The sequence below is a fragment of the Humulus lupulus genome, chromosome 2 (assembly GCF_963169125.1).
Source record: "Humulus lupulus chromosome 2, drHumLupu1.1, whole genome shotgun sequence".
Classification (NCBI taxonomy): Eukaryota; Viridiplantae; Streptophyta; class Magnoliopsida; order Rosales; family Cannabaceae; genus Humulus; species Humulus lupulus.
The window spans coordinates 133,830,393-133,902,481 of record NC_084794.1 but is presented as its reverse complement, the minus strand read 5'-3'; the positions used below and the strand labels follow the sequence as shown (position 1 = coordinate 133,902,481).

Sequence of the window (72,089 nt, the reverse complement as noted above, 5' to 3'; positions counted from 1 at the left end):
CTACTACGACCTTGCACCGGGGTTTCTTTTTCAGAAACAGTGGTTTCTATGGTTTTTAATTTATCCCTTATTGATGGTGATGATGATGATGCAATCGGATCAGCAGTGATTTCCTCCAAAACTACCTTGCTCTGAGGTTCATAGTTTGCCATATAGTCGTGCTCAATGAAGGTTGCATTTGTTGACACAAATACCTTTTGGTCCTTGTGTCTATAAAAGTAACCACCTCGTGTCTCTATAGCATAGCCCACGAAAATGTACACTTCATAACTTGAGTCAATTTTTCCTCACTTAGGTCTAAGAACATGAGCGGGACAACCCCAAATACAGAAATGGCACAAATTTGGTTTGTTACCATTCCAAAACTCTAGTGGTGTCTTGCTTATTGTCTTAGATGTGACTACATTAAAAAAAAAATCACCATTTGAAGTGCATAACCCCAGAATGTGAGAAGAATTGATGAGTAGCTTAACATACACTTGACCATGTCCAACAAGGTCATGTTTCTTCTCTCTGAAACACCATTTTGTTGCAGCGTTCCAGGTGTTGTTAGTTGGGATAGAATGCCATTCTCTAGGAAGAATATTTGAATTATAAATCCAAATATTCACCACCTCAATTTGAAGTGTCTTAAGAGATTGACCTAACTGTTTCTCAGATTTAGCTCTGAAGTCTTTATACTTGCCAAAAGTTTCTGACTTCCTAAGCATTAGGTAAGTATGACCATATCTTGAGTAATCGTCAATGAAAGTGGCGAAGTACTCATAACCCCCTCTAGGATGTACATTGATTATACCACAGACATCACTTTGTACAAGCTCTAATGGTTCTCTGGCTCTATTTCCTTTCACTGAGAAAGGGCGTTTGGTCATATTCCCTTCTAGACAGGATTCACAAACAAAAAAAGTTCCAACAACTATTTCCCTCAATGGTCCATCTTTTATTAACTGTTTTATTCTATCTAGACTAATTACATTATTATTAAAAGAAACATCAAAATTTTGTTCATGCAATAAAGATAAAGAAAATAAATTTCTTGATAATACCGAAATAAAATAAGCATAGTTCAAAACAAGATAATTATTTCCAAAGATTAAACAGAATGTTCCTAGTGCTTTTGTCGAAATGAACGAACCACTTCCAACCCTCATAGTCACTTCTTCATCACCAAATTTCCTTGAAGAATCAAGTATCTGCATAGAAGAACATACATGGTTAGTGGCTCTTGAATCCACGGCCCAAGATGACATATCGTCTTCCACTATACAAGCTTCAAGTACTAGTAAATCAAATTTACCTTTCTTTTTTAGCCCAATGAGATACTTGTTACAATTTCATTTCCAATGACCTTTAACTCCACAGTGGAAATTTTTTCCTTTAAGGTCCTTTTTCTTGAAGTTGTTGTCTTTCTTGTTATCCTTGGCCTTGGGTGACTCTTTGGCCTTCTTGGTTTTCTTCTCCTTATAATTGTATTTACCATTGTTTTTCTTCCTTTTCTTTGATTTATCATCAGAGGTAGATGGATTTTTCTCAACAACATTTTCTTCACCCTCTTTTTGGTCACAATTTTGTTTAATGACTCAAAAGGCTGCAATTAATTCAACAACAGAATCATGTCGAATTCCAACTTATTCATCATATAGTTAGTAGTGAATGTAGTAAAAGTTGTTGTAACGCCTCAATTTCCCTAATAAGGCTTAGTGCCTTGATTAGGGGGCCAGGAGGGCAATAATTGAATTATTGTATGATTATATGAATAATGTGAGAGTTATATTATGATATTACTATGTTTGCATGTTTCGGAGTATTAGGAATGCATGTGTGCGTGTTTCTTATTAGAAGGGCATTTTCGTGATTTTGACCCGTTGATGGCATATTTGAATGTATATATATGTGTGTGTGTGTGTGTGTGTGGGTGGGTGTGTGTGTGTGTGTGTGTGTGTGTTTTATTGATTGAGACCACATTATTATGTGGGTATATTTAGGTTATTCAGCACGAGGTGATCCTAGGGAGCAAGTTAGCGGTTTAGTCATAACGGGGTCAAATACCCGGCTAGGGGTGAGTCTAAGGGTATTTTGGTAATCTAGTACATTATCGGGACTAATCGGGTAATGGGAAATTATTTTGTGATTTTTTGAGGATATTGGTAGTAACAGGAAATTATGAGGCGTTAATTGAGGTTAGCGGGAAATGTGACAAATGATGATATTGCCCTTGGGGGAATTAAAGGAGTAAAGCTCGACCAAAGGGTAGTTTGGTATGTTTCCAAGCTTCGGTGACTTAGTTAGCTTACTAGAAGCTTTCAAAACTCAAAACAAAAAATTCAGCTCTCACACTCTCATTCTCTTGGTTCTCTCTAAGGTTGGGGTTTTGAGATTTTGAAGAATAATTCTTGAACTTAAAGACATGGAGGTAGTCTTAGAACTGGGAAACGATTTAAGGTGCAGCTAGGAGATCGAATTACACAACTGAGGTAAGGTTTTTAATCTGGATTTGACGAATCTCTAGTTTGGTTTAGGTTGTTCTTGAGTTTTGGACTCAATGAATGAATTTTGAGTTTCTATGGAAATTTTGGTTATTATCTAGTATTATATTGCTGTTCTGGATGAGTTGCTTTGATTTTATAACTCAATTCTAGGTTTAGTGCAACTTTCGAATGAATTTTGAGGGAATTGACTCGGGGAAAAATCTTTGAAAAATTGGGTTCGCGGGATTGCATCGTGGCGCTGTTCTTGGAGTGCCACGACCCTCATGAACCCATAGGCCAAGGCGGTTCCCTGAATTGTCTTGGCACCGCAGCGCATGGTGGGTTGTGTCATGGCACGTGTCCCAGGGTTATTGGCTATGGGCTCTTTGACTTGAGGCGCACCACGACGCTAGTTGGGAAAATTAGTCATAAGAGGTTTGTCAGTGTGAGGACTCAAACCTAAGGGCTTGGGAAGGGTTCTACTACAGGATTTAAAAGAAGTCGAGGTCCCGGAGACTAAGACTCGGTCTGGAAGTCTTTATTTACTTGATATTGATGGATATCGTTTATTATGGTTGTTACTAGGGTACTGCTAGAGTTTGAAACAGGATCGTGCTCAAGGGTCATTTTTAATTAGCTTGTGCTTGGACCAAGGGTAAGAAAAATGCACCCAATATGTGATATATGTGATTAGGGCTTGACCCGGTTGTTAAATATGGATAAGATTAGGGCTCAGACCCCTGTTAATGAGCGTGATTATGATTATGTCTGTGATTGTTTGATTAAGCATGCTTGAATGCTCTGTATCTTGATAATTGTTAAATGATGTATGCTTGTTTACATTATCTTATTAAAAGCATTAACTTATAATTCAAGGGTGGCAATAGCGCGCAGAGCGCAAGCCGATATGTTTAGGCCTAATCGGGGGCATGATATACACTTAACCGACCCTATGGTCATTGGAAAAATAAAGCGCTAGGTACGCTGGGCCAAATCTAAGGCTTGTTATACAGAGGATAGGGCAATGGGCCCCTGGGTGACTCTATAGTCCCATATCCTAGGGCAACGGGCCCCAGTGTGACTTTATAGTCATTTATTTAGGGCAGCAGCTTCAGTGTGACTCTATGGTCATGTATTTAGGGCAACGAGCCCCTATGTGACACTGTAGTCACTTATCTAAATAAAATGCATGACAGGGTAGAGTTATTAGTGTTAGGCATGCTATTTATGATTCTATAATATGTTGTTAACTGCTTTTGAGCATGTTTAAGTTTTCTTCTGAGCCTTGGCTTACGGATGCTTTGTCGTGCACGTAAGGGGAAAAGGAAGCTGGACCAGCCACGAGTTGAGAACTTCGATGGAGACGTGTATATATGCGGCTGCTCGACCACCACGGCTGAGGTTTCTTAGAGGAACTATGGTCAAACCCTATTTTTCCGCTTAGGTTGGCTTGTTGTAACTTTTGAGTTGTAATTAACCCTTTTAAACGTTATTTTGGGATCCCATGTATGGAATTAAATGTTTTAATGAAATGGTTATTCCTTTTGACCAAAAATTTCAACCCTAAACTTTTAATCACATTTACTTGCACATTTATGGCCAAGAGACTCGTTTAGAGAGTTTAACACTATTTAAAATACGTAGTGTAATGGTCTTGGCTATCCAGGGCGTTATAGCTACGGATAGAGATTCAAGTATTATGCTTACTTGAGTTCTATTATAAATGGTATCCCCATGTATTTCTTCTTCATGCATAATGTTAATTATGTTCAAAACATGCTCATGTACAGAATGTTTCCCATGTATCAATGGTATCCACATTTTTTCATCTTAGTGTTCATGTAGGTTCTAGTAGCCTCGGAACGACTTTGATGAGATTGTTGTCCAAGCATAGCCTATAGAGATTCAATGATCTTAGACTATCATTCATGCTAACGAGCTTGTAACAGTTAGCCATATTGTTGGATTCAATCCAAGAATCATATTTGTTCTGAACATTTTTCTGGGCATTGGCAACTAGCTCATTAGGGCATTCCTCGGTAAGGACAAATTTGTGATTCTCACAAATTAACATCATTTTCAAATTTTAATTCCATCTTATAAAATTATCACCGCTTAGTTTTTTAAGTGATAGTAAAGCAGTAATTGGATTTTCCATGTTCAACATTTACTAAAAAGAAATAAAACATACCAGATTCAATATAATGGAAATAGATATCATATTTTTCGAAAAGTAAATATGATGCATGAATGCAACAATTAAAACACATAAACATAAAAGTTACTATTCCACGATAAAATTACCCAACAGTTAAAGTGTCGCCTTATGGTCGGTCAAATAAATTTTAGACAGTTTATAAGATAATCTTATCTTTATTAATTAAAATATAAAATATCTCATATTTTCTCTTTTAAAAATAAAGTGTTGTTTGTTTGGTCAAGTTGCAATTATCCACCGCAAAAGCTTAATTGTATTTTTCTAAGTGTAACCCATCATTTCAGAGTCCATGACTTAACTTAAAGAGTGTTGTCTTAGGGTCGATCAAACTTAAAATATATCACTTTGTCGTATCTTCCTAAGAAGCCAACCTTGACATTAATATAGTTAGAAGCATTCCTTAAGGGGACAAAAACACAGCCGCCTCGTGGTCCGAACCATATACCATGGTGTTGTACTAATAATAAAGACCATATGCCACATTGAGATGTCAACATTCTCCCACTTACTATTTTAGAATTAAATGTGTTTATTAAACTAGTAAATTAATTCCAAATTAATTACTAGTTTATTATAACCTTTTTTTTTATGAATTAGATCAATTGTATTGCTTCAAACCTTCATTACAACCTATTCAGCACCATATAAGGCCAGGACATATACTATATACATCAATTTAGAGCTTATAATGTATCAAACCATTCCTTCTCTTTCTGTGTAAATTTTTTAGTTCTAATGCTAGTAATTCTATGCTTTACATTATATTTAATCACCTGTACACAAGCTGTAATTGTTTGCATTTTCTGGTTCCACAAACAGTCATTCTTGTTTACCCAAATTTGGTAAACCAAACTAGCAATTGCTGCTCACATCACCTTCTTCTTGAAACGCTGAATCTTCACCCTTGAGATGCACCGCAGCAGCTCAGGCAGAGGGCTATTCTGTACTCTCCAATCTAACCATTTATTGATCTCTAATAGGCATCTAGAGCTGAATTCACACTCAAAAAACAAGTGTGTTGCTGTCTCAACATTTTCATCACAGAAAAAACAAGTTGAATCCTAACAGATATGGAAAGAAAACATCCTGTCTTTGGTCTGTAGACGATTTTGAATTGCTAGCCAAGTAATAAAGCTGTGTTTAGGAACATTATAGCGATTCCATACCTCTCGGTGCCAAGTCACCTTCTCTTGCTCCCCACAAAGCATCTTGTAACCCATGTTGACACTATACTTCCCTATCATTAGAGCCTGGCAGTTAGAAAGTAGTTTGTATTTTTCTTTGACTCGGACAATCTGCTTCCGGTACCAACTACCATTAATAGGAGAAATATAGTCCCACCAATTCTCATCTTTCAAATAGACGTTGTGTATCCACCTTACCCATAAATTGTCTTGCTTTGAGGCTATAGCCCAAACATATTTTGCAATTGCTATCGTGTTCCAGAGCAAAGAGTTTCGAATCCCCAAACCCCATTCAGATTTTGATTTACATAGCTGCTCCCATGCTACATACCCCGGAGTGTATGATTCAGCAATACCTCGCCATAAAAAATACCTACAAATGGTATTAATCTTTTTTAGCACTCTCTTTGGAATTACCATGATTTGTGCCCAATAAGAGTGAATGGAGATGAGTACAGAATTTATTAAAGTGACCCGACCAGCAAAAGAGATATTCCGAGATCCCCAAACTCGAATTTTTTGAGTCATTTTTTCCACCAACACTTCACATTCTGATGCTGAAAGTCTTCTAGCACAAATTGGGATTCCCAAATATTTAAAAGGCATCTCACTTCGAGAAAACCCCGAAGCTTCCAGGACTCTCTTAATCTCAGTATCCTCCATTCCACAACAGTAAAGGCTTGTTTTGGAATCATTTGGTTGTAAACCAGAAGTCATCGAAAATAGCTTCAGCCCTTGGAGTAAATAGTAAATGGACTTAAAGTCCCCATGACAAAAGAATAAAATATCATCTGCAAAGCAGAGATGGTTCATTTTCAAATCCAAACAGCGATCATGGTACTTAAAGTCCTCTTTTTGTCCCACCTTTGATAGAAGTCTAGATAGATATTCCATACAGAGCACAAATATCAGAGGAGACATAGGATCTCCTTTTGGCTTCAAAGAAACCATGTATGGAACCATTGAAAGACAAACTAAAGCAAGGAGTTTGGATACATACCATCACTAAGCGGATAAAACTTGCTGGAAAATTCAGGGCCGAAAGCATTTCTTCAATGAAGCCCCATTCTAGTGTATCATATGCTTTCCGAAGATCTAACTTGATCATACAATTTGGTCTTGTTCCTTTCCGTCCATAGTGTCTCACCAAGTCTTGTACTACCATAATATTATAGGCAATGAACCTGCCTTGAATAAAGCCACTATGGTTTTGTCCTACCAATTCAGGTAAAATCTGCCTAAGCCTAGAGAAAATCATATTGGTTGCAACCTTATAAAGCACATTACAGCATGCAATAGGTCTAAAATCACTCACACTATCAGGGCACTTAGTCTTAGGAATAAGAGTAAGTATAGTGGAGTTTAGTTCCTTGAGTAATTTACCTGAATGTAAAAAAGATAGCACCACTGTACAAACATCTTCTTTGACCAGCTCCCAATTATCCTGAAAAAGATAACTGCTATATCCGTCAGGTCTAGGGAATTTACTACCTGGGATATCAAAAAGAGCCTCTTTCACATCCTCCTCAGTGTAAACTTGCAATAAAAACTCCTTCCTAGACTCACATAAAATCGGCCCAAGATTAATTATCCTTTGATTGACTGACTTCCTGTTTGGTAACTTCGAACCCAGCAAACCAGAATAAAATTGAAGGAAAGCATTACTCACTTTGTTCAGGTCATCCACCCAAACTCCATCCATATCTTTAATTGAATAAATTCTATTGTTTGCTCACCTTTGTCGAAGGCTAGCATGGAACAAAGAACTGTTCTCATCTCCCTCTTTTAACCAAACAATCTTATCTTTTTTATGTAGAAAAGAAAGATATGCTTTATGAATGTCTGAATAGACTTTCTGAGCCTCCTGTTCTCTTTGGCATCTGTCTTCATCAAGAGGCCTTTGTTGTAAATCAGCTTGGCATGCTATCATTACATTGTAAGCTTGAACCTTGGCTACTTTTATATCCCCAACTTTATCTTTGTTCATGATTCGAAAATCTTCCTTTAAAGCCTTTAACTTCGATACCAACCTATACATCGGGGTCCCTGTAAACTGCCTCCGCCACCCTTTCTAAACCATTTCAGTATATCCTTCAAATTGTTTCCACATTCGGAAATATTTAAATGGCCTCTTCCCTGCCTTGAAATCAGGATATACTGTCAATATAGCTGGACAATGATTGAATTGGCCTTCAGCAAGGAACACTACTTCTGCTTGCTCAAATTTCGCGATCCATTTCTGGTTTGCTAATACTCTATCAATCTTTGAGTGAATTCTAATTTCTGGCCCCTGCTTATTATTCCAGGTGTAAAATGAACCAGAAAACTTCACATCCTCTACTTGACAAGCTTCTACACATTTCAAAAAGCTGTGGATTTCCTTAATTTTACTGGTTTCCCCACTCTTTCTTCTAGCTTTAGAACATCATTAAAATCACCTAGTAGCAACCAGGGATCACTAATTCCTTTAGCAAGATCTCTTAACTCCTGCCAAAGCACTTTCCTTCCTTCCTCATCATTTAACGCATAAACGAATGTGACCAAAAAAGAATAAATATGCCCTGATGGCCTAACTTGTAAATGCATGAATTGACTTGAGCATTGTAGTATACTAACCGTAAACATTGTCGGATTCCAGCTTATTAAAATTCTTCCACCTTGATGCCATGGAAAGTTATTTGAAAAACACCAGCCACTAAACATATGTACATAAATTTCCCCCATATTCTTCGCTTTCACTCTTGTCTCAAGGAGCCCAACTAACCCGATCTGAAATTTAGAGATCAATTGCTTAATCTCTACTTGTTTATTTCGGTTGTTAAGACCCCTTACATTCCAACTTAATATCCTATCCATGAGGCACTGGAGGACCTCCCACTCCACTATTAATACCTTGCGTTACAACCACTTCTTCTGTCATATTTTTCAAACTTTCCCCTGGTCCATCTAAAATATGGAAACTGTTAGAGGAGATCACAGGCAGTGATGAAGCTACTGTTTTAGCCACTCTACCCAATTTGGAGACCTTCTGAAAACCTTCTTGATCAAATTCCATAGCTTGTCCTTTACTCTTCTCTTGCTGCTCTTCTATCTGATTCTTCTCCTTAGCTTTAGGAACCCAAACTTTCTTAGTTTCCCCTTTTTTACAATCAGCTGTCACATGCCCCATCCCTTTGCAATTACAACATACTAAAGGCAACCTTTCATATTTCACTTCTAAACAATGAACATTATCAATCTCATCAGTGAAAGAAATGGTTCCTAAAAATTCTTGAAACATACGCACTTCCACCAAAATTCTTGGAAAATTTAGTCTTTCCTTGTTCTTCGTAATAGCATCCACCTGTAATGGAGTCCCTAGTTGCCCAACGATTTTGAAAAGAGATCGCTCCCCCCAGAATTTCAATTCCAGTCCATGCAACTGTATCCATGTCGGCACCGAGCATACATCCTCCTTTTGAAAATCGGTATATGGATCCCAAGGCTTCATTATTACAGGATTTTTGTCAAAAAAACAAATATCCTCCATCTAGTATTTCATCTCTGGTGTTGATTGCTTGAAATCTCACAATCAAGACTCCTGGTTTTAGCACTCCTACCTTATCAACCCCCTTATCCTTCCAAAGCCTACGAGCAAATCCTTCAAAAGTACCCAAAGGTGGATTCACTCCAAGAACATAGCACACCATCGTTGCCTTCCAATACAACACCTCCTCTTCTATATCCTCCATTTCACCACAGACCCCTTAGGGAGAATCTCAGTTGCTGAATCTTTAAATTGCCCATTCAAGTTTTGAATTAGAGAAGGCGATGGATGTAAAATTGGAGTAGTATTCTTACCAGCCTTCAATTAAGTTTCACAGACTTTGGTTGCCTCCAGGAAGGACCTGAAATCTGCTCGTGTTTCCTTATCAACTCGCAATCTATTGAGTGATGATTTCAGAGATAGATCCTCAGCAGTATCCTCAATATTTCGCACCTCCAAATCATCTGGTAAAGTTGTCTCATCTTCCTCATTTTCTTCCTCTGAAACAGAGAGAGCATCAACCCCTCTTACCTCTGCCATAGATTTAGTTTTGAAAACTTCATCTGATGACGTTGGTCCTTTCTTCTTGCGAACAGTCGTCTTTCTCTTCCCTTTCATTGCCGATCGAGAAATCTTATCACCGGAACTCCGAGATATCCCCTTGCGAGGCCTTTTGGGACCTGCCATGGCGTCAGTGAAAACTGAGTCCCCAAGCCCTAGCAGAGCATATCCCTTCCTTCTGGTTTATTATTGTTACTAGTTTATTATAACCTTATGAATGCAACATAATTAATTTAGTATTAATCCACTTTAAAGGCCTAAGTTCATTTAATCAATAACACAACCTAAGTCTAAATTAGGTTAATTTTAATAATTAATTATACCATTACATTAATAAAACCTTAATAAAACACATTTTATATAAAGTTGGCTATTTAAAAAGGCCTAACTTAAAAGCAAGCCTTTATTATGGTGTGATTTACCAAATTCAACTAAATTTGTTGTTTACATGAAAAGTGATTTCACCAAAATAATTCATATAAACAACTAGAACAATCCTAAATAATCATATTTCTACATATTAAATGCATGATTAAACTGTGTGGGATTTCATGTATGGCATGTAATCGACTTATGCATGATCATGTTATCAATCACATCATTGAACATTTATTTAAATAAATACAATAACTAAATAAACAATAAAAGATGAACCCAGTGATTATTGGGTATTTTTAGGTTTCCAACCCTTTGAAAAAAATAGAAATAAATAAAATTATAAATTGGGCTTCAAATATACATTTTCCCCAAAGAAGCTACTTCTCCACTAAAGGTCTGTCTTCATAAATGTTATGGTTTAGGCCAAACCCATTAATTAATTAAAACAACTTTTTAATTTATTTATTTAATTAATTAATTAAAGCTAACTTTTAATTAAATAAATTGTTTATTATCTTTTAAATTTAATTTAATTTAAATAATTAAAAATAAATGATTATTCAAACAGGGAACATTAAAATATCCCAACAAATTAAAATATATTTTAATTTTCTAACAAAATTAAAATAAATAACTAATTTTAAAAGTTTAGATAATATAAAAAATTAATTAATTAAAAACATATTTAGGATTAGGATTTTGGAGTGCTTTATAACACTTTTAGGCTAGCGGCTGGGCTCGGGATCCCATGAAAGTGGCTTCACGATGCTTAGTTTTTGACAACTACTAGAATCATTCGAGCAGCGCTTTTAGTTGGGCGTCGCGGCGCGCAGAGATGCTCTCTTCATCTTTTTCTTCTTCTCCATTTTGTGATCAAAATTTTTACAATAACATTTCCAAAAAAAATACCAATATTCTTATGCCCCATATTGGCTTTCACAAGATCTAGAAAAAATAGAAATAAAACCTAAACCCAATAATCACCATATAATTAATGATTCATCGTTAAACCATACATTCAAAAACATCCATTCATTCATACATATCAACATATATATAAAAAAATGCAAGAAATCCACATAGTATTTAATGCATATGTACATATGAACCTCTTTGATACCAATTGTTGGTATAGATCGTGTAAATCACAGTGCGCAGCAGAAGTGTGACAATAAAAATTTAACCAATACTAGATCTAAGGTCACATACATACCCATACATTAAATCAAGATTCAAAAAATATAGAATCATACCTCTCATAGCCTATCAAGAATCCTCGCAATATTTTTGTGAAACAATAACGATCATCCAATCCAATGAGGCAGCTTTGAGATTCACACCAAAATTATCCAAGCCAATCCTAAAAACACAAGGACATGTGTGGGCACGTAGGATATTATGGAAAAAGTTTAGGTTTTCTTGATATACTCAACACATGAGATCAAGAGAGGTTTAGAGAAAACAAAGCCTCTGAGAGAGTATCGTAGTTTTCAGGTTTTTCTAAAAACTGAAAATCAAATGCTTTATTTTACGATACATTATTAGACTTTTATAAACCTAAAATAATCTAACAAATTTATACCCAATAAAAAATTATTAGGTTTTAAATCTTAATTATTTAATCAATATTTTAATCTAATTAATATATATCTTTATAATTAATTATTTAATAAATAAATAATTCAAATTCTTAACTATTAAAATTTGAATTAAACAAACTGGGTTGTGACATGTGTCACACACCAGTCATTGTGCACTGGACGTGTTTCACACATGTGTCTCCCCAATTTTATTTCATTTATTTATTTAATTAATAAGACATAATATTTATACATTAAAGTAATCTAATATTCCATAAATGCATAAATATTAGTTAATTCAGAATTAACTTTATCTTATAATTTAAATAAGTTTTTATCATATAATAAATTAATATTTTTTCTCTCAATATTAGTTAACCTAAAGTTAATTAATATTTAATACAACTAATATATAGTTTGTTGGGGGAGAGTGAGATTACACCACCACAATATCTAGAATCTACACAAAATAATGGTTGACAAAGACCAAATAAAGATTGAGAAAGATGATGTGAACCCTAGTTGTAGAACAATCTTCTTCAACCTTGTTGAAACTTTAAAAGCCTAGAAGAACCACTAGTTTGAGCATCTTCCTTCTTCAAATGAAAAAACACAAAACCAATGCTTATACATGATTTGTACCACTGTCCTAATTCTATATCTCCTAGCCACCATTGATGTTTGAGGCATTTTCTAAGAGGAAATGAGAATTGGGATTGAACAAAGCCTTAAACTTACAAAGTCAAGAAGTTTCTTTATGAGTTTCTTGGAGAAAAGTAGAAATTCTTGAAAGCTAGAGAGATAGAGAATAAAGAGAGATTGGAGAGGGTGATTAAGTCATCCAAACCTCTATGATGACTTTTTTATAGTTTAGGCGCCATCATTAGGACTAACCAATAGGATTAGAGATAATTCACATGTCATTTTAAGCTCATTTACATAACCGTACGGACACGACAGGTGATACGTCGCCTGCATGTAGGCGATGTATGGCCTGGTAGGTGATATGTCTCCTACATGCAGTCCATATGTCTCCTACATGTAGGCGATGTATCGCTTGCTGGGGCTTTTGAGCCCCTTTGCATTTTGGCGATGCTATGCCACTTGGGGGCGATATATCCCAGCCCTTTATGTATCTTGACCCTTCTAGTGGTCCTAAAATTTCTCTAAATGCTACCAAAATTTTTGGGGATCCTTAGACATGTCCATGTATCACTTTGGACCCAAAAATACATTTTTAAAGTGTTTACAATTTAAACTCAAATTTTACATCTACACTTATCATTTGTATTTAACAAATCATAACATAGTTTTTAAATAAAACATATTAGTTTATTTAATTAATTAGTTAATTACACATAATTAAAACTTAGCCTTGGAAAATTAATTCCCTGACAATTAATTCATTTTCTCCTTTAAATTTGTCAATCATATCTACACTCTTGACAGTGTAGTATAGAGGTGGCTTGGGGACCATGAACCTATAATACTAAGGTCTAATAAACAAGATTATTAATTAAACTCTTTAATTAAATAATCTTATTTACTAATTCCATTACTACCCCAATATAAATTTGGAATCACACTCTAAGTAATTATAGAACTATGTTTACAAAATTATCTTAATTTGTCCATTGATATAATCATTTAATGTAGGTATGTTCTCCAATTTATTGATTCACTAATTAGAGTGTCAAAGTTACTGTTTTATGTTAGAAATTTATATGGACTAATATAATTACAAACATAATTCCATTATCACAATCATTTTCTAGAGTGCCTACGAATAGTTAAAGACCATAATGGGATGGTTAATATTAATCTAATTGCAATTGAGGCACATGGTAGCACCCTAAATACTATAGGTTGGCCCATTAAACCATAGTCCACCATATCTAATAATATAAGCCCAATAGGCCCAATATACCCCTTAGGGTAAGAAGGCATACGAGACATATATATAGAACATATGTGTTGTTGGGTAAATATAGACGTATGTGGTTTTGTAAGGGTTGCTTTCCATAAGTTCTCTCTTGCATTTTTTTCTAATATTTTTTTATGTAGATCGTGAGATATTCAAGGATGAACATTGGAGACTCAATGTCAGGTATGTTTCATCTGTATATATTCAATTCAATGCTCTAAATAAAATGTGTTCCTGGATTGTTGTATGAGCATGTAATGTTGATTTGAATCTGAGTTGTGGATTTAATGCTCATAATATCGTTTTACAATTTAACATTTTAACCTTATAATTACCTCTTGTTCCTTACGTACCATTAATTTACTAGTGAACATTTAATTTGTATTCATATTATAAATTTGAACTCAATAACTATTCAGGTCTAGAATTAACCCTTAAGAGAACCAATATTCAATCCGTTAGAAAATCTTGGATTCCATTCATTAAGATCATGTTCCCATCCATTCACACTATTAAATCTCCAAAACAAAAGTCACTAGCCTCATTATACTAAAAAAAAACCTTAACGAGTGAATCGAAAGACCTAATAGACATGAATAAGAGTTCATGACTACTTAGGGTTTAGATTGATCTACATATGATCATCTTTTTCAATATGAATAAAATCTTTAAGGAAAATGGTATGTTTTATATAAATTAATTTACATTTGTCTAGTCGTACATAATCTAATTATATAAAGTACTTTTACTAAGATGTCTATCCACATCAGTAATCTGGAACTAGATCACATGCATTATCAAAAAATGCTTAGTAAACCATACTAGCTACCATTGATTAAAGATTTCATAGTACTCATATAAGATTAGACTCACATTGATGAATATAGAATTTTATGATATTTATAATTATTCAGTAATAATTCAAACATTCAATTATAAATAGTATGTACTTTTATTTAATTCCAAACAAAAATGTCTTATTACATGATTTTACAGCAACAACCCTAACAGATAATTAGTAGGGAATTTGTCTAAATAACCCACCAGAAAAGGGGCATGCAATCAGGTGCCACAAGTTCTAGTGATATCATGATATCGAACTTAGGATAAATTGGTATTTTTGAGGAGCGGATGAGGCTTATATTGGCTGAAAAAATAAGGTGACGACATATGATTTGAATGAAGAGCTCGAACCTTTCGCACCTTATATTGCCTCAGCTCCATACTCAGTAGGATTCAAGATGCCCCACATGGGCACTTATGATGAAACAACTGATCCAAGTTGTCATGTATGCACATTCAATACCTTGATGCGAGCTCATAATGTAGGGTTCGACCTATGATGCATTTTATTCCCCGCGACTATAACTTGAGAGGCCACAATGCAGTTTGAAAAGTTTAGAAGGCATTCAATAGAGGCCGACACCTTGGCGAACATAATGCAACAGTCTGGGGAATCACTAAAGGCGTTTGTAAATTGATTCAAGAATGCAGTTGCTCAAGCTCGAGATGTTGATGATAGTGTAAAGTTGATGGCTATGCATGGTGGAATCACTCCAAGGGCGGTTCTTGGAAGACCTCCGAAGGAAGGGAGTGAATGACACCGATGAGTTCTTGTCTTAGGCACAAAAATAGATTAACTTGGAGGAAGCCAAGTCTAGTATAAATGGGCTGCCAACCTGAGCTCCACATCAACAATAACGAATTTAAACAGTTCACAGTAAAACAAAGTTATATGGAATCTTTGGATTAAATATTGCCAGTACGGTTCACTAGTATTATGAATACATATAATCTAGATCCTGATTACTAATGTAGTAGGACATCTTAGTGGATGTACTTTGTATAAAGTGGTTATACATGAACAGGACTTGATATGTTATTAATACTTAACTAAATACTATTTGTTTTATAAGTATTAATTAAACATATCAATAAGATGATCTTATACAAATTGATCTTAATCCCGAAGTTATTATGAACTCATGTTTATGTCATTTGGGTTCTTCGATTCATACGTTATTATAGCGTCCCAAACACCTAAAAAGATTAAGTTCTTGGATTATCATCCTGGGAGGGCATGTTGGAAAAATATGTGAATTATATTAATATATAATTGAGTATGCATGAATATGTGTATTAAATGTGTTTAAAGACCCAATTTTGTTAGAAATAGGCATTTTTTGTAATCTTGACCCGCTGATGGTATACTTGTATTTTGTGAGCTAAATTTTTTAGACCACATTTTTATGTGGATATATTTGTGATATTTGGTAGGAGTGGATCCTTTTGAGCAATTTTTGCAAAAAAAGTCACAACAGGGAAAAATAGCCGACTCGGGGGAGCCAAGGGGTATTTTGGTAATTTCAATATATTTTGGGAATTGTTGATAAATGAAATAAATTGGTGGGATAATTGTGTTTGATGGGTTTAATTTGTAATTCAATGATTAGTCGAAGAAGATGTGTAATTTGAGGTCTAGTAGGAATTTAAGCCAAAAGACCAAAATGCCCTTGAGTTAGCTTTGAGGGTTAAGTGAAGGCAAGGACAAGGTGGTCATTTGACCCCTAAATTAGAAAGAAAACAGTAAAGTGTGGGCAGCCCCTTCCATTTCACGTACAATGCTTCTACCCTATTCTTGTAGTTTCCTCTTTGCTCTTCCAAGGTCTAACTATGTTCTGGGGTTTAATTCTTGAGTTTGGAGGATTTTGTAGATGAATTTAGGTTCAAGAAAGGAGTTAACAACTGCAAGAAGTTAACTTGGCACAAGGGAATTCTGATTTACGGCAAGGTGTTGAGCTTAGTATGGTTTTTTTTTCATTAGTTCCCATATGTTTTTGGATGGATTATTAGATTTTGATTCTAGGGTGTTAATTATTAGTTTAAGATGTTATTAAAAGTGGTTATGCTATGTTGAGGTTGTGTGTTGGTAGTTTAGTGAATGGTAAAATATGCACGCAAGTGTACGCGGTCCTATCAAGTAATAAATTCTGTAAGAACAGATATCGTCCCACAGAGACTATTAATCAATTACCAATAATCGCTTTTCACTTTCATTCGATGATTAAAATTGAAATGAATAATTATAAGATACAGACACAATTTAAATAAATGTAAACAGAACAGTAAATCAAAAGATAAAATCAATAACAAAAATCCTAGGGAATTAATTTCATCAACTTTTCATTCTATTAATTTTACTAATCAGTTCTAAATCTCTTCTTCCTATTCTAATAGTAGGTTAACAAAAATAGATTCTTATTCATTTCAAGATATAAGATCTCAACCTATATGCAAGTTTTCTACATCTATGTGATAAACTTAAACACATAGCAGGCATTAAGAATGGTAACCTAATTGTTACACAGGTCATACAGGTACTCTCGTCGAATATGTAACCTATGTCTATATCATGATATCATATTCCATTCACATCTTTCGAGTTTTGAATCAAAATCATAAATCAAGCAAATAGTGATCAAGTATTTCATAGCATTAAGCAAACATCATATAGATTAAAATAAAGAAGAAGTATCAAAAGAACATCATACTAAAATTAAATCAAAATTCAAGAAACTACGTTAACCCCTAGATAGAGGATTTAGTTCATATCAGACATGACTAAAACAAAAGAATAATTATTCACACTCTTAGAATTTAAAAGCTTGAAGAAGAAATACAAATATGAAATTGTAGAAAAATAATGTCTCAGAATCAAAATTGCTCTCAAATTCGTAATAAAAAAAATTAACCTAAATTTTTTAAAACCTAAAGACTAACTTATATTTAATAAAAGAAACGAATTCATCTTTGTTAGCAAGGTGGGTCGCGACTTGGCCTTTCTTAGGTCGCAGCCCTTGTCTTTTCTAAGGCGTTTCAGCATTCGTCAGAGCCTTCTTGACCCAGGTCGCAGCCCACGTCTTCTAAGGCCTCCTGGAATTGTCTCTGTTTCCTCTAGAGTCGCAGCCCTCTTGACCAAGTCGCAGACGTAAAACTCTCAGTAGAATAGGGCACCTCTGACTTTGCTTAGCCGCAACTTGCTTGACCAAGTCGCGGCCCTAATTCCTCTTGTGCTCAATTTTCACTTTTCAGCTCTTTTCTCCACCTCAAATCGTCTCGAATTCCCTCGGATGATAAGAACTAATGCCAAATGACTACAAATATCATAAAATTTCCCATTTTTGTCCACCAACTCCTCTCATTTCCATTCCATCCCACGGTTCATAGAAAAAACCTAAAAGCAAAACAAACAAAAGAATAATATCATACAAAACTCCCAATTTGTCTCGAAAATAAGACTAAAACACATTCTAAAACTACCCTAAACTAGACTTTTCAAATTCCCCCAAACGTAATCTTTGCTCACCCTCGAGCAAAGGACCTAACTAGACTCAAACCTAAATAAACCAAGTTGACATAACTAACCAATTCTAACACTCAAAACTGCTATGCTCATATAATTCTCAGGAAAGCAACATGCTAATTAAAATATTAATCCAAATTTTTTGTCAAAATATTTCACCCCTTCACTGCAATCTATTAACACCAAAGCTCATTTACTCATAACTCGCAAATAAAACAATTGAACCACTTTATGCACCTCAAATTCTCACCAACTAACCACACAACCAAGTTATTCCATATGCCTGCATTACTTACTATTCTCCATTAATATAAACAAATGCACCAATAAGAATCAATAGGACTTTACAAATGTTGTAATAGAAAGCTTAGGTACAGTGTAACATCCCGTGTTTTGAACACCCGTTAGTAGCCGGTTGGAGCCAATGAAGAATTATGTGAAATATTATTTTAATAGATGATATTATATGAATTTGCGATGATTAGTGAATTTTCTAGCCGTTTTAATGATCCGATAATGGATCTAGCTTTATGCAAAGAAAGATTGGTCTCGGACCAAGGAATAAACCATAATGGGAGAAAAATCTCGGATTAAATAAAATACAAAATACTATGGCATAAAAATATTAATTTCATCTGGCAACTGGGACTTAATAGTCAAGCCAATAAGTTTAAGAAAAATTGATTGAGGTTTGAATTCCAATCAATCGGGCTTAAGAATGAGAATTTCTTGCTCGGGCCACTAAGGGCATTTTGGTCCATTTGATAAAATTACCAAAATTATGTGATATGTGAAAATTTTATTTTTGGGTCACATTTAATTTAATTATTTAAGCTTGGAGATATTTAAAAACTATAGGTTAAAAGTTAAGGGAAATTTAGAGCACAAAATTCCCAAAGGGCCATTGGATCCCTTAAATGTGAGGTAAAATAAACAAGGGCATAAAAGTAATTTCCAGGAGTAGATAGAGAGAGGAGTGGGTAGCAAGGCTAGGTCCTGGGGCTCCCAAGAGCTAGGACACATACCCCAAAGATAATAGGAAGAGTCTTACCCATTCACAAGCTAAGGGTGTAATCATTGTTTTGTTTTTTTTCTCAAAACAATTTTCCCTACCATTTTTTCCCCAAAACGGAGGCACCCTCTTCCCCTTCCCTTTTCATTTTTTTTTCTAACTCTGAAAAACAAAATCAGAGGCTTTCTCACTCCCTCTCATTTCATTCCTCTCTCTTTCTCTCTCAAGGAGAGACTCCATTGAAGCTATTGTTCAACCCGAAGCAAACCGAGTTCAAGGTAAGTGAAATCCTCTCCTTTAATCCATTCTTCTCCTTCTTATTCAAACCTGAAACCCTAGGTTTCCTTGTGCATACATGTGATTTAAAATTCATGCATGGCTTTGTTCTTGTGTTCTATGGTTCAAGAGAAGCCTTACTAGTCGGATGTCCAAGTTGAGCACCATTGGAATCAAATAAAGCAAGGTAAGAGGGTTTTGTGAGCTTGCATGTTCTTGTCCCTCATCTAAGTTTCTTTCTACCCTAAAATCTTCATGTGGGACTTGGGGCTCGGTTTTGAGAGTTTAGAGCACCAAATGAAGGTTTTGAAGAGCTAAGGAACACATCACCAAGCTAGGGCTTCGACAGGTAGAATCTATAGTTGAGTTCTTTATGCTTTGTGATGATTCTTGTAGATTTTGTTGTATAAGGTGTTTCAATAGCTTTTGAGCTTATTTTATGCTTAAGGATTAGATTTATGTGTGCTATGATGATTTGCATGCATGCATGTGGCTAGGGTTATGCTAGAAGTTCTTATTGATGTTAGGTTGTGTAAAAATGCATGTTGCAAAAATTTAGTGGTCTAGCTTCCAATGGATCAAATCACACTCTACTGCTTCTATCTGTGAAAAATATTTGTGTAGTTGCATATTTTTTTGTGAGTACTTGATGATAGGCTCTGGAAAATCATAAAAAGGTATTTTTAAACCCAAGTTATGAACGTTTTGTCATTTGATGTAAATCTGGGAAATTTCTGGGTAGCATGGTAGCAGGCACTGCCCAGATTGCTTTACAAAATTGAATACGCTTTTCCATCCCAAAAATTATGAAATTTTGAGGGAAATTAGTTAAGATGTGTATAAGGACTTCTGTAAATGTTTAGAGAAAAATGAATCACAGTGTAAGAGAAATAATTTTTCTAAGTTTTCCCTAAAATCTTAAAGGTAGTAATTTCGAACCTTAACGAAAAATAATTTTTGGGAGGTTAGTTCTCTTAACCTAAAACAAGTTTTGATGCAAGGCTTTCACCTAGTTCCCGTCCTTATGACACAGAACATGTGAACAATAGTTTAAGGGTTTTTTCCCAAAACTTAACTTAGCACAAAAGTTTAAAAACGAGATTTTACCCCTTAAATTAAATATTGGAAGTAAAGTTTTGGAAATGAGAATAAATAATCCTTTGTAAAGATAACTAAGGATTTGGAGACTTAACCAATCCCAAATTAGCTTGAGTTAATTTAAAAGTTGATTTTTACCAGTTTTAAGTTAAGGGTTCAATTGCTCTTCTTTTAAAAAATAACGTAAAATGAGATCCTAGGTTATGGATAAAAATGGTAAGAATGGGAGTTGTATTTTTGTAGAATCTTTAAGAGAACGAGATAACATTGTCATAAATTATTTGTAAAGGGTCAAAAAGCGGTATTTTGGTAAATGATAGAAAATGGTAAACTTTCGTGAGAGGACGACATGAGAGTTCTCTAGTTAATGAATATTAAGATGCGTGGCACAGAGAGCGTGTTGCGGTGAGGCCGATTTTCTCATGTTACTGTAAAGACTAAAACGAGATCCTTCCTTATACACCATAAGGTGTATAAGAGGCTATAATATAGAGTCTCTAAGAGAACTTTATTGCATGTAGCTATCATAGAATATTAGCTATAAGAGTATGCCATAGTTTAATTTGAGTACAATGTATTAATTACAGTAACCACGAAATGGAAAACGAATAGTGGTGTTAAAGATCCAGCTGGGAGCTAAGGACTCCAAGTAAGTTAGCCATTCTCTTTCTTGGCTACAACATGAATATACTAGTGTGTGCTTGTAGTAGTAGATTACACTAGTTTTGTTTGGGTCGTTCAGACCAGGGTATGCTTAATGCCTACCTTTTCAATGCTTATGCATTCTACGGCTAAATGGTAAGTAGGTTCGGGATGGAGCCAGAACCCTAACATAAAATAGTCCAGGATGGAGCCAGGACATGGTAAGTATATAGTCCGGGTTGGAGCCAGGACATGGTAAGTATATAGTCTGGGTTTGAGCCAGGAAATGGTAAGTATATAGTTCGGATTGGAGCCAGGACATGGTATGTATATAGTCTGGGTTGGATCCAGGACAATGGTAATGTGGTCCGGGTTGGAGCCAAGACATGGTAAAAATATAGTTCGGGTTGGAGCCAAAACTTAAATGCTGGAACCGCGTTTAGGCCTGGATCCCTTGCTGCTAATCTATTGATTATTATGATGTGTGTTATATATCTTGAATGTTCTGAGAATTTTTCGAGTGTTGGTTATTGTAATATGTGTGAATTTGGCTGTTAGAAACAACCGGAGTATTTATTTCGGATATGGTTATATATCTTGAATGTCTGGGATTTTCTGAATGCATATAGTTTTGATATGTATGAACATTGGTTGTTGGGCACAACCAATGTGCTTGATTTTCTGTTAGGACTATTATTGAAAATTGTATGATAGGGTTGGAATTTATCCAATACCCTATTGACCTGTAGCAGTAACTACCTTAGGGCAACCCGTTACTGGGTTTAGTATATTTGTGTGGGAGGCTATTCTTACTAAGAGTTTTCTCTTACCTAGTTGTTTCATGTTGTAGGTAAGTGCAAAAGAAAAGTGGAGCAGTGAGCGTCAGAGTCTGATTGTGGATATGTACATGTGGCATGACATGGGGAGGTTTTGATGGAACACCATTTTGAAATGAAAAAGCTGGGAGCTTCTTATTTCTTTTATGACAATTGTTTTGATATAACTCTGTAAAAGAGTAGTTGCAATTCTATTTGCTAAACTAAAAGTGTGTGCACATGATCTTTTAAAACTTTTTTTATATGGATTTTTGGTACAATGAGTTAAAAGTAAAAAGTTTTAAATTTCCGCATGATTTTGGTCTTGTATGTTTCGAGGGTAGTTACATACAGGTAGATAAAAAAAAAACATTTCAGGCTTAATCATACCACAGGCATTCCAACTAAACAAATTTTCCCAACAATTTCAAACCACTCATCCCTTATTACCCCTTTTCATTTTCAATGATTGAGCAAATTATGCAAAACCAACTCATTTTGTTAAAAAAAAAAATTCAATATTACACTCCCCCAAACTTAAATTTTTCAATAGATAATTGTTTGGGAATCTTTTTTCACTTTCTTTTAACTTTTCTCAATCACAAAAAAAAAATCTAAATAACACATGATACATAGTATCCCATTACACATTCACTCCCCACACATAATAGTTTTCATGCTTATGGTATGGGTCAAAAGAATAAATGGTAATCAAATTCACAGCTAGACTCAAAAAAATGTGTTCACAAGAAAACAGTTATAAGGCTCAAAAAGGCTAACTAAGGATAAAATTTGATAGGGTTAGCTTGAACGGCACAGCCAGTCCAAATATTTCCTATATCTTTTTCCGAAATGTGCATTATTTCAAATTTCATCTCAAATAGTAAGAAAACAAGTTCTAGAATTTTTTCAATCCACAATTCAAATTCAACGTTCATAAAATAACTCAATTATAACATTTTCAAATCATGAGCAATAGATCTCTAATATCAACAAATCATAGTGAAAAAAAACACAAAGTATTCTGACCAAGCACACAGATTGTTTCATAAGCACATCAACTTTTCCTTTGGATTATACAGCATAACAGTCAATCACATCAAAATGGCAATTATCATCAACTTAGTCAAAAACCTAAAACATGACTCAATACAAACTAACTAGCAAATCAAACTGAAAAACACATCAAATAACATAAAACTAAATATTAATCCCTCCCTCAAACTTAAAACTTAACATTGTCAATAATGGTATAAGAAAAGTGAAGGAAAAGAAGACTTACCTCACTACGAATCTCAAAATGGCGGTGGGTCTTGGAAAGGATTCCATGGTGGTGGATAAGGAAAATAGTTCTCGTCCTCCTCTTGAATAAACCACTGGTAAACCAACTCATTTTTCTGGTCCGCTTGGGCTTGATGATAATCTTGAAGTTCCCCCAAATATTTATGGGTATGTTGGTTTTGCCGAATAATGTAATCCAATCTTGCTAAGTGCAAATCTGGTGGTACCTTAATTTCCATAAATTGAGGACAAGCTCCTCTCCTCTCCTCTCCTCCTCTGCTTGCCTTGGTTCTTCTTGTGTAAGATTGGAATTAGCAGGTTAATTATTGTGATCTCCCTCTTCTTCACTCTCGCTTGACGGGGTTGTGTGAGGTGTGGGCACCTCCCACACCTCATACAAATCTGTAATCATTGATCCATGCCCCAAACCAGCAATAGTACTCAGTCGGCACAAGTCGCAGATACTAGTGCGTATGACTCATCCAATATCCACGGAGAGTCCCTTCATAATGGCATAAACAAGGAGACACCGATCAGTCCCAACTTCATATAGGTGAGTATTTGGTATAAACCTCACGCTCACAAAAAGAGTCCAAGCCTTAACCACTCTGTTCATTTGAAATCTTCTAACATTCTTTGGTTTCCCATCTTGCATCACAAAACTAGCTTTGCGAATGCCCAATGCAGAATGAGAAAGTTATAGCTTATGCATCACGACAGCTGAAGGAATATGAGCAACAGTATCCTACCCATGATCTAGAATTGGCAGCGATGGTATTCGCGCTAAAGGTGTGGTGACATTATCTGTATGGGGAGAAGTGTGAGATATACGCCGATCACAAGAGGTTGAAGTACTTCTTCACCCAGAAGGATCTGAACATGAGGCAGAGACGTTGGTTGGAGTTGGTAAAGGACTATGACTATGACATTCTTTACCACCTAGGGAAAGCCAACGTAGTGGCGGATGCATTGAGTCGGAGAGGCTCAGGGCAGTTATTTACTTCCACTCAGATTTTGAGGGAGTTGGTTGATGAGATGACTAGGGCGAGGATAGAACTGGTGGTGGGTCGGTTGGCCAACATTACTTTGCAGTTGACCCTACTAGAGCAGATTAAGGAGGGTCAATTGGTAGATGTACAGTTAGTGGAGGTTAGAGAGAGTGACTTAGCAGGGATAGCTAAGGACTATTCTATTTTTGAGGTTGGTTTACTACGGCATCAGGGTCGGATTTGTGTTCCGACTGATGTGGGAATTAGACGTGAGATATTGTATGGATCTCATACTACGACGTACTCACTTCATCTGGGTACCACGAAGATGTATCAAGATCTACGGACGTTGTATTGGTGGCCCGGGATGAAGAAGGATGTAGTGGAGTACGTGTCCAGATGTTTAACCTGTCAGCAGGTGAAAGCTGAGCATCAGCGACCAGCAGGATTGCTTTAGCCTTTAAGTATTCTCGAATGGAAATGGGAGGATATTACGGTGGATTTTGTGGGGGGTTTACCCAGAACAGTGGGACTTCACGACTCGGTGTGGGTGAAAGTGGACAGATAGACCAAGTCAGCTCATTTTCTTCAAGTGAAAACGACTTATACAATGGATCAGTATGCAGAGTTGTGTGTGAAAGAGATCGTACGTCTTCATGGGGTTCCTAAGTCTATAGTGTCAGACTGGGATCGTATCTTTACCTCTAAGTTTTGGGGTTGTTTGAAGAAGGCTATGGGGACGTAGTTAAAGTTCAGGCTGGCCTTTCATCCTTAGACTGATGGGCAGTCTGAAAGGACAATTCAGGTGTTGGAGGATATGCTTAGGGCATGCGTGATCGATTTTGAGGGATTGTGGAGTAAGTATCTCCCATTGATTTTCATCCAAAAATATTATCAATCAACAATTAGAGTGGCTCCATATGAGATGTTATATGGGAGAAGATGTAGATCACCCATTCATTGGGATGAGATGGGTGAGAGGAAGTATTTGGGTCTGTACATGGTTTCAGAAGAGCAATGAAGCTATTGAGAGGATCCAAGCTAGAATGCTTGCTTCGCATAGCAAACAGAAAAGCTACGCTGACCCTAAGCGTAGGGTCGTGGAGTTCCAGGTTGGGGACCACGTGTTTCTGTGAGTTTCACCACTGCGAGGGGTGAGGAGATTTGGGAAGAAGAGCAAGCTGAGCCCTCGATTTATTGGACCTTTCGAGATCCTGGAAAGAATCGGACATGCGACTTACAGGTTGGCTTTGCCATAATCGTTGTCGGGAGTTCATGATGTATTCCATGTCTCTGTGCTTCAGAAGTATGTTTCAGACATGACACATATATTGAAGTATGAAGATTTGGAATTACAGATAGATTTATCTTATGAGGAATAATCGGTTCAGATCTTAGACACGAAGGACAAGGTCCTACGGAACAAAACGATTCCTCTGGTTAAAGTATTATGGATGAATAACAGGGTCGAGGAGGCGACCTGGGAGCTTGAATCAGCGATGCGGGATCAGTATCCCGAGTTATTCAGGTAAATTTTGAGGATGAAATTCTCAGTAGGAGGGGATAGTTGTAACGACCTAAAATTACTAATAAGGCTTAAGGGCCTTGATTAGTGTGCCAGGAGGGCATAATTGGTTTATATGTGTGATTTAAATGAATTAATGCATGATTAGGTGATAATCATGCTTACATGATTATGTGATAATCATGCTTACATGATTATATGGGTATGTGAAATGCATGACTACGAGTATTAGTATGCATGTAGGCCCTGTTTAGATTATAAAGGCATATTCGTAATTTTGGCCCGTTGAGGGCATAAACGTGATTATTTGAGATAAAATGTTGAGACCACATTATTATGTGGATATATATTTGCAGCTTGTGGCTCGAGGCGATCCTAGTGAGCGGTTTAGCAAAATGGTCACAGCGGGGGTTTACACCCGGCTCGGGGGAGCCTGGGGGTATTTTTGAGAATCTGGGAAATATAATGGAGATTTGTAGACCTTGGGGGAAATAGTTGGTGACTAGTTAGATGACGGGAATTAAGTGGTAAACATTAGGGACACTTGAGGAACTAGCGGGAATTGGGAGCAAATGAACAAAATGCCCTTAGAGTGATTAAAGACTTCGGTTTATTTGGGAGGGCAAAATGGTCTTTTGATGGTTAAAAGAGGATAAGGGTTATTATGCTTTTTAGACTTAGTGGAAGTTGTAGAAAGAGTTAGAAGCTGAAGGAAAGAAAGAAAGAAGAAAAAAAAACAGAGACCTCTCTCTCTCCCCCACACGATTTCCTCTCCTTTCACCCTTTTCTTCTGGATTTTGAAGCTGTAAGCTCAAAGGAGGTTTAGGTTAGAGCTTGGGACTTGGTTCTTGGTGAAGCTAGAGTTTGTGTCCAATTAAGGTAAAGTTTAAAGAGTTTGGTCTGAATTTTCTGACTTTGATGAAGTTGTTTCTGAATTTCAATTTTGGATGGAAATTAAGGGACTTGAGCTTGGAGATTTGAGGAGCGAAAGGCTGGAAGGGCACTGAGGGAAACTTAGGGTCAGATTCTCCATTAGAGGTAACAATTTCTGGTCTTGATCAGTTGAGTTTCTGGGTTTTCTAGTGATGTTCTTGAACTTTAAGCTCAATTCTGGTTTTCTGTGTTTGATCATGCATGTGGCCAAGTTTTGGTGTTGTTGGGTCATGTTGGATGAGATGTAGTGGATGGTAGGCTCAATTTGAAGTTTAGTTGAGGTTTGGAGTGGGTTTATGGAGCTTAGGCTCGGGAAAATTCGAAGAAAAAACCCAGAGGGTTGCATGTCCTGTTTGTAGTGTTGTAGCGCTAGAATTGGAGCGCTACAGTGCTATGCCTGGTTTTTGGGGGGCTGTTTGTCTCTAGAGGTAGCGCTACCCTGCCTCCAGAAATGGTTTTTGGGTATTTTTCTTAGGGTTTTTGCTTGGAGGCTCGGGGGTCGATTCCACCACCCCGTTTGGTGGAATTGGGCTTCTCGAGGGCTTGGGATTGGTCCTGATGTTAGGTTACGAAATTGAATGTTAATGAGGGTTCTATTTTACAATTGTGACTAGGTGTACGCTAGGGTTCGGACAGGATCATGCTCGAGGATCGTTTCTATTAACCAAAGCTCTCGGAATCAAAGGTAAGAAACTACACCCGGTTATGTGGTTATGTTGGGACTAAGAGTTACCTATACTTGTATGTGATGTCATAAGATGGTATTATGCCATGGGGACTTGTGATAATGGCCTAAGAGCGCACAAGGCACGGCTCAACCACTGGTAGTTGAGGTTAAGTATATAAACACTAAGCTCAGCCGAAGAGAGCCCAAGTCAGTGGGACAATCAGAGGGTGCGGCCTAAGGGCACCGACCCTGGATATTGTGTGATATGTTTACTGTTATTAATCTCATGACTATGGCATGTTTATTATCTGGATGATTGGTTATTGGTTTGTATATTGATATCATTGATAATGTGAACAATGTGACATGCTGAGTAATTGATTGATAATTTGTGAATTATCTGACTGTTGATTATCGTTTATGCTCTGTATTATGGTTTTCTTGCTGGGCCTTCGCTCACGGGTGCTACGTGGTGCAGGTAAAGGCAAGGGCAAAGTGGACCAGTCCTGAGTTGGAGAGCTTTGGGGCAGAAAGTACATAGTCAGCTGATCGGCCCCCACGGCTGAGGAATGGTGCAGGGACAGGAGAACCTAAAGTTCCCATTTTGCCATTAGAGTGGCTTGGTGTTGTAAATAAACTTTGAAAATTTTGTAACTGTCCTTTGAAACCTGTTTTGGGATCCCATGTATTAAACGTTTAGTTTAATGAGAAGTTTTCTGTTTATGACCAAAATGTTTTAACCCTAACCTAAATACAACTTTAGGGTCACGTTTTCAACTATATGACTTGATTAGCATGTCTTGCACCTTTAAATCACACAGTGTAATGACCTTGCTTATCCACAGTGTTACAAGATTAAAGGACACTTGATAGGCTTCAAGAGGAAAAAGTTTATGTTCTTGATTTTTGTGTTTATATATTCTATATAAATATATTGTATATTTATATACACATTTGTTGCATGATTAATAATATTTTATGATAATGTTTCTAGATTTTTTTCTTGGTCATATAAATTGTTTATATGATTAATGAAAAAAAATTATTGTTGTTGTTTTGTTGTTCATAAACAACCGTGGGCCCACCACGAAAAGTTTTCACTGCATGCTCTTAATGGTTTTCCAACAATTGGTACTATAGCAGGTTATTAATCTATACATATTATTAATTGCCATGTGGGATTATATGTATTTTTATTTTATATGCGATATATGTTTGAATGGATAGATGTTTATTTTCATGATGATAGATTCTTAAGGGTTGTTTATTATGGTGCTTTTGGGTTGAGGAATTGTTCTTAAATTTCTAGATGAAATGAGTAAGCCAATTTGGGGCATAGGATTTTTGTAATTTTTTCTATAAAAATTATGGGTTAAAAATCTTTGTGGTGCCCCGAGCCTACCCACGTGCTGTGCCAGCCAGCCCGTGCCCGCATCCCAGCCAGGCCCGCGCCCCAGCCACTGACGTGCCCAGCAGACGCACCCCTGTGCCTAGCAGCTTCGCCCAGGCAGCTGCGCTCCCTGTTGTCCAGCCGCGCCCCTGCGCATCTCAGCCACAGCCAACCACTCCTCCACCGCCAAACCACCAGCTGCCACCGCCCCATGGTACAACACCTAATGTGTTGTTACCATAAATATATTTTTAATTATTCATTTAATTAAAAATCTGAAATTGAATTAAAATGGTTTAATTTGGTAATTTCTTTAATTGAAATAATGGTGATTATTTACCTTAATTAAAAATATTTTAATTGTTGTCTTCCATAATTAAAATTATTTTAATTAAAATATCCAAAATTAAAATTATCTTGAATTTTAATTTATTAAAATTAAATTGTTAATTTTATTTTTGAATTAAATTACTCAAATTCAAATTGGGCCTTGGAAACTTTTAGGTGTTAAAACCCAAAGTTTAATTATTTTAAAATTTTGTTTAAAATAATTAAAATTTTGTATAATCCAAAATGGATATGGAAAAAGGGTGGCATTGGCTCAACAAGACTACATCTCAAGGTTGAAGATCAAAGTGCTCTTCATTAAGCTTCAAGTTAGTCTAGGTTACATTTCTCATGTATATTTTTGCAAGTGTTGTAATTTTTCTAGAAATACCCAAAAGTTACCATACCCGCTTTTATTTTTATTTATTTATTATAAATATTTGAATGTGATTAAAATATTTAATATTTTTCCATGCATTATAACATGTCATTCATATACACACAGAGCATGCAACTAGCATGCATTACATTCGTGTAGAAACATGCTATTACGAACGTCCTATATTTTTGTTATATGTTTATATATGATAAATTTAGTCTTAATTAGTTAAGATGGTAAATTAAAATTAAAGTTGTTTAATTTATTGTTTCAATGAAAATGTTTTATTAAAATAAAAATGATATTCTCTTAGTTAAAGAAAAATTAGAATTAGAATTAAGGGCACAATTTTTGTTTTTGGTTTTGCTTAATTAGATTAGTAATTAATAGAATATCATTTGGTAAAAATAATTTAATTTATTTTTACAACTAAATTAAAAAATATTGATTTTGTGAAAAACACACTTTTTTCCAAAATAGTGAGTGGGAGAGGGAGTTATGACAATAAGTCCTATGGTCTCTGTTATTGGTTGAACATCGAGAGGCATAGGAAGGGCATTGTGTCACCTCTGTTTGCGGCCTCCCTAAGGAAAGGCTTCTGGATTTGTTTATTTTATCTCAATGTTTACTTCTCTTATGAGAATATAATTAGTGATGTATTTCAAGTTTGACTGACCCTAACGCACACTCTTGAGTTAAGTCATTGATTGAAAATAATGGGTTACACTCCAAAGGTGTATCTAGGCTTTCGAGAATGACTAGTACATCTTGACCAAACTAGCGTTAGTTCATAAGTCAAAAGAAAAAAAAGGCATTTTTAAGTTTTCACTTATGAAATTGAGATTTGTCTCAAAATTAATATCGGGTTAGCTGACCTACCCTAAGACGGTCCATTAACTTTTCAAATTAATTTATCGTGAATTAGTATATGTTTTATGTGTTTTTATATGTTGCATTGATGCATCATATTTACTTTTCTAAATAAAATCTGATATTTATTATATGTTTTAATTCATTATATTTTATTTATTTATTCCCAGCAACAATGGTTAATCATCTTAATCCTGATCATGTACTTGAAAACTTGGGAAATCAAACCTACCTCATTGACAAACTCTTGGAAAGGACTCCATTTAATCTTAACCACGTGAGAAGTTGGTACGATGGGATTCATATTGCCTTCAGAACACAAAACTTGTATGGAGCGATCTATGATCTACCACCAGATGAACCAAGTTTTTCATCTAGCTTTGATGAACATGAAAAACATGGTGAATGGATGAGATCGAATCACCTGGCACGTCAATGCATGTTATCGATCATGCATTGTGACATTAAAGAAAGATATATGGTTATTGAAACTGCATACGAGATGTGGGCCATGATAAATGATGATGTTATAGTACATACCAAATTTTTGAATTACAGGGTAAATTAGATTTACTCAAAAACTCTTTAATATTTTTGACTGCTTGATTTATTCATATGTTCTAGTTTTCAGGGATGCAGAAATCTTTTGAGAAAAAGAGTAGTTGCATTGAAACCTGTTGACGGTGAAATCTCGTCAACGAAATTAGATCGGAAAACTCAAAGGTAAGTCAGGTGATGTTTATATAAGAACTTGGAATAAACTTTAAGGAAAAGTAAACACAGATCAACAATGGAGCAAGCCTTTGTATATTTCTCAATAGCCTCTGCATACAATGAATTTTCCAACCCCCCTCAATGTTGAAGAGGGGTTCCTTTTATAGGGGGCTCTAATGGCCCCTGATACATTGTGGTCCATGGGACTAATTTGTACACAACTACGCTATCAGGAGAGTGATATCAGATGTAGTGGTGTCGGCTCTGTTACATGGTCAGAGTTTATGGGAGCACCTCAGCTTTTGTACTCAGTTATGCCTCCACCACTTGCTTTGTACGGGTGTCAGAAGTGGGCTGGTGAGTACCACAACAGGTACCTCATTTGTACGACCACTACTTGTCTGGTACGAATACCATGTCCGTACTCTGATTCCTTTCGAATTTGCATGAATCGCTATGAGGCTTCCCCACTTCATTCCTAAGGGTGCGTGGAATAGGTTCTTGACCTTACCTTATGTTAGACCCACAGCAAGAGTAGTGTCCCATCACCAGCTCCTATCAAGGGGAGCGACTAAACCCCTCCAATGAGGCCCACTATGTAGGCAACTCTTAGAGGCACAAACATGACGTGCTGAGGTGGGGGTGTCTCTTGCGAGCCCCTGGCGCGACTGATGCGTGGGCGAGGTGTTGGCCTCGTGAGCCCTTGGCGCAGCAGGTGCGTAGGCGAGGCGAGGGCGTGGTGTCGACCCCGCGAGCCCCTGGCGAGGCTGATGCGTGGCTGAGGCGCTGGCGTGGTGTCGGCCTCGCGACCCCCTGGCACGGCTGATTCGTGGGCGAGGAGCTGGCGTGGTGTCGGCCTCGCGATCCCCTGGCGCGGCTGATGCGTGGGCGAGGCGATGGCGTGGTGTCGACCTCGCGACCCCCTGGCACAGCTGATGCGTGGGCGCGACGCTGGTGTGGTGTCAGCCTCGCGACCCCCTAGCGCGGCTGACACGTGGGCGAGGCGCTGGCCTCGCGAGCCCTTGGCGCGACAGGTGCGCGAGCGAGGCGAGGGCGTGGTGTCGGCCTCGCGAGACGCTCCTGCACCTGATCCTCCTGCGCAAGACGGCGCCTCGCATGGGTGCATGTGGCTGTGACGCGCGAGCCGCCTCGCTGGGTGCGCCGAGAGGTGGTGCAAGGTTGGGGCCTCACGAGACACACTTGCGCCGAGAGGTGGTGTGAGGCAGGTGCGAGGTAGGGGCCTCGCAAGAGGTGGAGCGAGCCGCCTCGCTGGGTGCGCCGAGAGGTGGGGCGAGGCAGTTGCAAGATGACGGTGGCCCGAGCGTGAGGTGAGACATGTATTTAGGCCTTTATGTGACCTTAGCATGTGCCTTGGATCTTTTACAAGCATGGAATATTGAGCATCCACAAAGGCCATACTTCATGGCTCACAAGGTGATGCTTCCCTTGGGAAAATGTAACGACCCAAATTCGCTAATAAGGCTTAAGGGCCTTGATTAGCATGCCTGGAGGGCATAATGGAGATTGCGTGTGATTTTAGTGATTAAGATGTATAATTATGATTTAAAGCATGTTATATGGTTACTTGAGTACTTGAGATGCATGACTATGCACGTTTGTATGCATGTAGGCCCAGATTAGGGTAGAAGGGCATAATCGTAATTTTGGCCATTAAGGGCATAACTGCTTTGATATATGTGATAATTGTTGAGACCACATTATTATGTGGATATATCTGCGATCTGTGACTCGAGACGATCCTAATGAGCTAAGTAGCGGAAAAGTCATAGCGGGGATTTATACCCGGCTCGGGGTGAGCTCACGGGTGTAAATGGGAATTTAGTGGATGAGCTGGAGATTATTGTAACATTGAGGAATGCTATTGGTGATTAATTAGGTATCGGGAATTAAGCGGGAAATAATAGAGACATTCGAGGAAGTAGCGGGAATTAGGTAAAATGACTAAAATGCCCTTAAGTGGACTAAAGGATTAGAGTTAATTGGGAGGGCATAAAGGTCATTGGACTCTTAAGGATGGGTATTACTGAGGTTTTAAGTTAGTGGAATTTATAGAATATCAAGGAAGTCTGAAAAAGAAGGGAAAAGGAAGAGGGAAAACAGAGAGAGTTTCTCTAAAGTCGGTTTACACTTTCCTTCATCTGTTTCTTGAGAATTTCTGGAGTAAAGCTTAGAGGAGAGCTGGGATAACTAAACATCAAGGATCTTGACCTAAGACTAAGGAATTGACAGAGGTTTAGCAGGGTTTCACCAACACTTGAGGTAAGGTTCTAGAGTTCATCCATTTCTGTTTCTGGTTTTTAAGTTGTGGTGCTTGAATTGAATTGAATGGAACTTTGGGGAATTCAGGCTTAGGGCTGAGGAGTAGCAAGCCAAGGGAGCCTAGGGATAGCTTGTGGGCGAAATTCTATCAAAGGTATGAATTCTAAGCTTTAGTTCTGATGTTCAGCTGGTTTATGTTGGGTTTTAGAGTTTGGAGGTGGCTATGGTGAATTTTGAGTTTGTGATTGCATGTGCTTGGATTTTAGATGGTTAGGGTGTTTGGGATGAGTGGAGTGTGGTCATGAGGTTGTTTTTAAGTTTGGGTAAGAGTTGGAAGAGGTTTGGTTGAGGTTGGCTCGAGAAAATCGCATAAGGGAAATTTTGGGTGTTGGGCTGTCTGTGACTAGCGCTACAGCGCTAGCCTTTGGGCGCTGTAGCGCTAGGCCATTTTGCTGGAAGGGTTTTGGCTTCTGTCTGTAGCGCTATAGCGCCCTCCCAAGAGCGCTGTAGCGCTACCCTACCTTCTGAAGGGGATTTTAGGGTAATTTGCAAGGGTTTTTGACCTAAGGTTTGGGGTTTGGTTCCACCACCTTGTTTGGTGGAACTAGGTCATCCCGGGGGCTCGGGATTGGCCCCGGGGCTAGGTTTTGAACTTGAGGGTTGATGTTGACTTTGGCCATGATTGTGTTTAGGTGAGCGCTAGGGCTCGAGTGGGATCGTGCTCAAGGTGTCAAAGGATTAAAGCTATTGAATTGAAAGGTAAGAAAACTGCACCCGAATGTATGGTTGTGATTGGGACTAAGTGCTCCCGAAAGTTGTATTGTGTCATCGTTGGTATTATGCCAAGGGACACGTATAAGCGGTCTAAGAGTACCGTTCATGAGTTTAGCGCACGGAGCGCGAATTGGCCATTGAGTGCCGGAAATAAAAGGATAACAGAGGGAGCTGCCTGTGAGCGCTAGCCCTGGTTATCGTCTGTGCATTATGTATTTGATGAGATGCTTAGTATATGAAATACTTGATTGATGATACACTTGAGTTGATAAGATGCTATAAGTGTAATTCATTTGTTGCTAGTTGTTCATGCTCTGTTGTTTCTATGTTTTCTTGCTGGGCCTTGGCTCACGGGTGCTTCGTGGTGCAGGTAAGGGCAAGGGCAAGCTGGACCAGGCCTGAGGTGGAGAGCTCCGAGGTGAAATGTACATAGCCAGCCGTTCGATCACCACGGTCGAGAAGTGTGTCAGGACAGAGATTACCTATCAGCTCGCTTTTGCCTTAGTATGGCCAGTTGATGTATCTAAACGTTGTAACTTTTGTAAATGGCTTTTAAACTGTCAATTTTGGGATCCCATGTACATAAACAATGTTTAGTAATGAAAACGTACTTTTGAGACCAAAACACTTTTAACCCTAGTTCCTCTACTATTTCAGTAACACGCTTTTACTTTAATGACTTGATTAGCAAGTCTGGCACTTTATAAACACACAGTGTAACGGTCTTGGCTAGCCAGGGCGTTACAGAAAATCTCCCGGTTTCACAAGATTTATAGGTCTGAGCCTGATAATGTGACTAAGTGTCCTTTAGCCTTGTATTTTAACCATGTACTGGGGATTTTTTTTCTTAGTGGATTTTTGGCATCCACAATACCAAAGCGAAAAAGAAATGATGAAGACAAATTAATAAAGAAAAGATTAGTTTATAAATTTATTTTGTTTAGTTTAAAACAATTTAAATTTTTTTCATTTTGAAATAGTCGATTTTCATTATGAAAGAAATTAATAAGTTCTTTTTCTAGAATCTATGTTTTTAGATTCCTTATTTGATGAATGAACAAGTTTAGTATTTCTTTTAAATAATAAATTCAGTTGTTATTTTTTGAAATATACTTGCTCCACTTATTTCATCAACGAGTATAAATGATAATTATGAATTGTTCATTATTGTACAAATCATAGATTTAATTTAGACATTTTTATTCCAACCCCAATTAAGTGAAACATATATGTGAATTATTTTTTGAGATTGGTTTGTAATTAATTAGACACATAAAACAAATAAAAGACGGCCTTTTATTGCAACCATTCAATGGTTCTCTCCCTGTTTATTTAGTCTGTTAATTAAAATTAATCAAAGGACATTTCTCTAATAAAGGCTCAAAAATCACATAATTGTTTAGCTAATACATAGATATTTATGTTGAACCTTTTAATGTTCAAAGCTAAAGGAAATAATAAATAGTAAGTCAATATTGATTGATATCTATTTTAGATATGTTTCAACTTTGATTGAATGCAAAGAAAAATTCTAGAAATTTTTATGCAACATTCAAAGTAAAGTCACTTAGAGACTTATTTGATCTGATCAAAAGGAAGTCTAAATTAGAATTTGGAATTCAAGTAATTTGCTTGTGAACTTGGAATTCAAACCCAACTCACATACAACTAGAATGCTAAGAAAAATTAGTATTTTAGAAATGGAGTATAATCATATTAGATAAGATTAAATAGGTAATGAGCAATCATTATCATCTTTATTATTTCCAGTAGAAATTACATTTTATATGAGTCTTTTAATAAAGCTTTCAAAAATATGGCTTTTTTTTTACAAGTATTGTTTTATGGCTTTTTATAACTTTTATTCAATTCTATGGGATTTTTTTCCCATATTTTTGTAACAAATCCTTATTGTGCCATATTTTGATTTCTAATGATATCTATAAATGTAGAAGGGTAATTATGTAATTTTGTATTCATTTATTTTACCTATTTTAACTTAATTTATTATGTGGCAAAAGTTAACATTTCAGATTTTTTTTATTTATCTATTTTTAATTTGATTTTATATTAGTTTTAATATTATCAAGTTTACTTTTTACTTTTTTCACTCACTTTTTTCAATTTCACTGAAAGGGTTTTGACCTTTCTTCTTCTCCAACGGCTGGGCGAACGGCGTGTCCCGATCTTTGCAGCAGCTTGGCAAACGGCGTTGGTTGGAGGCAAACGATGTAGTGTCAAGGTCGGCGAGCTGTGGCGTGTCCTGATCTTTGCAGCAACTTTGTGAATGGAGGCGGAAGGAGGTAAGTGCGGTGGTTGGAGGCGATCGGTGCGTTATTGTTTGAATTGTGTTAGTTGTCATTTTGTGTAGTTAGTATTTCAAATGAACGGTTGATTTTGCATAATGAGTAAAGTATATGTGTACGATATTCATGACAGTGTATTTTATTTGTTATATAGTCCAGTTTTGTTAAACGAATATGTGCCATTTGTTAAGTTTGTGACCTAGTATGTGATATTCTTAATTGATGTGTTGGAGAGTGAATTAGTAATTCGTTATGAATTGACCTGACCTAAGGATATTTATGTAGCTTTGCTAGTGTCAACTATTTTTGCTGTGAAAAATGCTATCTACTGATATGTTGCCTTGCATGAATTAAGCACAAACGTTTGGTTCATATTCAGTGTGATTCTTTACTTCTAATTTGAGGACCTTGCTTCTTGTCATGTAGATACCTAGCAAGTTCATTGTATACGTTATTTGGGGTAAATGCCAATATCACATTTTCCTGTCTCTTTTTTTTAACTCAATCAACAATTTCAATTTCTTTGTTAAATCTTGTCTACGACATTATCTGGGATTTAGAATAAGGATAATAGGTTTGACATGTTATACCTATGTAGTATGTTTTTATTTCACTTCAATGATTGAGATTTTTTTGTGTTTTGTGTTTGTGTAGAAATGGTTCAAAAGGGGGTATGTTGGTCCTTCTAAGTCCACTGATAAGGCTGGACCGTCAGTAAAATTGCAACGTTCTCCTCGAAGTCCTGGGGGAGGATTGAAGCCCCGTGGACCTGTTATTATTGACGACACTAACAGTCAAGTATTTTAGTTCTTCATTTTCATGTTTTTAATGTTGTTTTATTACTTAGTTTGTTGTTTAGTTTATTTATAGTTAATGAATTTTTATATGCTCAGTAACTGGTTACTGTTTTTTTTGTTGTTGTTTATTTTGCTTTTTTTTCATGTTTTTGTTTGTTATAGGTAATTGGTTACTTTGAGATTATTCGTATTTTAAATGTGTTGTTTAATTGTTAATGTAACTGGTTACTTTGATAAGTAACTGGTTACTTTGATAAGTAACTGGTTATTTGTTTAAAAAAGTGTCTGTTTCTAATAATAACAATGTTAAGTAATCATTTTATTTGTGATTTTAAGTTAACCTATTTTTATAGTTGATTTGTGGATGCCTTGTATAGGTTGCAATGTAGCTTGTTAGATCTATAAGTAACTGGTTACCCTAGTTGTGTATGCTTTTTCATGTGATGTTTAATCTACAAGTAACTGGTTACCCTAGTTGTGTATATTTTTTCATGTCTTGTTTAATCTACAAGTAACTGGTTACCCTAGCTATGTTTGTGATTGTTTATAATGATTGTTAGATCTATAAGTAACTGGTTACCCTAGCTGTGTATGATTTTTCATGTGTTGTTTAATCGACAAGTAAATGGTTACCCTAGTTGTGTTTGGCTTGTATAGGTTGCAATGTAGCTTATTTTTGTGTGTGTGTGTGTTTATAATGATTGTTAAATCTATAGGTAACTGGTTACCCTAGCTGAGTTTGCCTTGCATATGTTGCAATGTAGCTTATTTTGTGTGTTTGTTTATAATGATTGTTAGATCTACATGTAACTGGTTACCCTAGCTGTGTATGTTTTTTCATGTTTTATTTAATCGACAAGTAACGGGTTACCCTAGCTGTGTTTCCCTTGCATAGGTTGCAATGTAGCTTATTTTGTGTGTGTTTGTTTATAATGATTGTTAAATCTACAGGTAACTGGTTACCCTAGCTGTGTTTGCCTTGCATAGGTTGCAATGTAGCTTATTTTGTGTGTGTTTGTTTATAATGATTGATAAATCTATAGGCAACTGGTTACCCTAGTTGTGTATGTTTTTTCATGTGTTATTTGATTTCCAAGGTATCTCGTTACTTTGGTAAGTATCTGGTTTCTTTTTTGTGTTTGCTTGTTTCTAATTTTTCTATGTAATCAGTTTTATTTGTGATTTTTAAGTGTTTTTGTTTTATATTTGATTTGTTTTTGTTTTGCATAGTTTGTAATGTAGCTGGTTAACTTTTAAAGTAACTAGTTTCCCTTGTAATTATTAGTTATTTTAATTTTCATTTTTTTTTTTTGTGGTAGTTGTGTGTGTGTGTGTGTGTGTGTTTTTTTTGCAAGCTGTGCATTATATGATCAAAGTAGAGTTTCAGTTTGGAAGTAAGGTTCAACAATGGAATAAACATGAGGTTATAGATGATTTGAATAAAGTTTTCACAAAGAAGTAGAAAGCTATGTTTAGAAGAACTCCTTTTAGATGCCAAAAGAATTTGATGCTCTGTTGCTTCGCCAAGACATTGCTTGTTAGTTTGTATTTTCATAAGAAGAAGAAACAAGAAGAATGATATTTGACTAATGATGAGTTCAATGATAAGCTTTTGGAGAAGAGGCATAAGATGAGGAAGATTGTTGCATAGATTATTTATGAAGCTTTTGGAAGTGATATTTGACTTTTTTTATTTTGTTTATGTTCTAGACCAGTTTAGCTTTTGGAAATGATATTTGACTTTTGAAAATGATGACCAATATTTAGTTGCATACTTATCTATTTTAAACTGCTACTTTTGTAAGACATTTGTTACTTAAGACTATTTTATATATCAATTGATCTTTTTTGTGTTCTCCATCTATTTTATATATGTTTTGTTTTGTCTATTTTTATTAAGTTTTGTTTTGTTACTTAAGACTATTTTATATATCATTTGATCTTTTTTGTGTTCTCCATCTATTTTATATATGTTTTGTTTTGTCTATTTTTATTAAGTTTTTTTTTCAGGAATATTTTAATGGTTGATGATTTTGTTATCCCTAAAATTTTTTTAAGCAATTGTTAGATTAAAGTGACCATTTTCTTGTAATTTCCACTTATATATATTATATATATTTCACTTTTTAAAGCACCTGTGTTGTTTTGTATATATTTCCTAAGTTTTAAAGAATGTTTTAATGGTAACCATGCACCCAGCTTTGTCTTCATCTTATATTTCAATGGGTAATTAATTACTTTGGTAACCAGTTATCTAGAATGTTGTGTTTAATTTTTAAAATGCATGTGTTTATTGGTGTTGGTGGCATAGATAGATAACAAGCAACAAAAAACTCAACAATTTAGTCTAAAAGGAATTTATAAGTTTGTGTAATCAATCAATGTATTTGAATTTGAAACAAACAACAATTGATGAATATGAAAGCCATTCCTTTAATAAATAAAGCTATGATAGGTTTGTTTTGATGTGAAATGTGCTATGTCTTTTGTTTTTTCTACTTGTTTGTCTTCTCAATTGGAGCATTTCTGCAAGTCTTCCTCTTTCTAATAGCGTTTCTGATTTGTTATTAGAAAAATGTTATTTTCATTGCATGATTCTTGAACTATAGTAACACACAATGGTAAGTCTGTTATTATTGCAACAACTTTTTTCTTTATTTCCATGTAGAACAAGAATAAGTTGTCTGTTTCCAACTTCATTGGTGTTGTTCCTTTGGCAACTTGATAAGAAACTTCAATAGTTGCTCTTGTATCCTTTATCTCATTTTTTTTTATCAAATTTACCAAGTTGTCAAGAGAACAATTTGGTGGAATTAATATCTCAGTCATTGTGTACCCTACGTACTCGTTTTTTTCATTCCACTTGCCTCCAAATTGAACTAAACAAGTAGTATTGACCATACCTGCAAAATTTGGCAATTTTTTAAAGAGTTAGTTGGTTGTAACTTGTTACCTTATTCTATAATCACATACCCTACTTAAACACTTAATTGAATATATTGACTGCTTGTCAAGGAAACTGGTTATCTTGTTGTTACTGAATGTTTTGACAGTTAAAATTCACACCAATATCAAATGATTTTTTTATTGAAAAGAAAATTAAAATCTAAAATTTTCAGAGTTCTTGTTTTTTGTCTATTTTTAGTCAACCAATGTACATATATCAGTAAAAAAATTCAAATTTTTAGTTTATAAATTGTTTGTGTTTTTAGAAAGCACGTCATGATCATCATTATTATGATTATATTCAAGATAATAGTTCAAAAATAATTTCGAATTTGTATGCAAATAAAATAGATTTATGTAGAAGATTAGGAAATTAATAGTTTTGAAATAGAAGAAAGATGACAATAGAATAGAATTGAATATATTAAGGTAGTTGGTTACGTTAATCTGTAATCACATACCCTAATGAACACTTAATTGAACATATTGATTGATTTTCTAGGTAACTGGTTACCTTGTTGTTACTTAATGTTTTGGCAATTAAAATTCACACCAATATCAAATGATACTTTATTGAAAAGACAAATTAAAATCTAAAATTTTCAGAGTTCTTGTGTTTTTGTCTATTTTTTTCAATCAATGTACATATATCAGTATGTTTAAATAATTTTTTTCAATTTTTTAGTTTATAAATTGTTTTTGTTTCTAGAAAGGACATTATGATGATCATCATTATCATTATATTCAAGATAATAGTTCAAAAATAATTTCGAATTTGTATGCAAACAAAATAGCTTTATGTAGAAGATTTAGGAAATTAATATTTTGAAATAGAAGAAAATGACAATAGAATAGAATTGACATAGTAGTCGCTTTTTGGAGACCTTGTTTCTTGATTGTATACCAGAGATGAAAGTCGTCAGAAATGCCAAAGATTGCAGCAGAACTGATTGGAAGATTGCTAGAATTTGAGTTGATTTTTGTTGAAGATTATCACTAATTTTCTTGCAAAAGTGATCATATTTTCTTTAAGTGTTTTTGCCTGAGATGAGGTCGTAATATAGCTTTTGTTTCTGAGATGAGGTTGTCGCCAAAGAAGAAAGGTATCACCAAAGAAGGAAGCCGGAGATGGAAGAAGAGATTGCACAGAGTCACGTCATATTTGCAGAGAGTCATGACATATGGGTTTGATTGATTTTGAGGAGTGTTGTGTTGTTAATTATGATTTTAACCCTGCTTGTGTTGATGTGTCTTTGTTTAAATTTCAATTGTCATATGTAGTTAGTTTTCCCATAAACTAAGATTTTGTTGATTAGATTTTTCCATACAAATTAGGGAAAGTTTAATTCCCATATTATTGCACAATAATGGCTAAAAAGCCATATTTATGAAAAAATCTCTTATTTCTATCATTTTAACACTTGTTATACTCTGTATATGGTTGATTGTACAAAATCAAAGACTTAGAAGTTGGGATTCACAAGTGGTTATGTGAATAAATTGAAATTTTTTCCATGAAGTCATTTAGTGAAGCAATTTAATAATCATAATGATCAACTTGTTCAGCTCTCTGTAGTTAATACACATCCTTAAGGATCCATCCTTCTTTTTGATGAACAACATTGGAGTACCCCATGGCGAATAACTCGGTCTGATGAATCCAAAATCCAGTAACTCTTGCAAATGAATCTTCAGTTCCTTCAACTCTGTCAGAGCCATTCTATAAGGTGTCCTAGATACTGGCTTCGCCCCTGGCGCCAACTCTATAACAAACTCGATCTCTCGGTGTGGCGGCAACCCTGGCAAGTCTGCGGGGAACAAATCAAGAAACTCACATACTAGTTTGGTCTCCTCCGGTCCAACCGAAACAACTCTAGTAGTATCCACAATATTTGCTAGGAATCCTATGCATCCCTCTTGCATCAGGTCTATAGCCTTCAGGGCCGAAATCATGGGCACTAGCAGTCCACTCACTGTCCCCACGAACACAAGGGTACCTCCCCTTCCGGTTGAAAGGTCACCATTCTGCGCTTGCAGTCAATCGTCGCCCCATACTTCAATAATCAATCCATCCCTAGGATCATATCAAAGTCATCAATTGCTAGTTCAATCAGATCCATAGACAATTCCCTACTGTCTATCTCTAATGGCAATGCTCTAACCCATCTCCTAGAAACCACTAGTTCCCCAATTGGCAACAAATTCGGAAATCCCCTAGCATACAAATCACTAGGTCTACACAGCTGATCTATCACTCTAGCAAAAACAAATGAATGAGTAGCCCATGAGTCAATCAATGCAGTAAAAGAAGAACAAGCACTACAAATCTGACCTGTCATGACCGAGGGGCTAGCCCCAGCCTTAGTCTGGGTCAAGGTAAATACTCTGGTAGGAGTGAGACTGTCGCTCTGTTTCAGCTCTTCCTTCCTGCCTTGTGGGTAGTCCTTCCTCAAATGACTGATGCTCCCACAAGTAAAGCAGGCCCTGATCCTACATTCTCCCTCATGTCGTCATCTGCATCGAGGACACACCGGGAAATTCCTCCAATTGTCTCCTCCACACTGATGGTCACTGAAAGCACCCCGTACCCTTCTATCTAAGCCAGGAGGAACAAAAGAGTTTGGGGCCTTTCTCTTCTAGTCACTAGGGCCACTACCCCGACTAGATCCAATAAAAGGTAGCACCGTCCTCCAAGCATCGCGCCTAGCAGCGCCCTCTCTCCATATCTAATTCTCGGCCCCCTCAGTTGTAAGGACCTTGTCCACTACCTGTGCATAAGTGGTAGTCCCCGAATCAAAAGTTATCTTGATGTCACGAGCGATCATGACATTCAATCCCTGCACAAACTGATCTCTTCATGCCATGTCAGTCGACACCAAATCTGGCACAAACTTTGCTAACCGTTCAAACTTCAAAGCATACTCAGTAACCATCATCCGATTCTGAGTCAGGTTGGTAAACTCATCTACCTTTGCAGCTCGGACTGCGACACTGTAATACTTCTCATTGAAAATGTTTCTAAACTCTTCCCATGTCATAACTGCAATGTTCCTCCTTTGAGACACAACATCCCACCAAATGCGGGCATCTTCTCTTAACATGTAGCTGGCGCAAGCTACCCTCTCATTCCCTTCCACCCTCGTGAAATCCAGGATGGAAGAAATCATGTTCATTCGTTGCTCTGCCCACATTGGGTCTAGTCCACCCTCGAAGGTGGGAGGATGTTGCTTGCTGAACCTCTTATACAAGGGCTCCCATCTATTCTCCACAACAGGCTGGGCTAGCACTGGTGCCACATCCTGTGGAACCTGTAACCCAATGCCCTGAGGAAGGGCTTGTTGCCTCAATTGTCGAAGCTCTTCTTTTGTTCAGTGAAGTCTAGCTTCTATCTCGGCAAATAATTGTTGTCAATTCGATGGGGCCAGTGGAGGCTCCTGACCCTAGTTGTCATCCTCAACCCTATTGCCGCAGAGTCTGATTGATTGCCAAGGCATTACCACAATATGCCTGCAATCAATGACGTCACTTATCAGGCATGATATAAACATCCAAAACCACCTCCCAAATTCATCAACCAGTCAAAACCAGCAAATCCACATATCACAGATAGCATACAACAATCAAGGGGGCCATGCCCTAGCATCATGCATATGTCAACACATTCATCATGCTCTATTTAAATATTCAGGCAAACAGGGCACTTTAGACAAGCAATCAAGCATATCATTCATTAATTACCAACCAACCCTGAGTTGAGCTTGTCACTGGCAGCGAGCGTACATATTTGGTCGATCTCTAGGAACCATAAACCTTGGCTCGCTCTAATACCAATTTGTAATGCCCTACTTCCTTAGAGCCATTACTAAGTGAGTTAGAAATGTTGCATTAGCTCGCTAATCGAGGTTTTAGGTTAAAAGTGTGACTAAACTAAAACAAAAGTCATTTAAAGACATTAAGTAAAAAAATATTTGGTTATTCTTTGAAATCTTAGAAAGTTTTATAGTTGGGGTCCCAAAATATTGTTTAGAAAATACATTACAGATCAAAATGTACACATGGTCGACCTAGGTGACAAAACAACTATTACAGTATATTTTCCAAAAAATAGCCCTAGCCGTGGCGGCCAGGCAGGCCGAACATGTACCCGTCGCTCCACACTTTCCGTACTCATGATTGGTCGACATTTCCCTTGCCCTTACATGCACCATAGAGCACCTGTGAGCCAAAGCCCAGCAAGAAAACTCAACACAAACTTATAACATATCTATGAGAACCCACAATATATAACAAATAGCCAACGAGCTAAGCATATAGCGGCCGGCGTCGTCCCAGGCGCTTACCAGGTCCTGGGTACGCGGTCTTCACCGAGAAGGTGGCTCCAATACCCTAGGAGGGTCTCGCCCTAGCGACCCCTTGTCGTACTCGGCTTCCTGTGGTTTTCAACCTTCGTCGTTCACTCACAAATATGCATCACATAGCACAATATCAACATATAATTAAAAACATACTTAATATAAACATTAGGGCCACGCCCTGCAATACAATCATTAGGGCTACACCCTGCTATACAAACAATAAGGCCACACCCTGCTCTATAGGTACAACCGTTTTCTTACCTGTGTTCCGAGCTATCTGAGCACCGCAATCCCGAGCACAGTCCCCTAACTTGAGCCTCGTTGAAAACCTAGTCACAACAAATTCATAATAACCATCCATCAAGTTCTAAACCAATAAATAACTTCTGAATATAAATCTAGCCTCCGGGACCTTGGATTCTACCATACTGGGTTGTAAAATCCTTCCCAAGCCTTAACATTTGAGTTCCCGAGCTAAAATCCTTCAGACAGCCATTATTTTGCATTTGAGCCACAGCCCAGCCCCTTAAGGGCCGCGGCGCACTCAAGTCAGAGGAAAAATGCCTCTCTGCTGAGGGACATGGGCCACGACGTGCTATACCTTGCGTCAGGGCGCGCCTAGGCTACAGGGACTTTCCAGCCTCTTCGACACACACGGGCCGCAGCGCCTAAAGAACAGGGCCGCGGCCCTAGCCCCCAAATCCAAAAAATCAAAATATTTCATGTGTTTCCTTGAACCTAAACCTCAATTTCATACCCCAAACACCAAGTTAACCCAAAATTAAGCCTAGACTTCCCTTCCACACAACCTAGACTCCATAACAAATCTCGGAAATAATTTATACACTCAATAACATCCAAAATCATACTTAGAATCCATTTCCATGCAAACCTCTAATCCTAGCAGAATTCAACATGAAGATCAAGTCCAAGAGCTTACCTTTCAATTGTACTCAACCTTAAGCTGATTTCCCAAGTCTTCAAGCTTCCAATCCACCAATTCTCCAGCCTAAATCCTCAAGGTTTCTCCAAAATTCTCAAGCACCAAAGAGAGGGAGTGAGAATCGACTGAGAGAGAGAGCTTGAGAGCTTTTTTTGTTTCTTTCCTTATGTTCCTTATGAGTCCCTCTAGAATCTCAGCTTCCTATACCTTGTGTATCCCTTTGCCAAAAGTCTAAAATGCCCCTTAAGTCTATCTAAATCCTCAAGTGATACCAAGGGCAATTTCGTCAATTGAAAAGTCCCGCTATTTCCTCGAGTGTTCCTATAAATCCCCATTTAATCCCGACCTGCCCAAATCATTGCTAAAATACTACCCGTTACCCGGTAATTCCCGAACACATATAACATTCCCAAAATACCCCTAGGGTCCTCCCAAGCCAGGTATTCGACCCCGTTGTGACTATTTAACTAAACTGCTCCCTAGGATCGTCTCGGATCATGCATCACAAATATATTACCACTCACTCGTGGTATCAAATACAATATTCACAAATATTACATTTGTGCCCTCAACGGGCCAAAATTACAAATATGCCCCTAATAACCAAATGGGGCTCACATGAATATTTAATTCACCTAAACATGCATTTCTATTTACATAATCACCAAATTCACATATTAACATAATTAAATCAATTATTGCCCTCCCAGCACGCTAAGCAAGGCCCTAAGCCTTATTAGCAAACTTGGGACGCTATAATGAACATGAAGATGAAGAAATGAGTCTCTATCAGAGAACATGTTCTAAACATGATCAATACAATGCATGATGCGAAAGATCATGGAGCAACCATTGATGAGAGGACTCAGTTAGCATGATACTTGAATCACTCACACTAGCTTTTTCCACATTTACTACCAACTATGTTATGAACAAGTTGGAGTACATATAACTCAGTTGTTAAATGAGTTGCATACTTTTGAATCACTCAACAAGAGTAATACAAAAGTAGAAGAAGCAATTGTTGCTGATTCTAAACCTTCTTCTTCAAAAGGGAAAAATAAGAAGAGAAAGAAATCCAATGAAAATGACAATGACAAAAAGGAAAAGAAGCCTAAAAAGTCATCTAAAGGCAAGGACAACAAAAAGAATAAGGATAACAAAACTTCAAGAAAAAGTAGCCCAAGGGGACATGGTTTCATTGTGGAGTCGAGGGTCATTGGAAGAGAAAGTGTCCTCAGTATCTCTCAGACCTAAAAGAGAAGAAGAAAGGTAAATATGATTTACATGTTTTAGAAGCCTATTTAGTGGATGATGATACATCATCCTAGATTGTTGATTTTGGTGCCACTAACCATGTTTGTTTTTCTTTACATATTCTTAGTTCTTCGAGGGAGCCTGTTGATGAGGAGGTGACTATGAGGGTTGAAAGTGGTCAGGTCGTCTCTACCAAAGCACTTGGAATAGCCCATTTAGAATTTGATAAAAATAAATTTCTTGTTTTGGACAATGTTTATTTTATTTCTGGATTAACTAGAAACTTTTTGTTTCTATGTTGCTTGAACAAGGCTTTTATATTTCTTTCAATAATAATTTGATTGTTATCACGAGATCTAGTATTGAAATCTATCACATAAAATCCGATGATGGGCTATATAAACTGAAGGCTAAAGAACAATAAATCTACAACTCTGAAATGTTTAAAGTTGCTAACCCAAGATATATTACATTTCAAAAGACTGATTTCGACAGTAAAACATATCTATGGATTTGAGATTGGGGCATATTGGTTTGGATAGGAGGGTTCCTTAAGAGAATTAATTGTTGGTTCTCTTCCCGTCTATGAATCCTATCTGGGAGGCAAGATGAGCAAAAGATTTTTCTTTGCTAAAGGTTCTAGAGCCATAGAACCACTCCAACTTGTTCACAATGATGTGTGTGGTCCACTTAATGTAGAATTGATAGGAGGGTTTGAGTACTTCGTTACTTTTATTGATGATTATTCAAGATATGGTTGCATCTATTTGATGCAAAGGAAATCTGAAACTTTTGAAAAGTTTAAAGAATTCCAAGCGGAAGTTGAAAAAAAAATTAGGTAAATCACTGAAAGTTCTTCAATCCGATAGAGGAGGAGAGTACTTGGATTATGAATTCAATGACCACTTGCATGAGCATGGAATTCAATCCCAACTCATTGCACTAGAACGCCACATCAAAATGGTGTTTCAAAAAGAAGGAACAAGACGTTATTAGAGATGGTTAGATCAATTATGAGTTATTCACATTGCCATTGTCATTCTGGGGCTATGCAATTCAATGTGCAATGTACATATTGAATGTTGTTCCATCCAAGTCTATCTAGAATACAACGTTATGACTATAGAATGGTACTAAACCTAGTTTACACCATTTTCGTATTTGGAGGTGTCCAGCACGCATGTTGAAAGGAAAGACTGGAAAGTTGGAATCTTACACCGAAATGTGCATGTTTGTAGGGTATTCCAAAGAGACTAGAGGTGGAATATTCTAAAGTCCTCTTGGCACCCTAAGCCTGAGCGCACCAAGCTGCTCATGCCCCTGCACCCGCATCTGCTTGCACCTACCTGCGCACCTCCCCCGCATGCGTGCGGGCCTCGTTTGCCTATCTGCGCTACCCGCACCCCCCATCTGCCTGACCCATGCCTACTTAGTGCCTCTTGCGCACCTGCCTTGGCAGCTTGGTGTGTAGGTGGCTCTGAGCTGCCCGTACCAAGCCGAGCCCGTTGTTGCAAATTCCCACCATCTGGCTCCTTACTCGAGTCCTAGGGTGGCTAGTTGTTTCCTTGAATTTGTGGGATTGGCCCAAATTTTTAATTGGAATTTGAAAATTCTAATTAAATTTTGAATTAAGTGGCCTAAGTTCAAAATGGGCCTAAATGACAAATTGGGCTATAATTAGCCAAGTTCAATATTTTTACAAGATTGTTAAAAAATTATTGAAGTCAATTATAATTCAAAATTGGGCTTGATGGCATAAAAATAATAGAAGGCCCAAAAGATTGAGATGGAGATTCTACATGATGCATTAGTTTTATTTTGTAATTTATTGCAAGTGTTGTAATCTTTCTAGAAATACTCAAGTTGCTTAGGGATTTCATGAGGAATATCCCAATGGTGACAGACAAGCCACATTAACTAGAGCTTATAATGGAAGTCTAGACATATAAGTCTAAGACATGAGCTTGTGAGACAATTGATTCGAGGATGAATCATATCGATCTCATATACTAACACAAGTGAGAACTTAGTGGATCTATTTACAAAACCTCTTGCAAAGAGGTTAGTAAGTTCCACTTCAAAAGAAATGGGACTGAAACTCCTAGAATAATATATTCATCAATGATGGCAACCCAACTCCAAACTTGTATACATCAAGGGCAAGAGTCCAATGGGTAAGAACAAGTCATTGAGTGAATAGTTTCAACACTAACATAGTCATGAGTTTCATCCAAGGATGGTTAATGTTGGTTGCTATCGAGTGAGGTTTATGCCTAGGGATTTTAATGAAATTCATTTGAAGAGCAACACGCATCTCTAAATGTAGCAAAGATGTTGTAAGAATTTCACCTGTGTAAACCTAGAGGTGGAGACGTCTCTCAAGAGAGTATGAGTTTTCTGTCGAGATGGTTCATGAATGGATAAGCATAAGGCCATAAAAAATTTTGAGCACGCAAATTGGGAAAGACATGAGTAATCAGGTAGAGGTGTGTGTGATACTACTGGTTTTATCAATGTTAGATTCAATCTTTTAATTATACCTTAGCATTTCGATAAAGCTTTATAGTATTTTCACTAAGTTAAAGTTCAAACCCAAAAGATACTTAACTTTATGCACAAATATCGTTCAGGCTAGAGAAAAATGATGTATTTAACCAAGTGGGGGATTGTTATGATTGGTTAAATATATAATGAAATTGGTTAAACACGAAGAGGTGTTAAAACCATAGCAGTTTCAGTAAAGTCAACATGTCATAATTGACTTGTGGTATAGGCATTTACAAATCATATTTTTGGGTCCAAAGTGTTTATTTGGAGTATATAAGAGTACCCAAAAAGTTTGGGAGCATTTAGGGATGTTTTGAAACACGTTTTGGAGTGAAAAGTTAGAGACATCGGTGATGAGTTTCCTCTAGGAGGCGACGCGTCGCTCATTTGTGGATCAAGCATCCAGGCAGCATGTCACCTGGTACTAGGTGACGCACTGCCTAGTGTCAGGAGACATTTTCTTGGATCCAAAATTAAAATTAAAAAGCTCTAATTTCATTAGTTCAGTCCAATGAGGTTCCTATACTATTTAAAGGGTTCATTTGAGTTAATTGGTGAATTGATCACTCACCTCTCTTTCTCTCTCTCTTTCTTAAACCATCTATCTCTCTAACTCTCGTGTTTACTAGCATTCATACTTTGAATATGGTTATTTAATTATCAAGATTTGCATTCATACTTTTAATATGGTTCTTTAATTATCAAGATTTGCATTCTTACTTTGAATATGGCTCTTTAATTATCAAGATTTGCATTCATACTTTGAATATAGTTCTTGATTAGTCTCTAGGGTTTCAAATATTGAATTAGTTCCCATTATTCATTGTTGGATTAGAAAGTATAAGCCATAAATCCCCAGCATCTTGTAGCTTTGCTTGAGCCTCGTGGAGTCTTGCATGTGCCCTTTCCTCATATTTTATACAAGCGAGCATGAACTACATCAAAGCGGTTAAGAAATGATTCTTAGGAGTTGATATATATAATTATGAATCAGAGGCACTTATAGTCAATGCCAAGTCGATACCCTAAAACACAAAGGTTTAAGAAGCATCGTCAAGGAGAACCTCGAGCACCTTCGTCTTAAACATCTTCACCCAGTCCGTGACCTTTGTACCTAGGGAACAATCTTCATTATAATGTGACTCTAGGAATTCCAAGGCTAAAGTTAGAGAGGTTAGGGGAGCTGGAATAGGGGTGACATGCTAATTGATAAGGGCAGCCCACGTAATGTTAGGCTCAGTTTCTTTTCAACCTGCAGAGGCTTATCTTTGGTAGACGAGTCCTTGGCATTCTCGACTTTCGACCTACTTCCTTTTTGATTAATAGAGGTGTTCTTTGTGCTCGAAAGGTTGGCCTTTTTTATATGGGGGCCTGAAAAAACACCTGCCAAGCTGCTAGTCATTTCTTTTCCTACAAGGAAAGAAAAAAAAGGAGGAAATAAAAGAAACATGGAAATATAGGACGAACAAAAAGTTTGAAATCTTACCCTTCGAACCCGATGAGGAATCTAACACAATAATGTCAGAGGTGTTGACTTTTCATTTAGTTCGTTCCTTGACTCTTCATCTAAACTAAGCTCATACTCGTCATGTGTTTGGACATGGAGAAGGATATTCGGGGTAAGGAAATTGTTAACTCAAAAATTGGTACCATATTTGACGAAATCTGCATTATAGATTACCCACTAAGATTGCATGTGTACCATATTTTGAAGACGTAGAATTTTTATAAGCTAATGATAGGTCAAATTATTATTAGGGTCAATGAATTTCTTTACTATGAAACAAGGATCGAAACAAGTTAAACCTAAAGGAATGCTAGCACGATTGACCTTATTATATTCTTTACCTTGACAAGAAACTCCTGTGGGAGCTCCCCAGTTAGTTCACTCATGGTCGTCCTCATCAACCATAATCACAAGAATCAGGCAATGTCAAACCAAAAGGGCACCCTCTTCTTCCTCCTCTTAACTAATAGGTTAAAAATTTTGTTGGTCAAGAGGTTCTTCCATTCTCTTTCCTCCTTTGGAAGAGCAGTGAGCTAATAAACTGGGACTTCTATACGATCAATGTTTTGGATTTCATGTAAATAGCTACACAAGTTAAAATAACAATGTCAAAACACAGGAGTAGTTGTTTAAAAAAAATGTACAAACTGAATTGAAACTTACGAGGATGGTTGAAATATTTGAAATTGTAGGCTTTGAGAATATTATTCATGAAGAAGATGTCCTTGAAATCATTTAGATGATGGTTGGAAATCTCAATGATGTGAGTGTTTTGGAAAGCAAGCAAGATAGTAAAAACCATCTCCTTCAGTTTTCTAATTCGGGTTAGAGTTGAGGCAAAACAAATAAAGGAGGTCCTCTGGAGTAAGGGCTTCCCACTCCATCTAGTGAAAAAGAAACTTCGAGCCAACTAAAAGCCTATATACGCTTTTGATGGGAGCAGAAACAGGGAAAGTTTAACCTAGTTAAGATAATCGACAAAATAGGGGTCCAACAACAAGAAAACCATAGCCCACCTATGTTCTATACTGCAGGCCTCAAAGTCTTCCTCTAAAAGATCCCAGCTCCGCTCACCTCAATGAGAGGGCAAGCATAACACTCCATAAATGTTTTTATGCCATGAATTTTAAATATGGCATTAATGTGATCATTCGGGGTAACTCAGGAGATTATTCCTTTGGCCTCAAAGAATCTATTAGCAATAGTTGCCTTTTTTTTCCACTTCAGGGCCAAAGTGTGGAGTAAGGGTCTCGACCACAGGTTGTTTGCTTGAGGTACCAGCTTCTGTTATCCTGGGTTGTTGTTTTTCCATATAGAATGGCCTTGTATCAAACCTTAGCTCGCTTGGATGGAAAGCAATAGTGATGTTCAATTGGAAATCTAAATGGATGGCTCTAAGGATTATGGTTAAGGCAAAGGGTTGAGGATGGGTCGCTGTTAGGAAACTTATACAGGGTCTTTATTTATTTTCATGTAGATCTAATATTAAACAAATTAATATGAAATAACCTAGAACATATTTCTAAAATTTAATTCAAAGAGAAATAATGATAAAAATACTTACATTATACGCAGCAAAATAATAGAGTCCTTCCTTCAGTTTCTCTAACCCTTGTATCCTTTCTGTCACAGAGTATTACTAAGAAACTGAACTGATCTTCAATTTTCTTCGCAACCTTCCAAAGTATCCTTAGAATCACCTAGACTAGAGTGGGAAATTCTCAACATATGAGATAGATACAGAGAGAAGAAGAGAGAATAACAATAAGGCTTAGAAAATGACTTATGTTTAGAGAGAATCTAAAACCTATCAGAAACTTGTGTTTCAGAAATCTGAACTTATGTTTTGACTTCTCTCTTAACATTCCTTTTATAGACTCAATTAGGTCATTTATTTAATTAAAAAATCAATAAAATAATAGTCAATTAACAATCCTTGGTCGAAATTATCATGGGCTTTAGGCCCGTGAAATTTCCCATTTGATTATAAGTCCATTAGGCTTAAAATCAATGCATGTATTATTTTCTATTGATTTAATTAATTAAATAATTATTTAAATCATTTATCAAATTAATTATTTATATTTTGAACCTTGATTTGAACTTATTTATTAATTCAGATACCAATTTATCTTAATTAATAAATCTGCCATAATTTCTATTTTCTTCTCAAAATTACATAACTTTGTGAAACTATCCAAACTTGACCTGGTCAACTTTGATAATTCTAATTGATAATTAAATCAATTAATTGAGACTATCTAGGTGATTTTATACAAGGTACAGTGGGGATTAAGCTCTAATAAGTTATCATAAATCTAACAAATAAATTTACTAACTTATTAATTCCTCGTGACTCCATTAAAGACTCGGAATTGCACTCTTGAATTCATAGAACACTCTATAAGCAATATAGATACATTATTAATTATCCATTGTTACAACCATAATTTTCACTCAATCATCTATAGACGGTCTACGATGAGATGGGACTAAAAAACCATTTTACCCCTCATTGTATTCTATCCTTAAAACACTTAGTTCCTTGTAAATGATATTTTAGTAAACTAATATTAAATACTGAAATGAGATCTCTATCATTTAGCACCTTGAACCAAACTAGAAGGAAACCATCATTTCACTTCTTCATCAGAAGCTATAGATGTTCATATCTTTGATTAACACTCTCACTCAATTATACTACCGAGTTCCCAAGATGTAAGTATGGGCTAGTCCATAGGGTAAGCTGGTAACTGTTTGCTGAGTTTTTCGGAAACTAGAATTATAAAAGAAAAGAAAGCTTAAAAAGAAAGGATTTAGAATATGCAAGAAAGGTTTTTACATGGTTGGGGCGTTAATGAGCCTTAGTCCACGAGTCAGTTGTATTAGAACTTAGAGAGCTTTTGACAATGGAGTTTTCTACAAGTTTGAGCAGAGTAATTGCTTACAAGAGAACATATGGGATCCTCTCCACGGTGCACAACTGGCCTTATTTATAGGCAGTTGGATGCACTGGACTTAGACTAGACTAATTCGGGCCCAATAAAAATGTAATTAGTATATTCTCATTAACGGAGGCTTAATACAAAGGGTTCTATTAAATAGAATACACTAATCAGGGCCCATTGGGCCAGCTCAAGCATAACCATGTTGTATGACTAATAATTGTACGCAGCTTTAGTCTAGTCTGCGTGGGCTTCTAAGGAGATTCTGGGGATAGGATCCGTCAGAGTAGTGGCAATATTGTTCTGAATAACGGTGGACATTCCGTATGTAACCTCTTCTGCGGGTTAGTTGAGAAGAAAAAACTCCTTGTTTCTCGGGGTGATATCAGTGTTGGGGACAGTCTATCATACCCAACCTGGACGCCCAATTCGCTTTCATTTACCAATGTCCCGGTCCATTTACCAGGACCCTGGTTCGTTTACCAGAGCTCAGGTTCATCTGCAATCATCCCGATCCATTCTTAGACTTGGAAACACCCTCCTTATTAGCAACCCGGACGACGCCTTATATTGATCTGGGAAGACAAACCGTGCCCAAGTCATGGTCCTGGCTTCCTCGACGCGGGGATGTCTAGTTGATAACGTTGGGTTTGCTGATATTTGGGCCACCAGGATTCATTCCGTCCCCGTCCCTTGGGCTCAGTTTGGGCCTCGGATCCCTTTAGGATAGCCCATGGACCTAGAGTATCGTACCACGTGTGCAGGGAAGAAATGGGGATAACATTTACCCCCAAGCCTTTCTATGTGTTCACGCAGTGGAGGCTTGCTCCATTTCCCATATCAATTTTCAGTATCCCGGTTTGTTCCCCAGGAAACGGGTCCATTTTCGTGGGCGATTGCTTGATATAAACTCGCATGAAAAGTGTGCCAATATCCCTGATTAAATCCCAACAACCCAGTTCGTTTACCAAGAGGCAGGTTCGTTTACTTCAAGGACGCTTGGGTGACCCCTAAACTTTCAACTCCATCATGCTACATGTACGTGTTTCCCTATAATTGGTGTGTCCACATCACTTGCGCCTGACAGATTCGGGGTGAATCTCTTGATTATCGTGTTGGCAACCAAACGTCAGTGTAAATTCTGAGGTGTCCCATCTGTACGAGTGATGCTGATAGGGTAATCGAGGGGATCATTTAATATTTCTGCATCAATTGGGACCGTCGGATGGGAAATTTTTTTAAATTTCCTTTCTTGGACCATAGGATCGGGACGGCGCGGATCACGACTTGGCGAATCCGTGATTTGATACTCAAGTGGGTTAATTAAAGCCCCTGCATAATCCAGGACTATTAGATGGGGGAAGTCATCCTTAACCGTCGGTTCAAGAAATGTTCTTTTGGCTCTATAAATACCCCTAGATTTTAATTTGCTAGTTTACACATTCTAAACAACCAAAGTTATAAAGAGTGTTTTTTATGTCCGAATTTGCCGACGAACTTCTTCGACAACTACTCTGTTTCTGTCGCCGTTTCTTCCCAACACGCCCTATTTCCATGCCATCAACCAGCAACGCAGTCCCGGTTCGACCAGTAGACGAGCTCTTGTGTCGCCTCCGCCTGATCAAAATAGAGATCTTGCTGACCTTATTGCCGAAAACACCAGCACTTTACCGTAAGTACCTTGAACCGTTATTTCTATTTCTTCATACTTGTTGTTTTGTAGTTTTATATTTGTGTCTATAGGGTTATTAGAATCAGGGCCACCATTTAGGGTGGTTCCGTGTGTAGTAGGTCCATAGAACAAGGGTTTAGGTCGCCCCGGAACAAGCGGTAATAGGCTGACTTGGGAAAATTGATAAAAAACTTCTTCTTCTTAGTTCCTGATCGAGGTTCTGGGGATCTTCAGTGATCCTGAATCTGGTCCAAAGGGGACTCCTCCAAGCAGTTCTTAGGAGAGCCCCCGTACCTTAACCATCATTTTCGGGTTTTGGTGCTAACTCTTTGGTTGCTTGCTTCCTTTTTTGTTCCCAGATCACCGACTATGAGCCTCGGTGTTACTCTGCACCTGGAAGAATATGTCCAGTTAGCCCCCATCATCCTGGAAGGACGCAAACCTCCTAGTGGCAACACTTGGGAGATGGACGGGGAGAAAAAAAAATTCCAGAACTATCAGATGCTGGATGATATGGAGAAGCATTTGGGAGTGGAATCGACTCCCGGGCTCTTTTACAATCGGCTGCCCAGGAAGGAGGAGAAATCCCATACCAGCGTGGGCGAGTTTGGGGCTTGGACCATGGGCCACATTAGCGCGAGAGCCACTCTCCCGCTCCATGGATACTTTGCGCGATTCTTGAAGTTCGTGGGGATTGCACCTTTCCAACTCCTGCCCCAAGCATATAAGCTTCTCGCGGGATGGTGTATTTTTTGTGTTGTGAAGGACATCCCGGAGCCTACCCTAGCGAAGATGCTATACTTCTACAAGTTGGAGCCATAGCTCAATGCCAAGGATTAGACCCGGGGTGACTTCTATAGACTGAAGCCCCATGGCAACTATCCTACCCCTTACAACTCCTGGAAGCACCCCCCGGATGTCAGACATTACTGGTTCATGACCTCCGGATTCCTTTTGGAGCGGAATCCCACGTTGGTGCTGGACTTCCAGCGTGTGGGTAAGTTGTCTTCCATCTTAATCCTTTTCATTCTTTTTGTTGTCCGCTTTTGACTCACATTCCTGGATAACAGGACCATATGCCCAAACTCCCCTCTCCAAGTCGATCCTGGACCGGAAGAATTACTACGCCACTTTGAGCATGGAGGATCTGGACGTGGGGGACTACGTAAACACCGCAAATCTGCGAGTGGTCGGGATGTTAGTGGCCAACCAGACAATTGTGGCCCCCAGCCTCCGGGGGTTGCAATGTGAGAGGGACCCTGCCTTGAGGGAGGAGCTAGCCCTCATTCACATAGAGGTCGTTGAGTCTGCAACCCGAGCGGACGTGACGAAGAAGAAAAAGGAGGAGGCCCACCAGACAGAGAAGGCTAAATCTGCGGAGCTGGACGCACTTTTCAACGAAGCCCAGCCGAACACAGGAGCTCTCGGGGTCAGTATATCGGGGCAAGGTAATTCGCCTCTAGTTTTAACTTATGCTCCTCATTTCGAGGACTTAGTTAGGGATTGGCAAGTTTACTGAGGTCACTTGTTCGAGGCCATTAGAGAAATGGGACCTCCACCCCCCATTGTCTTAGACCCGCAGACTCTCATGTACTCGTTCGGGTTCCTTCAATATGGTAACTACTTGGACCTAGATGACATGGGGGACCGCATCCATTCCTTCGCTTTAGGAGAGTTGAGTCGAGCCCGAGTTCTAGATAAGGGTTCGTCCTGGAGGACCTTAGACTAGCTTTTATTTACTTTTTGTCCTCACTCGTATACTTTGCTAACTATTTCTTTTTGTTTGTTTTTTCAGACGATTCTGACATTTCCAACCCTGTGGCTAAGATGAAGCAGGCTATGGAGGCCCGAGCAGCCAAGGCCAGGGCATCGGCAAAAAAACTACCAAGGCGCTGCCCAAGAGCAAAGTGCTGGAGTTTGTCCTTGGGGACTCGAGGTCGGAGCTGGAGGTCGCCAAGAGGACTCCAGCAGCGATTCCCCTTCTGACGGTGCACATTGAAACCATCCCATCTCCGCCTACTCATCTCCCAATCATTGATTTGGAGCATGAGCCCCTGGCGAGTAGGGGGTCGGAGAAAAGAGTTGCAGACTCGGCTGCTGACGAGTCTGCGAATCGGGCCAAGAGGGCCAAGACCAAGGATCTTGCCTTGGCCGAGGAGAACTCCTCCGGGGAAAGCTTAATCATCACCCAGGTGATCCCAGAGGCTCCCATGCTTCCTATCAATCCGGCCTTTTTCGAGGAGGGGACATGGTCCTCTAGGAGGAGAGGACGAGGATGGTATCCTAGGTCTGGGAAGATGGCCGAGACACACAGGAGGAGGTCTACCAGGCCTTAACAGTCTGGAAAAAAGTGGAGTTCGCCGAGCGCCCTGCTGCCTTTAGTGCTCCATAGCCGATCATGGACCGACTCGTTGCTGAGACTGGGTTTCATCCCAAACTAGGGTAGGACACGGCCTCGCTTGTCACAGATCTGTTGGATCAGGTCGGGAGGACCATGTCTAACCTCCAACTGAAATGGTACGCCACCCTAGCCAATCGAGACGCTTTGTTCATCTCTCAGGCCATTCGTCACCAAGCCACCGCTGTAAGTCATGTATCCATATGATCCTTTACTTTCCACACTTTTTACCCGTATGTCTTCTAACTTTGATTTGTTCTAGGATTCCTTGCTGGCCCACAGGAATACTGATTTGGTGGCGGAGATGGCAATGAAGCTGGAGACGGCCTAACTGGAGTTGGAGGGGGCTGTGAACCAGTGGGAATCTGCTAGGGAGACCCTGACCAAGGAGGTTGCTTGGGCGGAGGCCCTGACCAAGGAAGCTGCACAGGTGGAGGCCCTGGTTAAGGAAGCTGCTCAGACTCAGGCTGACTGCGAGGAGGCCTCCTAGGTCCAGTTCCAACTCAGAGAAACTTTGTCCAGGAAGGAAGCCAACCACAAAAAGTTGGTGGATAGCCTGGAGGTGGAGCTTCTTCGTGTTTGGAGCTCCAAGGCATCATCTAAGGCCCTCCTGGAGGCAACTGAGGCCCAATCTCGCCAGGATCAGGAGAAGGTCACCGCTCTTGAATCCTAGATCTAGGCCCTGGATGACCTGCTTCAGCTGGAGATAAAACGACATGAGAAAGTCTGCCAAGAGAAAGAACAGGCGAATGCCTTGCTAGAGGCCACCTTCGATGAGGCCATCTACATGGCCTGGCTCCAGGACAAAAATATGAATTTTCTGGTCTACCTTGATCCCGCCACGAAGAAAGCTGAGTTTGAGGCTAAGGAGAAAGCTAACGCGGAGCTTATGGCCGGGGAGGAGCTAGATGAAGTCGCTCCGAAGACATCAGAGCAGGGCGAAGCCTAACCTAAGCCTTCAACTTGTTTTTTGTGGCTTCTTTTTTTTGTAATATTTTTATGGACGCGGGTGTGTCCAAGACAATTTTATATATATATTTACTTTATTTCTTGCAAAAATTTTCCCTTTTCCATTCGTTTGTTTTTTCCTCAAAATTTCACTAAGTGTTTTACCACCTTGCATGAATATGAGTCGAATGTTCGGTCCTGGTTCCAACGGTCGGGACCATTGGGGAAAATTTGTAGGAAACATTTGGCTTGTCTGGGGTCCAGCGTTTGGGTCTCAACGGCCTAGACCGTCTAGGCCTTTTACCCCGATTTTATCCCGATTTTATAATTCGAGCTCCAACAGCCTAGACCATCAGAGATTTCTTTTTAGGTGTGACTTAACTTATTAACTCGCTTTAATCCTGCTGTTTAGATTCCAACAGCCTGGACCACTAGGGAGTTAATAATTATCATCAACTTTATTTGTCCTGATTCTAGTGTTCAGATTCCAACGGCTTGGGCCATCAAAGATTAGTTGATTATCTTATTTTGAACCTATGGGTTAGGTTCCAACGACTTGGGCCATTTATAAGACTAATTTTAGACAACTTATACCTAGGACTCATGTTCCAATGGTTCTAGGCCATTATATAGGACGTGGATAGGTATTTTGTTATTTGGGACCACGTTAGGTCAACCAATTTTTAGGTATTTCATATCTCCAGACCATGCATGTCCGAGTTAGGATTGGGCCTGGGCTGTATGTCCTACTGGGTATTATACCTCCGGACCATGTATGTCCGAGCTAGGACTAGGCCTAAGCCTTACATCCTATTGGGTTATGTACCCCTCGGACCGTGTAAGTCCAGGTTAGGACTAGGACTGAGCCTTGTGTCCTGGTGGGTTTTGTACCACCCCGGCCATGTAAGTCCGGGTTAGGACTAGGCCTGAGCCTTACGTCCTATTGGGTTCTGTACCCCTCGGACCATGTAAGTTTGGATTATAACTAGGCAAGAGCCTTGCGTCTTGGTGGGTTTTTCTACCCTCCAAACCATGTACGTCAGGGTTAAGACTAGGCCTGAGCCTTGCATCCTTTTTTTGGGAGTTGGTTTTTTGCTAACCCCAGTCTATAAAATTCGGATTAGGACTAATCTTTGTGTTTTGCATCCAATTTTGTTTTCATTCCTGGAGTTGTATAGATGGTCATACCCCCCCAAGTGAGCAAAGACTATAGTCTTGGGTCACTTATTATTGAAAAAGGAGGAGGATGGACACGAACTTTTATTTCTTTACAATATTTCTTTATGATGTTTTGTACACGTCATTTTCATTAAAAAAGACATCTCCCTGGGGCGTACATTGTTTATAAGAAAATTTAAAAACAGATACACGTCCTCCTTATTACAGATAGTACTTACGTAGGTGTTCTACGTTCCAGGCCCTTGGGACCTCTGTTCCGTCAAGTCGCCTTAAGAGATACATTCCTGGACATACTTCATGTTGGATTTCGTACGGTCCTTCCCAGTTTGGACCCAAAACCCCCACTCCTGGATCTTGGGTTGCAAGGAAGACTCTTCTTAGGACTAGATCACCGATTTCAAACTTTCGGCTTTCAACTTTAGATTTAAAGTGTCTGCCGATCTTTCCTTGATACATCTTCAGCTGGACCTGGGATTCTTCCCGGATCTCTTCGATAAGGTCCAAAGATTCCTGGAGTAAGGCGTGGTTCTGGGCGGGATCATACGTGTTTCGTCGGTGAGACGGGATAATCGTTTCCACTGGGATGACTGCTTCATATCCGTACACCATGGGGTAGGGAGTATGCCCGGTAGACGTTCTTTCAGTGGTCCGGTATGCCCATAGTACACGGGGAAGCTCTTCCGGCCACTTGCTTCTGCAGGCTTGAAGCTTTTTCTTTAATGTCCCCTTCAAAATCTTGTTTACGACCTCTGTTTACCCGTTTGCTTGAGGCCTTGTGACTGCGGAGAAACTTTTGATGATGCCATGTCTTTCACAGAAGTCAGTGAATTGAACGCTATCAAATTGCTTCCCGTTGTCGGACACGATTTTGTGAGGGAGGCCATATCGGCACACAATGTTGTTGACAATGAAGTCCAGGGCCTTTTTTTGAGGTGATGGTGTTCATTGGTTCTGCCTCGACCCACTTGGTGTAATAGTCGACGGCTATGATGGCGTACTTCACACCACCCTTCCCGGTTGGGAGTTACCCTACTAGGTTGATTCCCCACACTACGAAAGGCTAGGGACTGGTCATTAGGGTTATTTCCGTTGGAGGGGCTCGTGAGATCTTCGCGTACCTTTGGCATTGTTTGCACTTGCGGACGTAATCAAAACTATCCTTCTTCATCGTTTGTCAGAAATATCCCTGCCTTAGGATTTTCTTGGACAAGCTGAGTCCGGCGGTATGATCTCCACAAAAACCTTCGTGCATGATTGCACTCATTTCAGTCCCGAACTCACATCGGAGGTACGACATGGATAACCCCTTGCGATAGAGTTTTCCTTCCATCATGACGTATTTGGGGGCCTGATACTGAAGCTTCCTAGCAGCCACCCTATCCATGGGCAACCCTCTCATGGTTAGGTAGTGGATGATAAGGCCCATCCATGATGTGGAATAGTCTATGGCGTTGATTGTGGGGCTTTGAATACTTGGTGCGAGAAGATGGTTGATCAGGATGAGTCCAAAGAGCTCTACCTCAGCATCCGTGGCTAGCTTTGCCAATGTGTCTGCAAACATATTTTGTTCTCTAGGGATCTAGCGGATGGAATATTTCTTGAAAGACTAGAGTAACTCCCAGGCTTGCGTCACATACGCATCCATCTTTTCTCCCTTTGTTTGGTATTCTCCCGAGATTTGCCTGACAACTAATTGGGAGTCTCTATAGACTTCTAGACTTCTGCTCCGACCCCCAGGCCAGACGCAATCTGGCCAACATGGCCTCATGCTCAGCCTCGTTGTTTGATGCATTGAATTGGAAACGTAGGGCGCTTTGTAATCGGTGTCCTTGCGGTGATATTAAGATGATCCCGGCCCCATTTTCGTTCGAGCCTCCGTCTACGAAGACCTTCCATAGGGGTGCTACGGGGTCGATGGGATCGTCATCTTCAGTGATCCTGGTGCATTCCATGATGAATTCGCCTAGGGCCTACCCCTTGATTGATATCCTGGGGACATATGCAATGTCGAACTGACTCAGTTCCATGGCCCACTTCAGGAGTCTCCCCGATGATTCTGGTTTTTGTAACACTTTCCGTAAGGGATGGTTTGTTAGTACTTTTATGGCGTAGGCCTGAAAATAAGGCCTAAGCTTTTGGGATGCAATTAGTAAGCAAAATGTCAATTTCTCGATTAGCAGGTACCTGGACTCGGCACCCAATAACCTTTTGCTTACATAATAAATCAGGAGCTGGGCCTTTCCTTCTTCCCACACGAGTGCGGCACTGATGGCGTGTTCGGACACGGCCAAATAAAGGTACAACGGCTCCCCATCCACTGGCTTTGCCAAGATTGGTGCTTGGGCCAAATGTTCCTTCAGTTTTTGGAAGGCCTCTTCACATTCGGCCGACCATTCGAACCTTTGGCTTCCGCTAAGGATGTTGAAGAATGGGATGCACTTTTCCGTGGACTTTGAGACAAAACGGCTCAGGGCTGCTATTCGTCCCGTCAAGCTCTGCACGTCTTTGTGCTTCCGCAGCGAATGCATATCGATCAGTGCTTTGATCTTGTTCGAGTTGGCTTCTATCCCTCGAGAGCTTACTATGAAGCCCAGGAACTTCCCGGATGCCACTCCAAAGGTGCACTTCTTGGGGTTCAGCTTCATCCCATACTTCCGAATGATGACAAATGCCCCTGCCAGATCATCAGCGTGTCCTCCGGTGGTCTTAGACTTGACTAGCATGTTGTCTATGTAGACCTCCATATTCCTTCCCAGTTGTTCTTGGAACATTTTGTTGACGAGCCTTTGATACGTGGCTCTAGTATTCTTGAGCCCAAAGGGCATGACAATGTAGCAGTACACCCCCTTGTCTATTTGGAAGCTGGTGTGTTCTTGGTCTACTATGTGCATTGAGATATGGTTATAGCCGGAGTAAGTATTCATGAAGCCCAACATTTCATACCCGGACGTTGCATCTACCATTTGGTTGATCCAGGTTAGAAGGAAACAGTCTTTGGGGCAGGCCTTGTTGAGATCCGTGAATTCGATGCAAGTTCTCCACGTTCTGTTTGGCTTTGGCACTAACACCGGATTGGCCAACCAGACGGGATACAAGGCTTCCCAAATGAAGTTGATTGAAGATAACTTCTCAACTTCTAACTTGAGGGCCTCTGCCCTTTCTGCCCCGAGAGGTCTTCATTTTTGCCGGATTGAAGTCGCGCCCTCGTCAATATTCAGGGCATGGCATATAATGTTACGGTCGATCCCGGTCATATCCGAGTGTGACCAGGACAGGAAATCCTGGTTCTCTTTCACTCGAGCGATGATGGCAGCCCAGAACTCTGCATTCAGGTTCTTCCCGGCTTGGATTACTTTGGTCGGGTTGGTGTCGCTGATGCACAACTCTTCAATCTCCTCCATGGGCTCTAGTGCACAGTCCGCCCCTATCTGCGGATCCAGTTCATCTTTTTCCCAGACCATCCTCCGGGCCAGGGGAGGAGGCGAGACTAGATCAATATTCTCCTCCTCGAGAGGCTCTTCGCGGACCATATAAATTGGTCGGGCGAATATGTGGTAACACTTCCGGGGGCTCTTCTGATCTCCCCAGACTGCTCCTACCCCTTCGTTGTCGCAGGGGAATTTCATACATAGGTGGCAGATGGAGGTGATGGCACTGAAGTCGACCAGTGCAGGCCGACTAAAGATGACATTGTAAGCGGTAGGGCAGTCCACCACTATGAACGTACAGAATTTGAACGAGCCTTGGATCTTGTTCCCCAATGTTACGAGCAACTGGATCTTCCCCATCGGGAGTATTGAATCTCCATTGAAACTGTAGATCTGCGTTGGGCATGAGGCCAGATCTGCCTCGGTCAAGCCAATTGCAATGAAGGCTGGCTTGAACAATACATTGACAGAACTTCTATCATCCACCAACACTCGAGACACCATCTTGTTGGCGATTTGAGCATCGATGACCAAAGGGTCATGATGCGGAAGTGGACGTTCCGGGCGTCTTCTTCCGTGAAGGTGATGAGTAAATTCACCAACTTCGGGCGTTGAGCTTGGGTCTGGACCAAGGCGCATACCTCGTGGTCATGTTCAAGCTCACTGAGATATTGCTTTTGATCGTTCCGGGATGGTGCCCCTAGGTGCGGCCCTCCCGAGATGGTGGCCACGTGACCATCTATCTGCGGGGGCGCGGTTTCGGAGGAGAAAGGCATCCCGTGTCTGGGTGCCTGCATAATTGGGGCCCGCTGAGGAGCCTGTGCTCCTGGGCCTGTAGTGTACCCTCCCTAGGGAGGTTGGTACAATCCAGGTGCACCCGAGATCGTAGGTTTTCCGAGAGTTACTGGCTGTCCTGAGACTCCCCCGGGCATCCTGACCCACTGGTGGAGATGCCCCAACTTGATCAAATTCTCGATTTCGCCTTTCAGCTGACGACACTCCTCAGTCGAGTGACCCATGTCTTTGTGATATGTGCACCTTTTGCTGGTGTCCCTCGAGTGCTTTCCCCCTTTGAACATGGGGGTGGGTTTCTGGTAATGAATCGTACTTTCCCTGGCTAGGTATATGTTTTCCCTAGTGTCCACTAGGTTGGTGTATTCTGAGTATTGGGGCTCGTAGCCCCTCTTTCCCTTTTTAGAGGGCTCAGATCGGTTCTATCATTTCCCGAATCTCTTCCCCCGGGAGGGGTTCACGTTTGCCTCCATCCCCCCACCTAGAGACGGTTGGGCCCCATCGGGAGCAGCACTTTATCTGACCGACGCCATACCATATCTGGAGAATGGAGTGGACTGCACCGATGCATATCTCGAGGAGGCAGGACCATAGACCGTCGGGGCTGCGAAGGTCATTCCGGGAGTACCCGTCGACCCTGGCGCTGCCAGGGGCGTTGGATAGTGATGGGCAGGATACTGCATCCCGTACCTGGGAAAGGTTTGGGAACTTGGCTTCGGGGTCGGTTGCCATTCGAATGCCTGGATTCGGGCCTCCTCCCAGTTGATAAAGCCTTGTTCCCTCCTTATGAATTATTCGAGAGTGGCTGCCTTACTGCGATGCATGTCGTCCCAGAGAGGGGACCCTGGCTCGGATCCCGAACTGGAGGGCCACCAGGCGCTGTCCATTGTCCACCTTGGGTTTTGAGGCTTCTTTCTTGAAGCGCTGGATGTAGGCCCTCAGAGTCTCTGTGGGGAGCTGCTTAATATTGGCAAAGGCGCTGATCTGCATGTCCATCCTCATGGCGGCCACAAACTGCTTACGGAATGCCGACTATAGTCTGGACTAGGATTGGATAGATCCTGGCTTGAGTCTCTTCCGCCACTCTTATGCAGGTCCATCTAGAGTGATTGAAAAACACAGACATTTGTCGTTGTCATAGACGTGGGCCACGGTCATCAATCGATTGTAGTGGGACAAATGGTCCATGGGGTCTGTGTTCCCGGTGTAGGCGGGTAGGTTCAGCATTTTGAACCCCTTCAGGAGTACCACATCCAGGATTTGTTTGGCGCATGGTTCTTTTTCCTCCTCTTTAGAATCAGAACCTCCTCCCTCTTGTTTTTGAACTAGACAGTCCGTGACTTTCTTTAAAGTGGCCAGCTGTTCCATGAACTATCTGGCCATTCTGTTGTCCAGAGGGACCCTTTCATTCCTCCTGTCATTGAGCTTATTCCTCAGATCTCTCCCTCGGGGGTAGATCTCCTCCTTGCGGGCTCGGTCCTTTCTGGCATTCAGACCAACGCAGGTCTATCCAGAACGTGTTGTCCCCTGAATTAATGGCTTCTGGCTTGTCCGCGCGCTGGCAACCTTGGTGATCCTTATTCACGGAGGCGCTGGGGTGGAAACGTTGTTCCCATCCGGTCTGTCTAGGAACAACCAGGGGCTTGGCACCCTGCGAGCGCATCCCTTGCAGATCGATTGGATGATCTCATCCTAGGATGGGACGTATCTTCTCTTTCCTAGGGAGCGACCTTGGGTTGGCCCCAGTTTTCGGGATGGGATGAGTTTTCCTTTGGGGGTTTGCTTTTCCCATAGGGTCAGACACTTTGGCCTTCCCTTTTTCTTGAGCCGGGTTAGATGGGCCGTCTCCGAGATTTGGTTCCGGAGGAGGGATCGACCTCGTATTTCCAGGCACACCGGTCCTAACTGGTGGGGCCGGTGGCTGTGTTCTGGAGGAGGAACTGCTAGAGGATTAGCTGCCAATCCTTGGGTGGTAATGAAGGCCTGAAGGGCCAGAAGGGATTCTTGCATCTAGCGGGTGGCTTCCTTCTATTCAGTTATCCTATCCTCTTGATCCAGGACTTGTTGCTTCAGTCTAACCACATCTGGGTCCTCCTATTCGGGCTCCATTTCTTCTTCAGGGATCACAGGATCCTCAACTGCATGATCCTGGTAACCCCCTTCATTTTGCTCATCTTCCTCGTAGTAACCCTCCTCGTAGCCTGCCCCGTCCTCAAAATTCTGGGAATTGTCAGGCTGGGGTATTTGCTAGGGTGAATCCTCAAGTTGGTCTTGAGGGATAGGTTGATTGGGCAATGGCTCCCCATTTCCTTGTTGTTGTTGGCGAGCAAGATCGAACATAGTATGTCTCATGTTCACCATTGTTGTCGATATTCAATATTTTTTTTTTAAAACTTTCTTCGGCTCTTAATGAAATCACCAAAATGTTTATCGATTTTTTTAGAAACTAGAATTATAAAAGAAAAGATAACTTAAAAATAAAGGATTTAGAATAAACAAGCAAGGTTTTTGCGTGGTTTTTACAATGGAGTTTTCTGCAAGTTTGAACAGAGTAATTTCTTACAAGAGAAAATATGGGACCCTCTCCACAGTGAACAACTGAACCTATTTATAGGCAGTTGGATGCACTGGACTTGGGCCGGACTAATTCAGGCCCAATACATATTTAATTAGGATTTGCTCACTAACGGAGGCTTAATACAAAGGGTTCTATTAAATAGAATACACTAATCAGGGCCCATTGGGTCGACTCGACCATAGCCATGATGTACGACTGACAACAGTACGCAGCTTTAGTTTGGTCCCCGCGGGCTTCTAAGGAGATCCTGGGGACAGGATTCATCAAAGTAGTGGCAGTACTGTTCTGAATAACGGCGGACATTCCGTATATAACCTCTTCTGCAGGTTAGTTGAGGAGACAAAACTTCGTGTTTCTCGGGATGATGTCAGTGTCGGGAATAGTTTATCATACCCAACCCGGACGCCCAATCCGGGTTCATTTACCAACGTCCCGATCCATTTACTAGGACCCTAGTTCGTTTACTAGAGCTCGGGTTCATCTGCAATCATCCCAATCCATTCCTAGACTTGGAAACACCCTCCTTATTCGCACCCCGGACAACGCCTTATATTGGGTCTGGGAAGACGAACCATGCCCAAGTCATGGTTTCGGCTTCCTCGGCGCGAGGATGTCTAGTAGATAACGTTGGGCTTGCTGATATTTGGGCCACCAGGATTCATTCCTTCCCCGTCCCTTGGGTATAGTCTGGGCCTCGGATCCTTGCAAGATAGCCCATGGACCTAGAGTATCGTGCCACGTGTGCGGGGAAGAAACGGGGATAACAGTAACGAATAAGTCAAAGAACTCAAATAATACAATCAGTTAGAATACTAACCACTCATAATTGAGATTGAATTGACCTATGGTCAACTATATGATATGACTAGAATAGATAATAACGGTATGTTTACTTATCCTATCAACTGTCAATATCGATCCAGTTCGATGTAACAAATACATCTGATCTTATCTACTTTACTAATGTTCTGGAAAGAACATAACACTACAATGTGTAAGTATAACATATCATAGATTGCCAAGTCAGTGTAAATCTTTTGCACTGACTAATACTAGTGCTAACTTATTTTGAACATATAATCATATTTATATTCCACTGTGATTACGTCATTATAAATACGATTAGTTATATGCTCGGGATTTAATAGAAGTTTATATTTAACAAATAATCATGAAAGTAAAACATGTGAGAAAAGTGATTAACCAAGTCAAAAAATGATTTTTATTCTTTTATTGATAATAAATGAAATTACATAGAAATTGAATTTTAATTTTGAATTTTAATTAGGGCATAAAGCCCTGACAGTGGCATGTAAAAATTTACGACCACAAATGACCTCCTGCAAATGTCTTGCTTAGAGATCGGTATCCTACCTCTGTTCGGACTAGGAGGCGTGTTCTCGAATCAATCATTGACTTCAAGATAAAAGGTGATTCCGGTTGTAGAGCTCGAGGGACATATCTTAGAACTCGAACATTGGGTCTACACACGTATTCTTTAGCGTTGAACCAAGACATCTAGCAAACATGGAGTTCGGTGCTGAAATATTAGCTCCTAGCCCACTACTAGTGTTATCCAGAAAATAGCTGGGTATGGGTGAACTGCTAGCCTACGGGCTTTGTAATGCCAAGTCTCATATGAAACTGCTCTTGGAAATCGTAAGGTGATAACCATGATCAAAGGCAGTTTTCACTCAAAAATAATGGCCACCTTTATGTGACCCATTCGTTTCTAGGACTAGAAAGAAAAATTAAGAAAATTCCAAGAAGAATACCCATTTCCTTATAAATTAAACCTAAAAGTGAATCTGCAAACACTTTCCTATCTATGTTAACGTGCTAGAAAAGATCATAAGGCCTATTTTATGGGTTTTGCTAAAAAAAAAAAGAAAGAAATACGGGAAATAATATAAAAAAGGGAAGTGTTTGAAAACATTACCCAGAATGTATAAGCCTAAGATTACTCTGGTCTTTGAAATCTTCGACAACAGTGATAACATGGCCTGGGAGAATCTCTCTCTAAGATGAAAGGGACGGTTGAAAATAAAAGAATGAATGACTTTTAGGAGTATTTATAAGGGAGATTACGGGATAGCTTGAGTCATTGGATCTAAAATTTCTAGATCGAAGGGCTTTGATTAAAGATGGAAACGACAACAAAAAGGTATAGGGACACCTCCTATCAGATGTACTCAAAATTCAAGCAGTCGCAATTTGGGTGAAGACGTGTTCACTAGCACTCAATTGGGTGGGTGTACACATAAACCAAGGCGAGTCAATAAAAAGTCTCAACTGTGTTCGCATTAATGCCACAATAAGATCTCCTCGCACGAGCAGAGACTTGGGGAAAAATGTTATACCTAAATTCTGAGATCAATATAAATTAGCTCCAGACGTGTAATTTCATCTCGTAAATTATTGAATACGCTTGAAAGTTGAAAGATACCAAAACGATAGATGATCAAGCCAGGAAAGGCCACGAACTAAGGGAGAGGTATTCAACCAGATCGTAGGAGATGCATTTAGCTAGGTTCAGGAATCAAGGTCGTATGGTATTCAGATCAAGCAATCATCGAAAGGAATGTACCTTTACCCCATGTTTGAGATGAAGGTCGGTTCCAATATTCAACCCGAGTAAATCAGGAAAAGCGCGTTACCTAAATTGCTGCTTACCGAATCCCACAAATTAAGGGATCCTTTCCTTATTATAATGTAGATCGAATCAAAGTAATTACGGGAAATACAATAAATTAAATGTAACATGTGACCAATATTTACATTTAATGTACTGTAGTAATTAGAAATGGGTAGTTTCCTTGTTTCATTTTGGGAAATCCTGATTACTAATATCCTCTATAAATAGAAAGAGAATATCATATTGTAAAGGGGGAGAAAATATAAGCAGGTTTATTTTATTTTGTTTTAATATTTAATATATTTTTAAAAAATATTTGAACTTTTAAATTGATTTCTTGAAATTTTAATTATTTAAAGTTTAATTTTTAATATATTTTTAGATATTTAAATAAATTTTTAAAATAAAAAATATTTATTTGGAGCAATAAAAGGCTGCTACATAGGTATTTACTTGACACTTGACAACCAAATATATATTAACGGAATGTATTTATGCCGTAAAAAAATAACTTGATTATTTAAGTACTATAATGTGAAAAACTTAGATATTTTGGCCACTATATTTTTTTTTTGTTAGCTACAAGAGAAAGATATTTCAAAGATTGAATTAAGGTACATAAGACGGGCAAAGGAAAAGACAATTACAATTTTGCCCTTAGTATATTAGTCATGTGGCTCTCACACTGGTATAAGTCTGTTACATTTTAACTATAGTTAAGTGAATTGATGTGAATTGATACTATTTCACAAACATGCATAAGTATTTTAATTGGAAAAAAAAAACTCAACAAACGATTAACTCATAAAACAATAGTGCTAAAAGCCTTTTTGGAGAGTCAAAACTCAAACCTTTGATCAAAAGTCCAAGGCCCCACCACCCCACCTAGGGGTGATCGCCACTTAATTTCATTATTGCCCCGGTAACAATCATGTTTTTGAATATTATCTTAAAATATATTTTTATTTTTCCCACCCCCTCACTAGCTATTTCTTTTCTCAAATTTATCTTCCCTACTAGTGATTGATTAATGGCGATATAGTTTGCAAATGCTCTTGAACAAGACTTTCTTTCACAATGCCGAAGAGAAAGTCTCCATCTTGTCTTGTCCTATTCAATGTAAATGCCTAAATGGGATATCTAACCTTGGACTTGGACAGTTGGACAGTTGGACACTCTTTAAGGAACTGCAATTTTTTGACAAAATAACTTCCTGGTTGCTTCTACTTTACTTCACATAAGGCCCCATAATAGTGTTGTGGGCTCCATCAGTTGACAAACATATAAATGCAATACTACATGCAAAAACTTGCAACTTGGCACGTCTTTAATCATAAAATACGCTAACTATTCTTCTTCAACTATTATTGTTTATTATATCTTTAAATATTAAAAACAACATTATAAGCTGAGCGTATACACAGTTAACTGCAATACTATTTAAATAATGATAGTTGGCAATATATATATATATAACATTTCTTGAAATAAACTATAATATTATGTTCCAACTTTTATTGAGTTTTAAATTATAAACTTTAAAAAAACTACAACTTTTTCTAATAGTAACAGATAAAGATATATTGAAATAAAACTAAAAAAAAGTATAAAAGGGTGAAAGAGAGCCATCAACCACCCAAGATTCATGTGAGTCAAACAGATTATTTTGATACTCATCATGATTCATGAGTAGGTATAGTACTACACTGTTCTTTTAAGTCGATCGAAAGCTCTATATGGGAAAAGGGAACCTGTTAAATACTAATAGGTCAACAACCGTTGCTGATTAAACCATTGGGGACAACACTACTTAGCTTGGTCCCCAGAACTTCAGAGCAAATTTGGCCCATCATATGGTAGAACGACATGAGATCAGATAACTGCTCCACTGACATTTTTCCCATCACATTTCGAGCCATTGCTTGTCTTTCCTCATTCAACTTCAATTTCTTTATATAAGAATTTGCATTCCTCACGGTTGCTCCCATTTGTTTTAGCCTATTCTCTTGTTGTAAGCTCAATGCTGTATTCGACTGTACATGCATATACACACACATTAGAAACAGATTATTAATTACAAACTTGTCTACATATATTTTATTTGAATCATTAAACAATAACTTAGACACACCACGCCAGACCAATATTAATATTTATGTTTAAGGGGGTATTATATATACTTACTTTAAGGAATTCGGCTCCGGCTTCAAGTTCAGATTCTACCTTTGGATCCATCTCATGGCCGGTGGTATAAAGGTTTCTGGCCAGTGAGAAGCTTCTGGCAATAACTTTTCTCTGTTTCTCCATTTCTTGATCTAGCTTTAATGGTGTAGCAACTGTTGCAGAGCTATAAATCAACTTCTTTTGATAAGCAATCACCGCCTTAACAAATTCCTGTTCAAACATAACAATCAATTAGCAGTTATAATGTTAATTGTACTCATTTACATTGAACATTAAGGATTATACTTAGCTTAATTATACTAAATTAATAAAACATATATGTATATATATATACCTGATAAGCTGATGGGCAACCGGGATAATCAAATTCTTCAGAATCTGGCTTCCTCATTCTTTCTGGATGAAATTGTAAACCCATAATAAATTTACCTTCCTCGGGGTTATAAGCATCTGGGTCATAAAACCCTTCAATTAAACCATCTGGGGAAAAAGCCATGG

General features: G+C 38.7%; 2 protein-coding genes and 1 long non-coding RNA gene across 4 annotated transcripts in view; all 3 read right to left on the bottom strand.

Moving 5' to 3' along the window:
* Nucleotides 1-5,552: 5,552 nt before the first annotated feature.
* LOC133814746 (uncharacterized) lies at nucleotides 5,553-7,572 on the bottom strand. The gene is made up of 3 exons (XM_062247668.1): nucleotides 6,871-7,572; nucleotides 5,853-6,806; nucleotides 5,553-5,747 (listed from the first exon to the last, which is right to left on the bottom strand). Exons 1-3 carry the CDS (start codon nucleotides 7,570-7,572, stop codon nucleotides 5,553-5,555), a joined length of 1,851 nt encoding a protein of 616 aa, XP_062103652.1.
* Nucleotides 7,573-39,642: 32,070 nt separating this feature from the next.
* LOC133818524 (uncharacterized) lies at nucleotides 39,643-69,672 on the bottom strand. Of its 2 annotated transcripts, none has more exons than XR_009885929.1 (2): nucleotides 68,712-69,672; nucleotides 39,643-40,180 (listed from the first exon to the last, which is right to left on the bottom strand). It is a non-coding gene; the product is annotated as an uncharacterized LOC133818524 (long non-coding RNA). The 2 variants fall into 2 exon arrangements; XR_009885928.1 differs by lacking the exon at nucleotides 39,643-40,180 and adding an exon at nucleotides 67,972-68,290.
* A 1,223-nt stretch (nucleotides 69,673-70,895) lies between these two features.
* The window catches only part of LOC133818523 (putative glutamine amidotransferase GAT1_2.1), a 2,132-nt gene continuing 938 nt past the window's right edge, over nucleotides 70,896-72,089 (bottom strand). Inside the window, exons 2-4 of the mRNA XM_062251439.1 lie at nucleotides 71,926-72,089; nucleotides 71,592-71,801; nucleotides 70,896-71,440 (exon numbers count right to left, since the gene is read on the bottom strand). The exon at nucleotides 71,926-72,089 is cut by the window's right edge and continues 594 nt beyond it. Of these exons, the coding sequence (XP_062107423.1) occupies nucleotides 71,177-71,440; nucleotides 71,592-71,801; nucleotides 71,926-72,089 (638 nt within the window). The 3' untranslated portion in view covers nucleotides 70,896-71,176. The remainder of the gene's footprint in view (nucleotides 71,441-71,591; nucleotides 71,802-71,925) is intronic.

What these genes read in the sequence shown, in the direction of transcription:
- LOC133814746 (XM_062247668.1), bottom strand. Translation starts at nt 7,572, where the DNA reads ATGGATGGAGTTTGGGTGGATGACCTGAACAAAGTGAGTAATGCTTTC. An exon ending in GTTTTATCCGCTTAGTGATG is followed by an intron (nt 6,807 to 6,870) that starts GTATGTATCCAA and finishes GTTTCTTTGAAG; the next exon opens with CCAAAAGGAGATCCTATGTC. An exon ending in AGGTGACTTGGCACCGAGAG is followed by an intron (nt 5,748 to 5,852) that starts GTATGGAATCGC and finishes CATATCTGTTAG; the next exon opens with GATTCAACTTGTTTTTTCTG.